This window comes from Phragmites australis, chromosome 15, assembly GCF_958298935.1.
Source record: "Phragmites australis chromosome 15, lpPhrAust1.1, whole genome shotgun sequence".
Lineage (NCBI taxonomy): Eukaryota > Viridiplantae > Streptophyta > Magnoliopsida > Poales > Poaceae > Phragmites > Phragmites australis.
This window is the reverse complement of record NC_084935.1, coordinates 8,814,726-8,885,914: the sequence shown is the minus strand read 5'-3', so window position 1 is coordinate 8,885,914 and position 71,189 is coordinate 8,814,726. Positions and strand designations below refer to the sequence as shown.

Genomic DNA, 71,189 nt, shown 5'->3' with positions numbered 1-71,189 from the left:
AATTGCTGATTTAACAAAGAAGAAATATTTTTGCAAACACGCTTCCTAAACGCCTGAAATTTAGGAGCGTGATCAGGCGATGGGTTTGCGGTGGGGGTTAGGGCTTCGGGTTGCTAGCGGTGGCTTCCCGGCGGGTGGCAGATTTAGAGGAAGGTTGGCGGCGACAGGCCAACCCAACAGAGGAGGTGGGCGTGGGGGCGGAGTGACGAGGTGGCGAGGACGCCGCAGGCCATGGGCGGCAGATAACGGCCGGTGGGCGGTGCATGGGCGGGGGCGAGCGGAGATGGCCCGACGGAGCCGGGTTAGTGCGGCGGCGGCGATCCAGCGGCGGGAGCACTGCCGGAGACAGGTGGAGGAGGGAGGGAGGCGGGGGCGAGGATCCGACGACGGGAGGTGTCGATGCGGTGAGGCGGGTGGAGATGGCTGGAGGTTGAAGATGCACGAGGGCCGTTGGATCATGATTTGATGGCTCAAATTCGGCGCCTGAATTTTTTTAAAAAACAGGCGTCTGAGATATAGCATTTGCCTTTTGCAAATATTACCACCATCAAACTTCATACTTGTCTCACTTTTTATGCTAAATGAATCGTAAATTGTACATTTGTTCTATGCCATACATCAATTCTATTATTCTATTATTCATTGAGAAATGAAGGGAAAAATACAAAGATTCAGGCCACAGCAGTCATGAATTGTCGGATAGCACTGAAAAATAGAAAAGGGAAAAAGAAATAAATGCTAGCTAATACAATTGAGAAACCAAACGCCCAGTCTACGGCCTTAGAATAAAAATAGAGAGAAGCTTGCTACTGGAAGAACTCGACGACTCCAGCATCCCTCCAAACTGTTGCGGTTCCCAGGTGGTAGATGCAAAGACTCGGGCATTCCTTTCCTTCCAGATGGTCCAAGCCGACAGAAGGACAATAGTGGCCAGACCGCGCCTGTCACTTTCTAGTACTGCTTAATGTTGATGAATCCTTCAATCTTCAAAGTTGGATTCCCAGAAAGGGGCGAGGTTCTGATTAGTCGGAAATTAGCACAATTTATGAAATTGTTTTCATCAGGTAAAATCAAAGACAAAGGAATTAGTTCAAGCTTAATTGCTCCTATATCATATCTGCTTGAAATCTTCATAGTACTTCCATTTGGAGAATTGTTGATGTTATTTTTAAAAATTACTCCCTCCGATCATAAATACTTGTCGTTTTGACTTTTCATGGTCTTTAACGTTCAACTTTAATCACAATTTTTTATTAGAATATAGTTATAATATCTAATAAAAATATAATATTATGAAAATATTTTTCAAGACAAATCTACACATGTGATTTTTATGTTTCCAAACTAAATATTTTAGAAGCTATTGACCGTCAAAATTTTAAAAGTTTGACCGGATCTTGGTCAAAGCGACAAGTATTTATGACCGGAGGGAGTACCTACGCAACACGATCCTTTCTTGTTCCAAGCAATTCTATCTTATCTATTTCCTCATTCCAGGCTGGCAAAACGTTAAGTGCTCGAAAATGGCAGGCTGCATTTAGTCCTGACGGCTGTCTTGATATTGCCTCAGTCCTAAGCCGGATACAAAGAGGAGTAAGATTCTTCATTTTTTGAGTTTGTTTCCCCCAGTTTCAGATATGCTCCTTGTTCAACAGATTTTTCTTCTACGCATTATGTTAGTTTAATAATAATAATCAATAATGATTTGTCTTCTTTTAGGGTGTCCATCCGACAGTCAGGGGGGAGGTTTGGGAATTCTTACTTGGCTGTTTCGATCCCAGGAGTACCTTCGATGAGAGGGAGGAGATCAGACAAATGAGGAGGTACTTGCTTTTCTAAAAAGAATATCTGGTACATTTGTTGTTTGATAGAGCATTTTTTTCTCTCTTCAAGAAATATTTAGGTATTACTACCTAAAGAGTGACAGCAATGCTTCGACCCATGCATCTTTTATCAAGTCATTAATTAAACAATTGTTTGTTCCCTCTAGTTATTATAAATTTGGAATTGGTATCTGATCTATTTTTCTTGCACATTTTCTCTGTCTTCGTCCAGGATCTTCGTTAAGATCTTTCGTATGCGATCTTTCATATCTGACCATCATTTTTCATTTTCTTTTTTGTTCTTGTACTAAATAACCTCATTCTCATTCCTTCCAAAAGAAAAGTTGATGCAAACCCTACAATATAAGCAAAAAAATCGACATCGGTATCATCAGGAGTATTTCAGCTTTTCTTACTGTTATGGACAGAAGGTTCGGGATGAAATATCGGAGGAGAAAGAATAGGAAGAAGGGCTTGAGTTTGCTTGAATCAGCAGCCAAGTCGGATTCAGCTGGTCATACGGCTGGCTGAGATAGGCATAGTACTAGTATTTAGTATGTCTAGATTAGTATATCTATTTTCTAGTTTATATCACTTACCCCATTTGGGATAATTAACTTCAGTTTGTGCTTAGCACCCATAGAAAATTCTTGTTCTTGTGCAGATCCCTTGTATTGTCTTAGCATTGCAGATCCTTTCCCCATGATCTCTATCATTATTTACTATTACGATTTTTAGGAATACAAAATCACCAATGAAACATGATCACTTAGCCTGAAATATTTAACCATCTGAACTACACAGACTACAGTATGCTAGATGGAAGGAAGAATGCCGAGATATGGATTCTCATGTTGGTAGCGGTAAAATTATCACAGCGCCACTTATCACTGAGGATGGCAGACCTATTAAGGATCCGCTGGTTTTACTTGAGGCTACTTCAGACCGGAACACTTCAGAAGGTGCTTCGACTAGCAGCAAAAATGGAAATGATGTAGATGATTGTGCAAACCGCATTACAGATAAGCAAATTATTGAATGGAAGCTGACATTACATCAAATTGGTATGCTTTGACCCTTATTTCCGGTTCTCTACTTCTTTTGACTCTTTTTTCCCCATTTATTATTGTAATTTGAAAATTGTTATAGGACTTGATGTGCTACGTACTGATCGCACCATGGTATTTTATGAGAACAAAGAAAACCTTTCCAAGTTGTGGGATATTCTAGCCGTGTATGCATGGATTGACAAAGATGTTGGTTACTGTCAAGGTTAGCTACATCTGACTTGCAGATGAAACTCATTTAGGGTCCAAATAAGCTTACAGGTGTACTAATGTTTATACTCGAACAGGCATGAGTGATTTATGCTCACCAATGATAGTGCTACTCAAGGATGAAGCAGATGCATTTTGGTGCTTTGAGAAATTGATGCGTAGATTGGTATGCCTTTCCTTTCATGATACTTTTCTTCTAACTTCAGAATTCAAAAGCATACATTGGTACTGTTTCAAATCACCTACATTTGCTTTCCTTTATCTTTGACGCCTTTTTTATCACCCTGATGTTTGAAATTTAAAGCGAGGGAATTTCAGATGCACAGATCAATCTGTGGGAGTTGCCAACCAACTTCAACATCTTGCATCTATTATTCAGGTTCTTGACCCAAAGCTACATGGCCACCTAGGTAAAAATTGGTATCAACGGAATTGTCAAACAGTCAATATTCTTTTGTCCAATTTTACCAGCAGTTTTTAATAGTATTGATTCCTGAACACAGAAACTCTCGGTGGAGGTGACTACCTTTTTGCATTCCGTATGTTCATGGTGCTATTTCGGCGTGAAGTATCATTTGGAGACTCCTTATATCTCTGGGAGGTATGGAGCTACCATACCAATTCAATAAGATGGATATTGCTAGAAGCAGATCATCAGTTCTTTCTTTTGGTTCTTCTGAGTGATATTTGATCTACATAATTATAAGTGTTCACCTTTACTTAAAATACTTCTTCAAATAAGTATTACATTCTTCTCTGCGTACAGATCCATGTTTCAAAATATTGTGTATAGTCAAGAAACCGGAACAACTTAGTGCCATGTTTCCATCAGTTTGCATAGCAGTGTATTTTTGCTTACATAGTTTTTATGATATATCATACAAGTTTTAAGCACAGTTTCTGTTTATTTTGCTAAATATTTTTTTTGGTAATGGCAAACATGCAATACCAACGTATATTCTTAGCATCCACATAACCTTATGTTAATTGTAACTCATTTTGTCTCTCAAACCTGCCAACAGATGATGTGGGCTCTAGAATACGACCCCGACATCTTTTTTGCAGCATGTGAAGAACAAGGTGCAGTACACAAAAATAAAGTTTCTAAATCAAAACTGAAAGGACTGCGCCATTTTGGAAAGTGGGATAAGGAAAATACAAAGAATGGGGCTGAGGATGGCGAAGAAGGTCCAGTTCCAATTTCAGTTTTCATGGTTGCAAGTGTTCTTAAGGAAAAGAGAGAAAAGCTATTACAAGAAGCTAGAGGACTGGATGATCTTATTAGGGTAAGGGGCACGATCTATCTATTCATTTTACTTTCACAATTTTCAATCGTCTTTTCCATCTGGAGTCGGCACATGTCCACTTCAATCTATACAAAAGTAGTGTGTTTTCAATTTTTCGTATTCGTCACACTGAGATTATGTTCTGGGATGAAAGCCTCACAAGCAAATGGTCTGCTAAGTTGGCTGAAGTTAAGAGTGCTGATTTTGATCGAACTCTTAAATTGAATTTAGTTTTAGGTCAATCTTGTGCTAGAGCTATAGGTTCGTGTATATATGCGTGTGTTGTACATGCACAATGCAACTTTTGGTTTTATTTCTTTGCAGATACTGAATGATGTAAATGGGAACTTAGATGCAAAGAAAGCTTGTGCTGGAGCTTTGAAACTTCACAAGAAATACCTGAAAAAGGTAAGTTGCTATTCTGTTACTCTTCTTAGCACAAGTGAATTAGTTTAGAAGAATATAATGGCTAAACTACTTCTGTAAATCATGTCTATTTCAGAATCAGAAGACTGTAACAAAGACATAATATATGTTTTGCACTGATTTTCTGGGGCTTAACAAAGAGACTTTTTTGTTCTTTTGACAGGTACAAACAAAGAAACCTTAAGAACCCTCTGGAATATACCCCTTCAATGGGCTATTCTTTTACATTTGAACATACACAACGACCATATTCTACACAAAATATCGAGCGAAGGTTCTGACAGGTGGTCATCATCTAAAGATGTCCCCGGATACACCGACTCTAAAGTTACCAGGTAATTTGGTTGAGTACAGGATGAGTGCAACCTATTGTATGTATATCACGTTCTTTGTACTCCACAATTTTGTTGATTGTACAGACAGAAAGGCGGTGTGGGTAGAATGCATGCCTTGGCTACATAATTTTTTCAATACAAGTTGAAATGAGCAACACCTTTGCACCAGAACTCTGTTTCCAGAAACTTTTGCCCTGAAAGTTGTCAAAGAGGACAATTTTAAATGTTTATGTCTGTGTACAATACAAGAGAGAGCCAAGTTGACGATGGAGGCTTTAGCTATGTGTGGTGAAGTTTGTCACTAAAAATTCAAACAACTTAACGCTACTTGCATGAAAGAAAATATTACAAGAAGCGATATGTAAGCTGTTAGCAACATCCCAAACGCTGGATGCTATACAAATTGGTGTACTTATATTAAATAACAATCGACATCACGTTGGTACTTTGTTCGAACAAATTATTTGCCTTCATCTATGGACCTAGTCCCTTTGAAACATCAACGCTGTCGATAACAAAAAAAAGTTAAGGACCATAGGGCCATGACATAATAAATTATTTTTAGATCAAGCTTACGTGCGTTGTCATTCATTTCAAGAAGAGGAATACACATCTCCTAGGGGAAACACTCTAACACCGCCCATTAAAAGGAGAGCAACAAGGAAAGAACCCTGAACGGGAACTTCTGCCTAAGGGACACCCACACCAACCAAACATAATAGTAGTAACTTAATTAATTTATGTTTATTCACCTTTACTAATAGTGTATAGAGCGGTGCAAATGAAACGAATATGTTCTGTGCGATTGACCGAAGTCATTTGGAGCGAATGTGGAAGAGGGAAATGAATATCCGATAATACTGGTGTACGACTTCAATTCCAAGAAAAGAATATAAATAGAGCGCGAGACGAACCATATCCAACTACTTCTGCCTCGATTGCAAGGAAAACACTATAAACAGGGGTTCTGCCAGACAATCACGCATGGGGTAAGTCGGTAAGAGAACACCACGTTTGGTTCACATTTTTAGCACCTAATCAACTACACAGGCAACACAGCAGTTTGGAACAAAAGCCTGTCACATACATCTGAAGTAGGGATGGCAGTGGGGCTTGTTCCACGTAAGTCGCGAGGAATTCTTTTATTAGAAGATAAGTATAAAAAAATTGATATATGTGAACTTATATAGAAACGGAGACGGGAAAGCGCTCCGCATCCCCGCTTTCCGCTATATCTATGATATAACACACATATATAATTTTCTTAATATATAAATGTACAAACATTATATTAGATAAGAGAAATAATAAATTACTCTTATAATTTTTGTCTAACCTATGATATTTAACATATCTTATATTAATTACCCTTGTATGTATTAATATTACTTATTCATAATACGGACATGTTAATAATCAGCTATAATTCAATTTTATATCTCTATTGGGGATCCGATCACTGTAAAAATTCCCGCAGGAAGAGGGATAAGAGAAAACTTAAATGTACAAACATTATATTAGGTAAGAGAAATAATAAATTACTCTTATATTTTTTTGTCTAACCTACGATATTTAACATATCTTATATTAATTACTCTTGTATGTATTAATAAATTACTTATTCATAATACGAACATGTTATTAATATATATAAATAATCAGCTATAATTTAATTTTATATCTCTATTGGGGATTCGATCCCTGTAAAATTCTCGCAAGAAGAGGGATAAAGAAAATTTTCTCATAGCTAAATAGGGACAGAGATAGAGAAACATTCCCGATGAGAATTGGCCTTTGCCATCCTTAATAAGGCACCCATACCACCATCCTTAATTTGAATTGACCTTATTGCCATCCTTAATTTATAAGTATTTTTTCCAGCTTGAAGCAGTGCTAAGTTTTTGTTTAGGCAGCTAGTAGCAACTATGAACATGGGAGGGTTGGGATGAGGTGTCAATTACCAAAGGGCACTGGGCATGCACACGCGCCATACAGGAGCAGGGGCAGACGTGCAATGTTTTTTGTTTGGTACTTTCAATGGAAACAGGGACACAATCACCGGGGATAAGTCTTAAATTAAGTCTAGGCCACGTACAAACTTGTACGAATGGAGCACCTTGTGTGAGGTGAGCTTCGAATCGGTGGTGCGTACCTATCTAACCATATCCTACTCATCAGGCCATCCTGTCCGAAGACTTTCAGAGAGGTTCCATCCAAGTTCCATGTTTTAGATATCCCGCTTCGAGGGTTCTTTGTGTATATTAAATATAGTAGATATATTATCATTATTTCATCATAAATACCGTGCAGCCTATTTTGCAATATATTTTGTTTTATGTTTGATTGGGTCCACAGGGCCCATGTTCTTTCGTAAGTCAGTTTGGTATGATTTAGAGTTTTTGGAACCCTTCGTATGGCATTGGCAGCGTGTCGGCCTCTTCTCCATGAAAGATCCTCTCCGAACTCCTATATAAAGAAGACCTCATCGAATGGCGAGATGTTCCAGTTTTCACAGGAAAAAGGCCATATTAGGATTAGAAATCTCAAAGACATTATTCTCAGTGAAACTCGAGGAGGGACTGCTCAACACAAGTGTGCCGCACGGCACCCCTGTGCCATACGACACCGGCGCCCTGGATGCTGGTTGCTTGCTCTATTCGACAAGTAGCCTTGAGATATGCTCTATTTCATCTTACACCATATATTCTCGATCAAATATGGGGTAATTTATTTGCCCTTCTCCATGATATTGAGGATCTTGCATGTAACTCTATGATGATAATCATGTTTGTTTAAATTGTTTAATCTATACTATGCGCACTTCATTGCTTGTATCTTAAATTCATTCTTATATGAGAATACTCTAGTAGATAAATGTAAACGTGGTGTTTAGGCTTATGTACCGACAACATTGTTATAGTGCATTTGTATATGATCTTGGCATACCATTCCTACGTGACAACCTAGGCGAGGCAAACCTCTTCATCTACAGCGTAGCCGTTGAGTAGTGGTAGTAGATAATTTAATCTAATCTTTACATGCTTGTGAACCTAAATTGTAGGGAAGACTACTTTATTCATTTGTTTACAACCCTGTAACCATCCACCGTATTTTTTGGGATCCAATCACTTTACAATCAATATTTGTTTAGTTAGTATATATTTACTTTAGCTAAAAATTTTATCCACTTGTTCCGTGAGTTCAATAAACCTTAGAATACTCTAAAGTAATTGCTACATTTACCCGTACGCTTGCGTTTAATCTAATTGTGTGCGTAGGTAGCGTCAACAGTGAGCACACACATATCAGTGAAAACATCAATTAGACATCCTTGTACACCATAGATGCATTCACAACCACCAATTGAATGTGAAAACTCATATTGCATTCATACCATTTTCATTTTAACCTTTAAGAAGACTAATTTCATTTTTTCAACAGATGTATTGTATAAGAATACTTAGTAATATTGCACAAAAATACTTACATATGTAATGGTTTGAAAATGTCATCTGTGAAATATGAATATCTCTCTTTCATACACATACACACACTCTCACAGACACACTACAAAGCTACTAGCTTGGCATTGCCCCCAGTGACCTTTTTTCTGTTCCTCTCCACTTAAAACTTCTCCTCAGGTTGTCAATTCTTTTTGTTACATAATATGTTGCATCTAGAAGTAGCATATGATTGATATGCTTATCAGAAACAACTGGCTTGAGAACTACGAGGCCTAGTTAATTTTGAAAGCAGCCGGTTACCCAAATTGGTAGTGTTTTGGCTTGCTCGTCTGCTAGAGGTTGCAGACCACTTTGGTAATTTGCATACTGATAAAGTAATGTCTAAGCAGTTGTAAGGAAAATACGAGACTCTAGTATTTGGGAAGGAAGCAAATTATATGCAATCATGATCTCTTGTTGTTCAGCTCATATATGCAAATTCTAATTTTGAAAGAGCTCTAAGAATACTTTCATGGATACTGAATTACACGAAACCGTGTTGCATCTTCCACAGCAGTGATAGTATAAATATCACTATTGATTCATGTCATGAATTAACAATAATAATATCATTATCCAATATTATGGACTGTTGGTTTGATAATCGATAATGATACTAGATATGAATCTACATTATGTAGTGCTACACTAAACTTAAGTGATTGAACCCTAATGTTTCATCGTTTTCTTCTTCTATTAATAAACATAAATCTCTCTAGAGTTTTGATCAATTGTATAGTTTCTAGAGGCTCCTTGTTTTTTTTTTTCCTATCCATCTGGCTACGCATCAATGAGAACATTAATTAGACAACTGGACATCGCGTACGTAGACCTCCCAAAATAAACACGTTTGCACCCACTAAATGAACATGGGCAATTCCCATATGCACCCGCTAATACTAGGGGATATCAAATATTTCCTGCGATCATTATTATGCTGCCGATGGAGTGACCCTCTTGTAATTTTTACTTTTTCATGTGTACCCATCGTATCGTCGGTATCACATTGTCAACAATTTATTGCGTTGATTTATTCTTACAGTTGGAAAATATCCAACTTTCGATAGAAATATGTCGACGTATTTTAGGAGCGTCTAATCTTCAATGGATTACATTTTAGTACTCTCTTGTCACTTTTTTCCAACTACTAGATTAAGGCCCAACACCTCGACTGCGTTGTTTCTACGTGCGCGGCGCCATTTGCAATAAATTTTGAATAAAATTGCATATCATGTATGGTGTAATTTTACTTGATTGAAATATACGATATTTTCAAGATGTTGAAAATGAGCAAAACTGAAACGTACTAAAGGACAACAATATCAGAATGTAATTAGTATCTTGTTCCACCAGAGTATCATTAGTCTACCATGTCACAGGATATATAAATCCCATTATTTTCCGATGAGCATATCATTTTTTAAGAATTATGTACAGCGTAATATTAAGATAAGTAAAGGATTTGAATGGAATAAAATTTGCTATATATAAAAACGTATTTACTACTCAACACTCGACTGAAATCTCGCTCACTCTCACTCGACGACTTGTCTGTATGATGGTGCGTCTATCCAAATCGAGGCCCACTCATTCTAATTGTTATTTGGCCCCTCTAAAAAAAATTGTTATTGGGCCCGCTAGTTGCTATTGGATGTGGATCCAACCCATTACTCGGACAATATCTTCTCTCTTTTTGTGTCGCTCCTTAGACCGTGTGCCCAACTCCCAACCAAGATTGAGATAGAAACACCTCGGCGATTTGGTCGACGAAGGCCTTGAGATGGCGATTTTGCGGCGGTGGAGCCCCGCAGTGGACATCTTTTTTGGTGAGCTACTTCATCTGTTCCTTCTCTGTCTCCCGTGTGATAGGATGCTCGTTGGTTTTTGGTTACACTCTATTTGGTTGCGATTTCCCCTTTTTGATTTGTGGAGTCCACAATTTCCAAGCGACGGAGCCCCTCAGCAGTGTTCTTCGCGTGTGACGTGCTTGAGCTTGTCTCTCACTGGGTCTACTGCTCCCTCAGTGAAGTGAGACATAGGTTGTGGAACTGTTCTATGGTTCTTTTGCCTATTTAATTAGCCGAGGTGATGTTAGTATTTTCCACTTCTGTAGGTGCATAGTTGTAGTTAGTTTCTCCTTCCTCTGTACTTCAGAACTCTGCTTGTTCTCTGTGTTCACCATGGTTGTAGTTAGGATTTGTTGGAGCCAATGCTGGTGGAGGTGTTGTTGGAGGTTCTACTAGGGTTGATAGGGAGGCCCACATCTCGTTTTCTATTGGCAATTACCTTTTCACTTCTCCTAGCTGTTGCTCTTTCCTTGTTTGAGTTAATGTTCTTGGTGATGGATTTGACAAGGTTTTTGTTGCGACCATCTGCATACATTCTGTGATTTATAGTTTCGTGTTGTTATGAACTTTGATGGTGCGATCTACACTTCTTTTTAGTCACCTACTCATTCACAGATGTTAGATGGTCAAGTGCTGATGTTTGGGTAGCAAATTGTGTCCTTTTCTCATATCAATTTACTGGTTCCAGCATTAATGATCCTTCCTACATTAGTAGTATCATTTGTCTTTTTTAGGTGTAGGTTGTTATGTTTAGGGTGGCAGCATCATCAAATATTTTAGGTATTTTTAATTCATCAATGACCAAGGTGTTGTAATTTAGGTGTTGAACTTTAGTTAATCTTAGTCATTTGAGCTATGTATTAGTAGAGTCAACTGAGTCATGTATTAGTTAAATATTTAATGATATATAATGAATATTTGTGTTGTGTTATGTGCTAATATATTTTCTTATTCAAACTGTATATCTTACGTGTGAGGTTACAATGAATGGTTTCTGAATATATGTGCTATTTTATGATATTCCATGATGTTTCTGATTTATTTCTGCTTATTCAAACTATCAATAGTGAAGTGCAGTTCTGGCTTAATGATTCTCTTCTTAATTTGTGATGAAGCTGTTCCATGAATAGGTAGTCAGATTATGTTCAAATTCATATAATTACATATATCAAAGATTAGTTCCCGACAATATATTCGTAATTGAATTGGGTACCTTCGACAATATGTTTGATCAAAGTTTGTGTTCATATTGTCTAGGTAATCAGCTTACAACTGCAGTTGCTCATCAATTCTGCTAGTTGTCATCTACAAGTTATTTTCCAGCAAAAAAGGTAAAATTCAAAAAATATGTCAACCTATACTGTTCTCGTCTCTTACTATTTGAATGTATACATCAGATTATCTAACCTCATAGGCAATTGGTTCTTGTAGCAATTGCATGTAGCTGCCAGACTGTCACATCCAATTTTCGTAATCACGTCATTAAGCATAATCATGCATCATGAGTATCAACATCATATTTATTTGTTAAGCATTGTTGAGCGTTTGTTATTTCTAATAGTGGTTTGATTTTTGCTATGTTTTTGAAAATAACCAATGTTAGAGTTTTCGCTAATTTAAGTCTCGCGTAGGCGTGACGGGTGAATCCATTTAAATTGGATTAGTTCTTTTAAGCACTAGAGCACCTCATTTTGGGTTAGTGGAATGAGGAGAGAAAGAAAATATTTTGCAGGTGAAAATCATCTTGTCTCTAGCATGTGGGCCCACATGAGCTAGCTGGTCCCACCAACTCAGTACCTCTCTTTGGGCTGCAACAGCCCCACTCCCTTCTCCCTCTCCCCACGCCTCTCACTCTCACTCTCTCTTGCTCTCTCAACCAGCCAAGGAGAAAGACAACAGCAACCATATCCCTCTCTCTCAAGCTTTCTCTCATTTCTTCCCCAAAATCCCACCCAAGGAGCCAGAAGCAAGCTGTGCATGTATTACCATTGTATTCCCCACCTCTCTAGCTCTCCATGCATCCAAGAAATTCTTGTATGCATGAAGTTTTGAAGGTTTTGCAAATCATTTTTCGTCACCACTTTATTCTAAAATTTTAGCAGCACCTTGTCTCCTCTTCTCCAAACTTTTCCTTCGATTCTTCCCCAAATCGACGGCAACAAACCTTGGAAAAACACATTGGGTAAGTCTCCTAGATTTTTCATGTGAGGATGCACGAATTAGTTGATATTTGGATAGGATTTGTGGGTTGCAATCGAGGAATGGTGAAGTAACGTTGTGTTCTTGAGGTGATAGAGCTAGAATGAAGGTTTGAATGAGTTAGAGCTAGTGATTCGTATTTGTGTAGTGGATAAAATAGATCTAGAACCCTTTGTTTAGTACCTATGCATGTTTAACTGGTTGGAAATTCGACATGCAAGTTGAATTGGTTAAAAAATCATTGCAAAACATATTTTCTGAGGGAACCCCGAGGTTTTGGGTCACCACCCGGAGGTTCCGGGTGATATTAACTAAAAATACTCGAGGACCCTCACCCAGAGGTTCACTCGGAGACTCCGGAACCCGGAGGGTCCGAGTTCAACCCGGAGGTTCTGGGTGATCCTAACCAAAAATACCTAAGGACCCCCACCCGAAGGTTCACTTGGAGACTCCAGAACCTAGAGGGTTCGAGTTCAACTCGTAGCATCCAGATTGTACTGTCCATCAAGCGTTTTTTCGTTTACTTTGTTGATAACTTGTAAATTTCATATTAATTCATACGAACTCCAAAAATCATGAAACTAGTTGCGTTAGCTTTGTACGAGTATAATTACATGTTAAAAATGTTAGAACTCAAGAAAAATACTTTTTGATAATTAATTAATTAAATGTGTTTCAGCTTAATTAAATCACGGTTAATTTGTACCATGAGCCTATGTGATTCAATTCGAGTGTTTCTTGCTGCATTATATTCATTACCTAGTACCATATCCCTATTAAAATTTTGTAATATTTTTATAGCATCTCTTTCATGCTCATCATTGCATGCGTTCTTCTTAGTGAACGAAGGATCGGAGGGTAACGCGGACGTGATCAAGGGCGATCCGGAAGTTGATTCCCTTACTTATGAAGCTGATCAATAAGGCAAGTATTTAAGTATTTTCATCCCATTACTTTAGGTCATATATTGTCTCAATTGATAAGTTATGTTTTATCAATGTTTGCATGTCAATGAGTCTTATGTCGGGTTTTGGGTTAGATCCTATTTGATGCATTGCCCTTACTTGATATTGTTTATTGCTTGATCCTTTGTAACATGATTGTTCATGTCACATAATAGTTTAACTTAAAAAGAATGTGTTATGCTTAGCATGGTATAGGTCCTCGGTAGAAGTCGAGCGGTGGTTCGACCATCGTTCGTGAGCTTAGGACTAACTTAATATCAAAAAGATAATGATGATGTAAGTTAGTGAGGATGAGCCGAAATTTGGACGGGTAATAGGGATAGCTCGAGAAGGGAGTCTCGGATGCTATAGGACTGTTTAAATCAATTAAACACAGTCCGTTATTATTGTTGGCTTTAGCATTTGTTCATACATACCACGTATCCGTATATGGAACAGATGGGCCGAATATCTTATATAGCTGTGATCTTTTGGTATGCTAGTCTCGGGTGTTCTCGGCATAATAGGTTTGGAAAGGGTATCTAGTTTGCTTTGGGAGTAGTTCTAGATGACCCCTGCATGCCGAGGTGCATGTTCAAACGGTTGGAGCTTATTTGGGAAAGGTTGACATGAGTATCCCTAGCGTGGACCTGTGTGGATGAATGCTTGTTTACTAGCATGCTTACGATTGATTTGCTCAAATGAAAGAACTAGGATAATTACATATGTTAATCATGCCTTTTCAAAAAGTATGAAGTGTTGTGTGCTTGGTATGTGTAAGATGTGTTCATGGAAATTCTAGTGTGTTTCTGACGAGGGTGAGTAAGGTACCCCACAAAGATGAGAATTGCCTTAGAATAAGGTTTGCCTTTGTGGTGTTCTTGCTGGGAGACACTTGCCTCGGTCGTATAAGGACTGGTTCGCTGTGATATCCTATCTAGTATTCAATTGTACAACCACATGACCTGAATGGGTAGGACTTGACCCAACCCCTTCAACTTAGTTTGGTACCCACTTGGAGGCCGGTAGTGGCAACAGGGACCGAGAGAAGACTTGGGTAGCACGTAACCTATGGTCTGGCTGGTGATATTGTTAAGGCTATATCAGAGCCTTGGGATTGCTAAATGGTCCTTCCCGTGGATATTCTAAGGCCTCTGGTATCTTAGTGCCCTGTGGGTGGATATTGTGGCTATGTTATGAGGACGTTGCATTTTGTTATGACAGTTCCACTAGTTGCTAAGGTTGAAGTCTGTGCATATCTTGTGGGTAAAATGTACAACCTCTGCAAAGTGTTAAACCTATCCAAGATAGCCGTGTCCTCGGTCAAGGACATGCTATGGTTCAGTCACAATGATTAGCTTCGGCGTGAGTACCTCCTTGGCGTGTGAGTGGGCAGTGTGCCCGTGTTTTCAAAAAGTGTTGGCTATGTGCCTGGAGTATCCTAAACTGTGTGTCCATTGGCAAAAGAAATGTGGGAACTGGCGGGATGGAAGTATCTCCCCCAGGGCCAACAACCCCATAAGCTCAACTTATGTGTTCCCACAACAATGTTTTAAGATAGTCTTTGCAAACTGACCTTTGCATCGAAAACTAGCTTTCTGCAATACCTAAAGACTCTACAGTCTTATCTTTGATCTACTTTTATGCATCTAATGTCTCCCCTTGAAGTAGGGCTTGCTGAGTACCATATGTACTCACTCTTGCTATATGTGGATTCAGATGATCTAGAGGCCGACTTCATCGAAGGTGAAAATGAAGAATAGAAAAGTTTGGTTTCGTTTGCACTCAAGCTGCCTGTAAGGCTTCGGTCGCTTTTGTATTATTTTCATTGTGTTGTGAGGCTTTATTTAATTATGTCTATGGACTTTTATTGTAATGAACTCTGTATTGTACCTTAATATTGTACTTTAATCGATGTATACCTGCGATATCTACTTCTATTGGAAGTATACACATACCAGCTACTGATCCAGAGACTGGTATGAGTTGCACAAGGTGACCCGAAGGAGGGGTCCGATAGGGTTTGATTCGATTTGTGTACTAAAAGTAATGTGATGTGTGTCCCAGATTTTCAATGTCTTTATTCATTGTTATCAAGAGCTAGGAGGAGGATGTTGTTCCTATGGCTGTTTCTACGGTTTGGATGCTTGGCGTCGATTTTGGTTATGTGGAATATGTGGTTTACACTACTGTGAAAGGCATTATAGTGGACTAGTTTTTGCTGTCAATCATGTTCTATTATCTTTTATTCATGATGAAAATTTCTCTATGGTTGTTCATCATAATAGAGATATTTTTGTGAAATATAAGATTGGTTTGAACCATCATCTCTTACTTAACAAGAGCCGGTGATTTGGAAGCAATATAGTTTGACTCTGACATATAACTGAGTTAGTTAGGATGGAGCCTGCTCCGGATGATAGCGAGATGATGATTGGAGTTAATGCTTGGGTTAACATTGTAGTGAAAGACACATGGCTAAGTTGATGTTAATCATCTTATCCTTCTAGAAGACAGCATTAATGATATTAATCATCTCATCCTTCTGAATGATGGCGTCAATGATATCAATCATCTCATCCACCTGGAAGACTGAACAATATAATTAGAGATTATGTATAGGTATATTCTGAACAATGTGCGCTTATGAGATTGTGTACATAGAATAATGTGTTCTTATGTACATATATATGTTCTTATGAGTTATATATATGTGTTATGTTCTTATGTATATGCTTGTGATGTTTTTATTTGCGATATGCATATGCTTGTGATGTTTTTATTTGCGATATGTATATGCCTATGACGTTCTTATGTATATCGTGAAATGTGATGTATGATATATTATGAAGACAGCTCAGAAGCAAAATGGTTTCTGTGGGGAAGGGTCACACAGACAGGTTCCACATACGGGTTTTTTTTAGCAAATCGTCTATGATTTATACAGACGGGTTTCAACAAAAATCGTCGGTAACTCTTAATACTTACATACGGTTTTTTAGCAAATTCATCTGTGTGTAGCTATATAACAGACACATGTCTTATTTGAACCTATCTGTATGTAGTTCTGTTACAAACGAAGTTGTAACTGTCTATAATAAATTTCATATCATAGATAATTTTTAATACAAAATTTATAATTATTTATAATAGAGTTTAAAATTCGTATGCGATAACTGGTTCGGAGGTAGCGGGCACACTGTAATTGCCAATTGAAAGCTACCTGCAGCATGTGGAAATTTAGGTGGCGTCCAATTCGAATCCCCTAACCACGTGAAAGTGAAGATCATGTCCCCAAATGCCTATCCCCAAATCAATTGTCTTTTGAGTTTGGCTTGTCAATCAGTTGTCTTTTGAGTTTGACGTGTGCTCTGTTTTCACTTTACATCGCTACGAACTAGTTATATTTGCACAACGTAACAGATGAAAACTAATTCTACTGCATCCCCACGATCTAGTTATATTTGCAAAAAGTAATGATGAGAAGGCTAGGATCCTCTGCTTCTTCCTCGTTTTTAACATTTACATACATACCCATCGTTGATGCACCTGAAATACCCAAGAACTAGTTATATTTGCACAAATCTATTATATTATTATTTAAGAGAAAAATAGTCACCATGTTAGCTCTCAAAGTCACGAAATTACCATATTAATAAGATAAAAGAAAAAGATTTAAACCACTTATTATTATGAACATCTAATGGTCTATATTAAATCAAAAAATTTGAACATCTAACAGCTTATATTAAACCAAAAAGTTCATATCAAATACGATTAATAAATAGTTAAATTCGAAATAAAAAATTATGAAAATTTAGCATTTCGATTTCCATGCGGTTTGAGAAGCAAAATATCTAAATAAAAAGTCCAAATAAAAGAAAATAAATAATAATTAAAATTATGGTTAGTATAGAAAAGGAAGGAACCATATCGCATATAATCTTAGAAAATTAAATTATTATAAAAATCAAATAACTAAATAAAAAGACCATGTAAAATATAATTATTCAAAGGTTATCATGACAAAATATTTTAGCGAGGCTAATCATGCTATTAACGTGAGCCACCTTGCTAGTGTAATAGATGAAAACTAATTTTGCACAATACATAGACAAAACTCTTATTAAGCATTTGTAAAACCAAAGAAACTGAAATGAAATGGAAACCCAGTGAGCATAAGCATTCAACGAATATCAACACTGAAATGTTACATGCCCTCCTCCCCTTACACCTCCCATCATATCCATATGAGCTCAGTCAAAACCATCTGTCGCATCCAAATCTACACATCCGTCTTCTCCAGTCTCTCACTCTTCTCACTTGTGTACACTCTTTGTTCACATGTATGCGTTGTGTACACCTGTTTAAGTGCTGCTGCTTCGTTTGGGGATCTCTGTTATCTTTTAACTTGAGTGAAAACAGTATCCCCTTGATAAAAATGTTAAGCAAATGTCGCACCCTAAGACAATTCCTATATGATCACCGGAAGTTTTCACTCGTCATAAGCATAAGGAGTCCACAAGCGCCACAATTATGACTAGCGCCGCCGCCATGGCAACATTCCCGAGACCCGCCATCCCGGCCCGCCGGTGCGCGCTCGACGCTTTTGGTATCCTCTCAGGGAGCGCGCACTCCTCGCCGTCGAAGTACAGCCTCTTGGGGAACCCTTCCCCTTTGGGAATGTTGATGTTGGGCGCGTCCTTCTTCTTGAAGGAGATGACGGACTGCTGCTTCCCGGGCAGCCGGGGGTCCGCCGGCGTCTTCCCGTCGGTGATCGGCTCGAGGTAGGTGAGCCCCGGCAGGCCCTGCATGAAGATGGTGTTGTTGAAGGGCGCGCCCATCCTGGTGCCGTTGAAGGAGTAGACGTTCTCGTAGCCACTGTAGTGGTTGCCCATGGTGACCGCGGCGAACCAGTCCTTGAAGGTGTAGTCCTGCCAGTTGAAGATGGTGATGCGCACCGACCAGCCAGACTTGTAGTTGTTCATGACGTGCCAGTTGATGCTGACGCCGCAGTTGTCGCCGCAGGGCATGGGGTTGGGGACGCGCCAGTGCTTGATCTTGGCCCACGCCCTGGCCTTGGCCGTCCGGTTGTCGAACGGGAGGAGCAGCGCCTCCGACGGTAGCAAGATGGCGCGCGCGTCCGGGTCGCACGTCGCGGTGTCGTTGCCGCAGCCGCAGGCGCATGTGTTGCACGGCACCACGGAGTCGTTGTAGTAGGCCGAGAAGGAGACACAGCACTTGGCCGCGCCCTTCTTGGGCCGCGTGATGTTGCACGCCACCTGCCACGACGCCACGGCAGGGGTGGTCGACATGAGCCCCGACGGGTCGGGGAATTCCTGGGGGCTCACCCGGATGGGCTGCCCGCAGACGTATTGCGGGTTGAGCTTGCCGGAGATCTTCCAGTTCTGCGGCGGGTACAGCGCCGTGCGGTTGAGGTCCGGCGGCATCTTGTACACCTGCATCTGGAACACGGCCCGCGACTTGGACTCGTCCATGGTCGGCGGCAGCAGGGTGCCGTTCTTGCAGCAGAAGGGGATGTTGCCGACGTCCTTGTCCTTCTCCCGCTCCGGTGGCAGGTCCACGATGACGGGCCGCTTCTCGCAGCTGTAGACGGGGGTGAAGTCGAAGTCTTTGTAGTAGCCCGCGGCGGGGCTGTAGACGCAGGCCGGGCCTTCCTTCTTGAGCGTATAGGCGCCGCGCATGTTGTAGATGAACTCGCCGCGCTTCCACTCCCAAGTGAGGTTCCAGTTGTCGAGCCGGCTGATGGGGCTCCAGTTGTCCATGGTCACCTGCACCAGGTAGTTGTTGCCATTCGCCTGCAGCACGTCGTAGGCGAAGGTCAGGTCGGCCTTCTGCCGCGGCAGGTACCGCGTGCTGTTCGCCTTCTTCGCCTTGAATTTGGGGTCCTTCACGCAGCACACGTACATCACGCTATCTGCGCGCACACGGTTACGTGAGTCGCACGTACACACGCACTGCATTGATCAAGTCTGTTTCTCTGACACGCACGGCACAGACATTGTACCTTTGTGGGTGGGGGCGGGGCAACGGAAGCCTGGGTTGCCGAGCTTGATGGTCTTGGGCATGGGCACGCCGGGGGGCTTGACGCCGAACTGGGTGCCAGTGATCTCGATCTTGTTCTCGATCAGTGTAAGGTCGCCGGCGGTCTCGATGGAATTGAGGAGGTCGGCCATCGGGTAGCCCGCGAAGGTGGCGCCACCGGAGACGTTGGCGGGGAACTCGGTGCCGTCCAGGAGCACGGCGCCGCCGACGGACACGAGGATCTCCTTGTGCTGGAAGCCCACGAACATCTGCCACGCCTTGAGATCCTCGGACATGGTGTTGAGCACCGTCGCCTCCGCCTTGAACGCGTACGCCTGCGCCGTCGCGTTCTTCAGCCGCGGGAACTCCTTGGTGCGCTCCATGAACGTGTACGTCAGGAACGCGCCGTTGCACGCCTCCTGCGCCTTGAACTGCGGCTTATCCTCCTCAGCCTCGCCGTCACCACCGCCACCTCCTCCTCCTCCTCCATTGTTGTAATCCTGCGCCACCGCGGCGGTGGCAACAGCAAACATAACCACCAAGAACGTCCACCGCCGTCGAGGCGCCATCGGCGCTGCCTTAATCATCTGACCCGATCGGTTCGGCAGCAACAATGGTGCCGATCGATCTAGCAAGTGTTTGAGCGAGCGATCGTCGAGGCAAGAACAGGGCCCGCTCGATCGATCGAGGGGGGAGCCAAGCGTGGTGGGAAAGCAAATGCGTTCCAACGGAGGAGGTGGTGCTAGAAGGTATAATTAGGCATGCAGATTTTGTGCGAGCTTGCTAAAATTGAGGAGGTTCTCTAGCGCGTGTGCTGCTTCGATGGTTGCCAACGCTTGTGGCTCGGTTGCGTTGTCTGCTTGAGGAAGACGGGAGACCGTGTCAAATGACCGCATTTGGACACCGCGAATGGCGCGGGAACGCCACCAATTATAACGGGTAGGTCATGCACGCGCCAAGCTTCTATTACAAATTTTTGGCGGAAAGCTGGAAGAGCACACCTCTTGCTCCATATAACTTCCTGAAACAAAATGTGTTCTTCGTTTTAACTTTCGTGCCCTCGATTTTGCAACTGGATGATACAGTTCAACATCAAAGCATGTCGTTTACCAGTTGGTAAAACCAACCAGTGTGGCACCTAGTTCGATGTCAGGCTGTAGGTCAAAGTTTGGAGATGGATACTATTGGATCGTCGGTTAATCAATCAGCGTCTAAGTTGCTAAACCAGAATTTATTGGATTCCCACAATGAACTATTTGATTTGTTTTGGTATTGAAGTTTTACTTTTAGTCATTCAACTCAAACTCGGTTTAATCTACACCATCAACACCGGTACAGGTGCAAATTCCGTCCTCGGGCTGGTTTCATGCTCGGTTTTTGTGTGACAAGGTGCTGAACAATTGGGATCTCGCAGGCACATTCTCACCTGCTGGCACTGGGATGCTAAGAGCAAGTTTAATAAGGTTGGCTTATAGCTAAGCTACATCAGTAACATACAAGTTGTAGAGATAACTTATACACTAACTTTATCTCTATACGGGCTCCTAAAAATATATTTCTTTTATTTTACCACCGGCCCCACCTCATTCTCTCTACCTCACCGAACACATCGCCGTTCGCCCCCTCACCCCTGCGTGACCCCACCTCCTCCACCAGCTCTTCGCCGGGGGTAGCCGACGTGGCATGGATCGCCGGCTTTGCCGCCACGATGTGATTCGGCTGTGGAGGAGCAATGCGGGACATACGGACCTCGAGCTCGATCTTCCTAGTGCCAGAGATTGGTGTCGTTCCTCACCAGTTGCATCGATTTCTTCTCGTTTTCAGTTGCATTGATTTCTTTCTGCTTTTTCCCCATAGCTTGGATTGATTCACCATCGACACACCATCGATATCTGCTCCTCCTATCCCCGACTGCTGTCACGCCGCCCCTGTGCTTGTTGCCGTCCGCTCCTCTGTCTTGCACCACCTTCGAGCAAGCGGGTCCCATAAACTGCGCACGGAGTAGACAAGCTCGGCTGCAAGTGGGCGCAAAGCAGTAGAAAGCGGTCGACTGGCCTCGGTTCCTGCTCTTCAGCCCGGCAACGGCAGGAGCGCCCGCTTTCTTCGCTTTCTTCTCTTTCCTTTTTTTTCTCTCTCTGCCATATTGGATTGTGCTAATGTGTGCCAGCTATAAGCTACCTCCGTCTTAAAATAGATAACTTCTAGTTTATTCTCTAATGTTTAAAATACATAATGTTATATAATTTCGAGATAACTTTAGTTTAATTTTATTCTCTCCATTAAGTAACTTTTTTTCTAATGCAAGTCTCATTTTCACGTAATACATAATATTAAAAGATAGTAATATGGTTATTTTATCATTCACCTTAATACTTATGCACTGCTCTAAAATGTCATTTTTTTAAAAACGAAAGAAGTAGTTTTTTTTAAACACTAATATAACTCTTAAACACACACATTTACACTACGATACACACGTGCTACTAAGGATCGAAGATGAGGAACATAAAAATTAAAAGTCACAACAAGCTATAAGAAAGTTGAGGTGGCCTTATTATACTTGGTCTAAGGTAAGTTCATTCGTTGGCTGGCGCGCAGATGGCAGTGGAGTAGGTGATACTCGGGATGCTAGGGCGGTAGCAGAGTAGGGCTACCCAATCCACTACAAAGTTCTACTAAGAGTAATTTCTACGGGACTATACAAACAGCAGAAGATTAATTAAATTACAAACTTGGTATCACCAATAGCAACCACCACAACACATGAGCTAACAAAAGAAGTAGTTAAATCGGCTGATTTTTTTTAAAAGAAGATCGTTTGTCCCCTTCAGTTCTCAGCTCATATCTCACAAATCACATACTCAAAGTTGCATGAAACTTGGCAAGAGACGATGGGTACTCAACATGCTGTCAAAATTTTAGCTCAATCTGACAACATTTGAACCCCGCAAACCGTTTATCTAATAAGACTACACACCTCTAAATCAATGGCCACTACTGCAGAATACCTCATCAATATCGGTAAAAAATCGTCATCAGTGGTGGGTTTTGAACCGACATTGATTACTTGCAGTGACTATCAGTGTTGGTTCTGTTGTGTTAAAGTACATTTTAGCAACTTTTCGATTGAAATGATTCCGAATGTACAAGAGTATATAAAAACACAACTGCCAACATATATCATATAGGTAAACATGAGCATTTCAAAAGCATATATGAAAGCACATAAGCTACTCATGAATACAAATGAATCAAGACTGACAGTTGACAAAGTGAGGCAATATAACACATGAACAATTATTAAAACAAAGTCATGGCTCTCAGAGCGAGTTGCCGAATTAACGGCCATCAACACATACTAAGATGTTACCGATCAGTGTATCAAATCTCCTCTAAAGCTAGGCCGAGCTACACTAGTTTATGATCAAAAGAACACCTCTGAAAAGCACAGTATCAGTCGGCCTCTAAAGATAATAGAGAGAGAATGCCGAACACAGAGCACATCAGGGCGCCCAAGCCACCAGGATCAGGCAGCCTCAAAGACAGCCGAATGCAACTGATCAGAGCAAGGTGCCACAAGGTGACACCAGATCAAGAGCAATATACAAGGGCGCCCAAGCCAACAGAATCAGATAACACCAAGTGCTTTCCAGAGTTGCCATGCCAACACAGAGCCACTGAACAGAGGGTGTCAAAATGCACACCACAGTGGACACACAGATGAATAACAGAAATTCAGCTAGATCAATAACCGGCAACTACGGCCCAGCTTAAGAGCTCAATTGATACACTAAACGCACTTAGCTCGCATTCATCACAGAGCAGAATATTGCCAATTCTAGCATGCATATACAAAGTACTTAGATGAGAATCAAAATTGCACGCTAGAATGTAAAGGAGGGATTGGAACGAGCTTACTGTCCAAGAGGATGAAGATGGTAAGGCACGCGAATGCGCTGACCCAGAAAACTGAGATTCCCCCTCTATGCCAAGGACAACTGGGAACAGCTTTCGGAGATACAATGCCACAGAGCCGGCTGCGAGGCACACCACAGCCAACACGCGAGAAGCAGAGAAACCACAACAGCAAGAGTCCAACACCGGGCCAAGGTGAAGAAGTCGAACACTGCAAGCAATGGCGTGCACGAAGGCACAGCCCAGAAAACACCAAGCCACCACACCACAGATCTCCTCGCGCACACGCGCAGCCAGCCACCGAATCAGCCGAACACCGAACAGGCAAAAGGCGCAGTGCCAAATCCCGCACGAGGCCGGCGAGAGAGAGCCGACGGGAACTCAACCAGAGGTGAGCTCAACCGTGTCAGTGGACGCCCCACTAGAGGAAGCCGGCACAGCCTCGTGCGAGAAAGAAACAGAGAGAGAGAACCGTGGATCAGAGCAAGTGGAGAATAGCTCGCAGAAGGAAAAATCCGGTGGAAGATCAGGTGAGTCCACTGCCTTTGTAGGGAGAGGAAGAGGCCCGGCATCCACCCCACGACGCCTCAACGGCGCGCCGAAATCGCCGGGCGACGAACGAAGAACCGAGAAGGGTGGAGCCCCCCAACACGCCCATGTGGCGGCCGCCGCCAACCCCAGAGCACGGGCACCCCTTTAGGTTAGGCAGCCGGCCGGGTGGGCTGCTCGGCTTTTGGGCCTTGAAGCGGCCCATTCGGTCAGGCCTAATTCCTCTTTCCTTTTTTTTCTTTTTTTTCTTTTAAGGAATTTTGCTCAATTCAAATTTGACTCCAACTCAAATTTGAATTTTAAAGGAAAAACCCCTTCAAATTCTAACAGGTTCTATCCACGAACCGGTACTGATAATGAATTATCAGTGTCAGTTTCCTGTTACAAACTGACACTGATACTGATACTGATACTGATTATCAATGTTGGTTCTAAAATAGAATCGGCAATGATAGATCTCGGTAGTTAAAAAAATTGCATAATCCAAAATGCATCATATGCACATGCATCAATTCTTCTAATGTTTAAGTCACGATAAACACTTAATACATTAATTCAAACTACAGGCATTTCTAAAATTACATCAAATGCCATTACATGCATAGTTGATATCTAAAATTTCAACTCCAAATAAAATATCAAAATGATTCAGTGCATAAATAAGCGCACTAGCTGTTGCTTCAAACGGAAGTTCCATTGGACTTCCGTAAATAACAAAACTGTTACTATCACATTGAAACTTAAGGTTTGTCTGGTATTTTCCTTCTCGGACCTTCTTGCATTGAGGACCAAGTAATGTGTACTCCCACTGTTGGGCAAGAAGACGTAAGATTGAAGTCAAACAACTATCCATCCGCATTAGAGTGTTTCAGTAAAAATCCTATAGACAAAGAGCAACAGTATAGAGAAAATTTTTAATATTATTGAAATAATTCTAGCTACAAACTACAGGTTCATGTCACCAACCGTTTCAGCTGCATGTAACCACGAAAGCCTAGGAGTTATTGCTAACACATCCTCATTCTGTTCAAACGCTTTTAATTTGAAATAGCTATAGTCCGGAAACATGTATCCAAGTTGCAGGTTAACTGATTGTAGAAGCGCATGAACAGCAGATCTTTCAGCCAAAAGTCTTTGGTCTGTTTTGAAGCTTGATGCTGTTAAAGTGATATATCCTTCTTTAGGAAAAGCAATACTAAAAGAGATATTGATCTTCATTTTATTGTTATCAGCCAATATGGTCGCCGCCACAGGTGGTGTGCCACCAAGGTTCACAATAATGTTATGTAGCCATTGTAGATAAGGAAGCATCTACATCAATCGGCATGTTAGTTTCTAAATTTGTTAACTGCAAACTGCAATATTAACTGACCTTCTTATAATTATAGCAAAGGGATTTTCATCTTCGAGCATGCAGATATACCTAAGACAAGTCACAGGTATGTCTACATACTCAGAGAAAAAAACGTCAATGCCATATCAATCGTCACATGTGGATAATCTCGCAATTAGTCAAGTCATCAATTGCAGAACAAGAAAGTAACAAACTAGTTACTCACTGAGAAGTGATGGTAACATCTAAAACACCGATATAGCGATACACATCTAATATCATGGCATACACATCTAATAATAAGCCAACATATTTTGAACTAAAATACATATCTAATTTCAGGACCTAAATTGGCTAACAAAAATTGCTAACTACAATTTGCTAACTTAAATTTTAGAACTAACCTAGGCATTTCGTGACCCTTCCGGGTAGAAAGGGGATACACTGTTCAGGATCTGGAGGCCAAGAGTATGAGGACAAAGGTATTTTCATCTCTGAGCATGCAGATATACCTAAGACAAGTCACATATACGTCTACATGCTTAGAGAAAAAAAATACCAATGCCATATCAATCGGCACATGTAGATAATCTCGTAATTATGTCAAGTCATCAATTGCAGAACAAGGAAGTAACAAACTAGTTACTCACTGAGAAGTGATGGTAACATCTAAAACACCGATATAGTGATACACATCTAATATCATGATATACACATCTAATAATAAGCCAACATATTTTGAACTAAAATTTGTGACCTAAATTGGCTAACTAAAATTGCTAACTACAATTTGCTAACTTGAATTTAAGAACTAGCTCAGGTGTTTCGTGACCCTTTCGGTAGAAAGGGGATACGCCGTTGAGGATCTGGAGGCCAGGAGTATGAGGGCAAAGGAATTTTCATCTTTAAGCATGCTGATGTACCTAAGACAAATCACATGTACGTCTACATGCTCATTGTAAAAAAAACATCAATGCCATATCAATCGGCACATGTGGATAATCTCGTAATTATGTCAAGTCATCAATTGCAGAACAAGGAAGTAACAAACTAGTTACTCACTGGGAAGTGACGGTAACATCTAAAACACCGATATAGTGATACACATCTAATATCATGACATACACATCTAATAATAAGCCAACATATTTTGAACTAAAATATATATCTAATTTCAGGACCTAAATTGGCTAACTAAAATTGCTAACTACAATTTGCTAACTTGAATTTTAGAACTAACTTGGGTGTTTCGTGACCTTTCCGGGTAGGAAGGGGATACACTATTGAGGATCTGGAGGCCGGGAGTACGAGGGCAAAGGGATTTTCATCTCTGAGCATGCAGATATACCTAAGACAAGTCACATATACATCTGCATGCTCAGAGAAAAAAAATACCAATGCCATATCAATCGGCATATATGGATAATCTCGTAATTATGTTAAGTCATCAATTGCAGAAAAAGAAAGTAACAAACTAGTTACTCACTGAGAAGTGATGGTAACATCTAAAACACCGATATAGCGATACACATCTAATATCATGACATACACATCTAATAATAAGCCAACATATTTTGAACTAAAATACATATCTAATTTCAGGACCTAAATTGGCTAACTAAAATTGCTAACTACAATTTTCTAACTTGAATTTGAGAACTAACCCAGGTGTTTCGTGACCCTTTCGGTAGGAAGGGGATACGCCGTTGAGGATCTGGAGGCCGGAAGTACGAGGCCAGAAGTTGAGGGTTAGAGGAGATGGAGAGGATAGGAACTGGTGATTTGGGGATATTGTGAGCAGAGAGAATGTCGTGGGTACTCCATTGGCAGCGGAACGACATGCGGGTACTCCATTTTCCAGGGACGACAGCGCCACCGCACATGGGAGACACAAATGGGCGCGGGAGTCTGTGGCGCGGTAGCAAAGTAAGTAAGAAAAATTGGTTCTAATAGATAAAGTTGGTTATATTTAATAAAATAAATATCAAAAATGGTTCTCATAGATAAAATTGGTTATATTTAGTAAAATAAATATAAAAAATTGGTCCTACTCGAAACATTCGCAAAGCATGCACAAGCCAGTTATGAGAGCTGTTTGTGTCAACGATTAGGGTTCACCAATGACTGGTAAGGTTATAAGAATATGTTAGGGTTCAACTATGCATAAGTCATAGCATTGAACCTCCATTTGTAGGGCGAGATCGGTAACACCGATACATGAACTCATTGAGCTAAATCCTTTGACATGCATTCTTAGGGTTCACGGGTAGATACATGAAGTTAATGAGCGAAGTATTGGATGGTGTTCACCAATAGCCAATAAATGGAGCTATATGATATACGGGTAGATACATGAAGTTAATAGAATAATATATGCATAATATATGATACACACAATGTAGTCCTTAAACCACTCCCTAAATGTGCCCCCGCTGAGACATCTTCGTATACTCATAAGGTCATGGCACCATGCGACCTCATGCTCTCGCATGGTCCGTTGAGTACGTGAGCGGGTCGAGCGGGACAACTGTCTGCGAAGGCTGGCCACTAGGAGCTGATGTTGCGTACTCCTTCTGGTCTACTGCGTGCTTATGGGAGGAGCATTGTAAAGCTAGGAGGGCCCAATCTCATCCTGTATACGACCCAAGCTGAGGAAGGCGTCAAAGCGATCCGAGGTGCTAGGGGGAACTACCGGTACCAACTAAACTGACACATCACCCAATGCACCGCGTAGTCCTCAACAAAGATGTCAAATATGATGGTATTCCTTGTCAGCTAGTACTCCATGTCCCGCATGCACAATGAAGACAATCCATAGGGGGCATGTCTAGCTATGTCCTCGTAGGTGTACTGGTCCACCTCACGTCGTCGGCCATGAGGTCGTTGAACTGGGCTATGAAGTCTGGGTACGTCTTGTGAATCTGGGTGTATGTAATCCACCTATTAATTCAAAAATGAAAAATATGAAGCACGTAGAGGCTTAACATTAACCATGTGAAGAAACATGGTATAAGTAATTAATGTACCACGAATTGGAGTAGAAACTTCTTAATAGGTCCATACATCCTGGTCCTGGGTAACATCCTGTACGGGGGGTGTCGTCCCTCCAGACAACGGCACCGAACCGTGCCAAGTTGTCGTCACGCCAGGAGGGACCTACGTCCTTTGGACCCACCGCTTGGCCTGCATAGGGTAGGCCATGCGGATGCGAGATGTCTTTGAGTGTAGGTGCTATCTCCCCGCACGGGAGATGAAACGTGTGCATTTCTGGTCTCCACCTATCCATCAGCATAGCGAGCATGGTCCGATTGAAACTGAACCACCACACAGACTCTACTCCTCTAGCCCTATGTCCGCCTCGATAAGCCTGCAGAGCGAAAGAAGCCCGGTCTCGCACAACCTGCAAACAAAATATTAAGTAAGTTGGAGTACCTCACAAACACCATAAGCATGTGAAGGTAATGAATTGCAAACTTGATGATCCAACACTCATCCATGATTATGAGCTCATTCGGAACCCGCGGTTGGAGTACCGGGACCTCAGCCGCCTTAACAGCGATCCAGTACGAGCAGTGCCTTTCATCCAGGCGTGGGTCAAGCAGCTCCGGGTGATCTGCAACCATACCTGCCCATGATCATTACTATAAAAGCAATATCAAATAATAGTACAACTATCCTAAAAATCTAAGTCCAACAATATAACTATCCCTAAAAAAAATCTAAATCTAACATTTACAACTATCCTTTAAAAACATATGTCCAAGACTTGTAACTATCCTTAAAAATCTAGTTCTAAATAGTTACACCAATCCCTAAAGAAATTAGGTCTAACATAACCCTAAAAATCCTAAAATACCTACATCTAACAGCTACAAGTGTAGAAAAAAAATTAGGTCTAAGATCACTAAATCCTATATCTGATGGCTAATCTATATTCAAAATTAGATCTGATAGCTAACCTGACTAATTTGTAAAAAAATTACTAAGATAAAAATATTTATCTTTACCAAAGATAGATTACACCAGGGCTTCGTCGCTTTCTTCTTCCTCTTCGGCTCCTCTCCTTGCACGTGGTGAAGGCAACAAATGATCACAGTAATCCGTGGAAGGCCGAACATGCTAATTTCTAGCACATGTTACCTCGTTTGAAGGGTGGCATGTTACGTGCAACCCTTTCAACAGGCAACTGGTTAGTGGCATTCGATATGACTAGCCAACTGTTGGAAGGCTGCTAACAACTCATGTCACCCGTTAGAAGGGTAATAGGTTGCCTATCCCATTTCAACAGGAGACATGAGGTTAGATTTGTAATATTTCAAAATTGACATATATATTTGCATTTTTTATTTTAAAAAATCTCGAGCACACAAGCCACACATTCATCGCCATTCGCAGGTCATCAGGTAGTAATAATAAACAACACGGCCGTTTCCATGGGGACGATCGAACGAACGAGGACCGGTGCCTTCTTCCTTCCATTGGCAGCGTCGCCGTTCCCATTCAATACGCATTAAGTCTCTTTAGTTAGTTGCTAATCTCGGCTGTCTGCTAGTTAATTGTTTCTAGTGCCGGCCGGCGCTGCCCAGATCATCGTCCCTGCTAATCAAGGTTTTTATTATCCTCGCCAGAACAAACGGCTTCTCCAAAGCCGTCCCTCCTCCGCGCACTCAATTTCTTTCTTGATCCGCGAGGAACACAAGGGCGGGCTCCGCCTCTTTCTCCGGGGAGGACAGGATGAACAACCTTCTCACGGTATGTTACGTTCGTTCTTTCAATATTTCGTGGAAAAGCACTTCTTTCGTTGATCATCTGCCGTTGTTGTCAACGCTTGACGGCAGTAATTTCTGAACAGACTGTTGTTCGTCGTCGTCGTCGTCGTCTCTCTCTCTCTCTCTCTCTCTCTCTCTCTCTCTGTGTGTGTGTGTGTGTGTGTGTGTGTGTGTGTTCTAGTTTTCATGGGTGAGTAGTTAGTCTGTATGGAAACGGTGATTTCATTATCAGAATATATATGACTGCGAAGGCTAACTGGCTTTCTGGTTGAGCAAACCTGTAAAGAATTTTTTTAACCAAGAAACCTGTAAGGACTGAGATAACAAATTCATTCCCAAATTTATAGTAACCATCTTCATGGATAAATAAATAATATGCTTTATTGAATCACCGTCGGCTCTTTCAATTCAACGACAGGATTCCTTTGAAAGGGATGAGAATCCAAAAAAGGAGAGGGACGTTGAGATAGGGTATAGAAATCCAAAGGACAACTCGGATTATGGTCTCGAAGACTTCTTCGAAGAGGTTCAATCTTCCGTTTATAATGAAAGCAGAAGTAGAAGTGCATATCTGATTATTTTATGCATTCTTATATACAGTTTTGTACTAGTAGTACTTAACTACGCAGAATTATTATTTTTTGATGTTTTCTTACAAGGAGTTTTCCTTGCGCTAGGTCAATGAGATTGAGATGTTGTTGGATAAGATGTCCAACATGGTTTACAAGCTTCAGGTAATTATTGCTCTATTTTTAACGTATGCTCAGAAATGTTAATTCTGCATGAAAATATATTTTACCGAATTTTCCTCATCATATTAGTTTTGAACTTGTAAACAGATAATTTGTACTTTCCATAAACCTACAGGAAGCTAATGAGGAGTCAAAATCGGTCACTAAAGCTTCTGCAATGAAAGGTGCAAGTTCACTTGTTGACAAATACGTACTGTTATCTGGATTTCTAAAAGCGGACATCTAACTGAAACATTCATCTGAAAAACACACCTTCCAGCAATCAAAGGGCGCATGGAGAAAGACATTGAAGAAGTAGGGAAGATCGCACGCAATGTAAAAGTGAAGTTGGAACAAATGGATAGAAATGTACAGATATTAACCTGGCCATATCTTCAGTATGTGATTCACCTGATGCTCGTCAGGGCTCATTCCCCTTTTTCGGTTTGCAGAATCTTGAGAACAGAAAGAAGCCAGGGTGTGGAAAGGGCACGAGCGTGGATCGATCAAGAATGTCAATGACAATGTAAGATCTTCATGCTTTTAGTGTGATGGTGTAAGCATCTAGAGTGGCATGGTTCAACTGAATATTGCTAACTGCTAAGCACTAGCTTGTTACTGCTTACTAGAACACAAAGAACTACATATAAATAAAATAAAATTATACAGGTTGATTACGCGGAAAATATGTAATCAGATGGGGGTGAATGATTGCGGAAGCCAAATTCAAATTTTAATTCACCCTAATCAAATATTCAATTCAATCTTGTATTAAGCTTGGGACATGATGCTATGATGTCACTAAAATAATGTAAAGAAAGATCTGCCGGTCCGATTACCCTTCAATTTTAAGAATAGAAACTAGACAATATTAAGAAACTATTACAACAAAAATCAAGTAAATTGTTTCTCCAGGTCAAGAGTTATAACCTTTGCAAGTAGACTATGATAGATGATGATGCAAATAGATTAAACTCTAAAATTATGATTATGCAAGATTTACGAAAAATTAACCAACCAAAATTTTCAAAGCCTTACCATAATACTCTAGGATAAGTTTGGATGGATCAAACCAAAACAAATTACATTGACTGAAGAATCCATAAAAAATCAACATGGAACTAAAAAAACGAAAACACGAAGAAGGAATGAAAATACCAACTCATCAATTTACAAAATTTGATCTTCATTGTATGGATAAGTTCACAAGATGCATCTCCAAAGCATGCCTAAAATATTTCCATCAAGTCCTAAACCCCTAGATGTTTTTTTCTTTTTCCTAAAAAGAAAACTCTCTATTCCGGTACTATTCTCGGCCTGTACTGTACCCCTACAAAAAACCGACTGTTCACCTCCTTTTATTTTCATTGGCGTACTGTACGTGTCCGACACGAGCTCGTCGGATGCGCTCTCCGCCTGGGCCACGGCCGCTCGGCCTGCCTCACGCGCCCACCTGCGTCCGGACCGCGCACGCGCCCCACCTGGGCCTTGGCTCCGCTTGCCCACTTGGGCCGCGACTGCACTCCATGCCGCGTAGGCCACCAGGCCGTATCACCTGGGCTGCTCCTTCCCAAGCTGGGCTCTTGCCCGACGCACAGTGGCTCCTTTTATTCATTTTCTTTTTCCATAGCGTACATGCATGCATGCATCGTGAAAAAAGAAAAACTTCCGTGCCATACATCACATGACGCAATCATCCACATCATAGGCTATACAACTCATGTGTATATCTTATGGTGCAATCTATCTCCATCATACCATAGCCCGTACATCTCATGTGATCATCTTCACGTATATTGTTCCCTAGCCCAAATATCGCGTGTGACTTCCTGACCGCCTTAATCTTAGTTCCTCCCTAAATCTAGTAACAGTCCCTATCACCGATCAAGTTCGACCTCAGGACACACATGCACATAAACAAAACAAACAACCAAATTCGAGCCCAAATTTTCCAAACTTGAATCACATCAATTTGTACAACATCAGTCACATAAGTGTATTGTATATATCAAAACCATAAATATCATTATGCTACAAAGAGCATACCCAAACAACATATTAGCAGCACATGCACATAATGCTAAATCACTTTGCGTTTTTGCCATTTCACAATAAAACCAATTTTTCAGGACACGTGATCTCACAAATTGGTTCACTATCAATTCTCCAATCACCACATATATTTTTCTGACAATTAAGTTGAGCAAAACCTGTTTCAAGACAGATCTTCCCAGTTTACAGGTTAATCCATTATAATGTGAATTTAGAAAAAGAACAATAGTAGGGCATACTACTTGTCCAATATATATAAAAAGAATATACTTTTCCAACACAAAGTGAACTTTGATTGCAGTGCATTGAAGAAGAAGCTAAAAGAAAGAATGAACGATTTCCAGGTGCAGTTGCCTTACTCTCTTATCTTCAATGTCAATAGAAATAAAAGATATGCCATCATATTATTTAGCATCCATTACAGAATCTAAGGCAAGCAATACAAGAAGAGTACAGAGAAATTGTAGAAAGGAGGATCTTCACAGGTCAGTAACTTCTTCAAGTTGCTTCATGATCTCTCTAATCCATAATTTAGTTTGAATTGTCCTGCTACTGTTTCTTGACAAACTTCAATCTGAACTTGAACAGTCACAGGAACAAAGCCATCTGAAGAGGTGAGGATACCGTTCTAATACACTAGGTACAGGGAAAAGCTTACCACTTCTAATCACATTTTGGCACAACGATTAGGTGATTGACCGTCTCATTGAGACTGGAAGCAGCGAGCAGATCTTCGAGAGAGCAATTCAGGGAACGGGTCGAGGGCAGGTCAATTACTTCAGTATTATTTAATTTCACTTACTTTTATTGTTCATCTCAACGCACTAAGTCTAACCGTTTTTACTTCATGTTTCACAAATTGCACTTGAGGTATAGATTCTTGCCACGGTCGAAGAAATTCAGGAACGGCATGATGCAGTTATGGAGATAGAGAAAAGGCTTCTTGAGTTGCAACAGGTAGTTTTTGGCAAGATTGCATCTTTGATGTTTGTGCTATCAAAATTGTTCAAAACTTCAACAAACGGTTACAAACTAAGAATACTTACTATTATCGTATAATCTACAAACATACGCAAACTTGATCACGTCTTTCCGAAATTCCCAATGGTCACTAAACCATGGAATGTACTGTTTCTTTTCAGATTTTTGCAGACATGGCAGCACTCGTTGATGCTCAAGGAGAGATTCTAGACAACATAGAGAATCAGGTTTGTAACTCAAACTCCCTCCTTCCTCTAATCAATCCTAATCGTAGAAAAACTCCAGAAGCTCATCAGTGCTACTGGAAACTCTGGCAAGTTTGCTTCCTGATGCATTTCAATTGTCAGGTTCAAAATGCTGTAAACCATGTAGTAACCGGTACTGAAGCGCTGCGTACGGCAAAGAGCCTGCAGAAAAAGTCGAGGAAATGCATGTTGATTGCGATTATCATTCTGTTGGTTATTGCTGTCATCGTCGTGCTTTCGATTTTAAAGCCCTGGGCTAAGTAGTGCGGAAAAAAAAATACTATCTTCTGTTGCATATTTTGTAAACCTACTACAGTTCTTGTAAGTTGCAACCACTTCCCATGGCTATATCACTCAGACAGCCTTGTTCATGTAGTTATCTAAAGCTTCACAAAGGTGGAAAACAGTACCGTTGATGTACATTATTGGCGAACCAAATGAGACTTCAGTTTACAGTGCTGGCTTTTGTTTCTATTGAAGGGAAAACTAGGTGTAGTTGCTTGGATCTATGAATACTGATCGAGCAGCATGTCATGTAATATTCTGCAGGTTTTCTTAGGCACCACCACATGAATCGGACTGGGGTAAACACGTACGGGTGTGAGTCTGAATTCTTCTCGGTAACGATGCACGAATCCGACTCTGTTTTGGCAAGGTGAACTTGCCGCCTTCCCTGTAGTATATAATGGGTTCTTGCCGATCGGGGAGCCCTGGACCGAAGCATATATCTGTGGTCGTGACTCGTGACTCGTGGTCATGGTAAGTAAGGGGTAGGAAACTAGACACACGGAAGGACATCGATCGGAATTGAACCCATAAGATGGCAAGGCGACAGCGGCGATCTGATGACGACGGACAGCTTCACCGCCGCACAGAGAAAAGGAGACGGCGGCGGCGGCGGCTCCATATACTAGCCAACCACTGCGCGGCGATCGAGGATTCAGCATATACAAGTTAAACGTCGACGACTTCGACTCCGAGGATGGCATGTATTTTTCCAAGGGTAAACACGACTTCGACTCCGAGGACGGCATGGATTCCAGGGCTCAACACGATTTCGACTGCGCCTCCGAGGACTACGTGGATTCCAAGGCTCGACGTCTTCGCCACCGCAGACTCGTCGTCCGCCTGGGCAGCCGAGGGTGCCCGGAGTTCGTCGCCGCGGGCACCAAGATCTTTGGCTTGAACCCATCATCCGCCTACGTCACGGCCGTTGACTTTGTCTTCGACATCAGAACGCGGCTAGTGACCACCACCCCTCCTTTCCAAGCACCCAAGAAATCCGCCCAGTTCTGGGCAGTCTTTCAAGGAGCCCTGCTGCTTTGAGAGGCTCGCCGGCTGCGAGCCGCGGCCCTCCCACGGGAAATGGCAGTGGGAACTGGGAAGCTCTCCCTCCGCCGCCGTTCAAGGTGAGCATCGTCGTGTCCCACGCTGTGCACCCGGACGGCTCCACAGTCTTCCTGTCCATATACAAGACGGGGACGTTCTCCTTCGACGGCGATCGCCTGGCGTGGGCGCGCCACGGCGACTGGCCCCTGCCGTTCGACGGCGAGGCATACTACGTCCGCGAGCTGGACGCGTGGGTCGGCCTCTGCTCGCGACGCAGGGGGCGCATCGCCGCGTGCCAGGTGGTCGACGGCCGCCCCGACGGGGCGGAACCCACCTGCAAGTCCGGGAAGGACTTGCTGTTCATGCAGAAGTGGAAGAGACATCTCGGAGCGAACCTCACCTACATGGGCAATGCCGAGTTCTGTCTCCAAGAGACGTTGACGCGGGAGGGCGACGACCACCACACGACCTTCGGTCTGATCGTGCCGATGCTGCTTCGCGTAGCAACCTTCCGAGTGCAGTACTCCTGGGACAGTGAGCTTTGCGTGGTGAACAAGAGGGCTAGGATCTATAAGTTGCCTTGGTACTCGTCAGGAAATAATCCTGTTGCCTTCTGGATTTAATCAAGTGAAGAAGCACGCGATCCTTAAAAGAAAGGGAAGATGCACACAGTCCATAAACAAAGTAAAGAAGGAAACCAGCCCGTCTAATAGTCCATATGTAGAAGTTTGGAAAGATCTCATATGTAAGGGAGGTGATATTGTACAAGCATACAAAATTTTAATATCAAACTCGACTTTGTTGGTGAGATATGAAATCAACAGTAGCAAATGATTAAAATTGAGCATAGACAATGTGCATCTATTTCATATCTCACAAACGAAACCGAGTGATTTTAAATTTTGTTTAGGTAATTTCTTGAAACTTCTATAAATTTTTATATCACTTCCTTTGTTTCCAGGGAAAAGAGGTCGACATCGTTATTGTGCCCTCTAGGAAAACTAGTGAGCGAGTAAGCTGACGCCGCCACGCCCTTTGAACGGATATGCGGGCGGGTAGCCAGAGAGTGGGTCGTAGCGAGTGCGAGGCGCTTACCGCACCTTATCCTAGGAAAGTATGACATCTCGATTCTTTTATTTTTCGTTCTTTGGGCCAAGCTGTTTGCGTAATCACTCCTGCTTTTTAATATAACTAGACGAAGAACCTGCTTGTTCCTTAAAATTTATCTGATCCAACCAAACGGAACAAAGGCATATGGATTATCCGAAACAAGCTGAAATCCTCATTCTGCATGTGCTCGAGCTCATTAACTCACATGCTTCCCCTTTCAATCCTATCCCACTTCTATGTCCCGGTGACCTCCCAAGCTTCCCCTCCTATTCCATACGAGACACAAGGGAGCTGCATTGAATTTTTAGTCCAAACCTTAGGGTCTTGGTCCTTTTTTTAGAATTTTTTTTTGAACTTAATTTTTTCTTGAAATTTCTAGTTTGGAGAGTTTGACTTGAAATTATGACATGAAATTTTCTAACTTGAATTTTTTTATTCGGAATTGAATCTTTTTTACTAGGAATTTCTTACTTGACCCTTTTTGACTCGAATTTTGAACTTGAAATTTTATTTTTATTTTTATTTGAAACTTCTAATCACAGTTGAAGCTTTGATCGTGTTAGATTTTTTTTCTTTCGTTTTAGTGTTTTTCTTTCTTACTAAATGGAACAGGAATTAAGGGAGGAGAGGGGGGAGTAGGGGAACGGATGAGAGGGAACATAAGGAGCAATCAAACAGTTACCCTGACATGGGAAGTAGCACTTGCCTATGATTGTTGAACCATTGATCTTATGAATTTATAGAATGGATAGAGTATGATTCGAGTAGATGAATCAAAGGAACACACAGAGTTTTTTAGACAGGTTCGGACCTCCCTTAGGATAACAACCTAACGTTCTGTTTGTTTTGTATTGGTCTGAGCTTATTGCAAGGAGGTGCGTGGCTAGTCTAGATAGATATATTCTAGTCGGTGACTTTCTTGCTCAGCTTCATGTGTCTTCTGGATTCTAATAACTTGTTAGCTTATGTAATGGCTTGTCCTCCACAGGATCCTCAGGCTCCGTTATATATAGGAGGGTCGTACGTTCTCTGAAGTCTTTTTTTCCTATTCCTGAAAATAAACTTCTCTATTTACGAGATATTTTATATTCCTACGGGCGACTTTCTTTCATCTAGGGATTCCCTTCCTAGGGATAGAAATATGCTTCGAGAATACGAGAAACCCTATGGTGCCCGAATATACTAATTATCTAGTATTCATCATCAAATCCTACACTAGTACGTGAAACAAGGCTTTGATGGGTTAAGTATTTAGCCAGCAAAGATAAGCATTTTGTCCAACCACTTCATCGAGTAAGACTCGGTTTTCCAATTATGATAATATATCTAATCGGGTTCTCTAGGTCCTCAGATCATCTATTCGAGGTTCTAAATGCCTCCGAGTTCTTAAATGAGTCCTCGAGAAGGTGTTCCATCCGAGTAGAAATTCTGATTAGCCCAGAGATATCACCTCGTCCCCATGAGAGCACAGGGAGGAGAAGACTTGTTATTAGTCGGGTTCGAAAGTTGGACCGTAAAGCGAAGATTTCAGGTAGTAGGAGAATCTTTTACCTGACAATATATCATGATTACGGTTGGGAAACATGCGCGTGTGGAGGCATGATACACTAAGTTCCTTGGGTTACTGCTCCAACTGCCCTGCATGCGTCGGGCATTAAATACAATGTGATGGTAAAGCAGGAGATCGTGGCCTCGAGATGTACCACGATGTCAATCGAAGAGTCGTTTCCGAGAGCTATCGTCCTATATAAAAGCAGAGGGGGCACACTTCATCGTTCACCCCACCGTCATCATTTACCTTCCGCACCTCTTCGTGTCTCTAGCACCTTTGCCTCCAAACCCCCCCCCCCCCAAATAAAAACCCTCCTCCTCCAATCCCTTTGCCGCCATGGGCCAAAAGAAGATCGAGAAAGAGAGCTCCTCCGCCGACGAGATGACGAGCGCTATCCTGACCCGACAAAAGTCTGAGATCACGGAGGAGGCCCTGGAGAAGGTGAAGCTCAACGAGGTGATTCCTCCTCGAGCCCTAATCCCCTACACACTGGCGGTGGGGCAGACAATCCCAAGTTTGAACACCGACTAGACGATGATTTTTCTTGATTTTTTCTGCTGCAGCTTCCAATTCCCCCCTTCTAGTTTTCTTCTTGAGGTGCTTGATTTCTGTGTCCTGGAACTTATTCACCTCAACCCCAACTCCATCATCATGTTGAGTGTCTTCGCACATTTGTGTGAGGCTGAAACATCTAATGGCCCTAGAGAAGGGTGAATAGGACTCAAATCAAACTTTAAAACAACTATCAATTTCTAGAACAAGGAGCAGCCTTAGCCTAGAAGAAGGAAATGCAACTACTCGAGTAAGCAAGCTAGAACATAGAGAACAAATATGAAAGCATATAACTTAAGAGTAAATTGTGGAATTGAAACTTGCATGAAAGTATATGCTAGAAGTAAATTGCGGAATAGAAAAAGAGTAGGGAAAGAGAAAACCGATTTTTTCCTGAGGTATCGAATAGTTGGCATTCTCCCCTAATCCTCGTTGGTGCATCCACACAAGGATATCGCTCTCCCTTGAGTCACCAAGACTCAAGTACTCACTAGTGATTGCCACTTCTCCATCTCCGAATTACCAGGCATCAAACCAAGTACAAGTTCTTCTCGGGGTTTTCACAAGAACTCTAAGAGCTCACTGAGAACACCTCCAATCACCACAATCGGTCAGGTGTTGCCAACCACCAAGAGTAACAAGCTAACGGGTTCACTTGATCTCTATCAAACCTAAACAACAGCTAGATGCACACTCGCTACTTTTGAAGTACTAATGAAGTCCTTAACCTTCAATTAGGGACATGAAAATCAACTCAAGTGCTCTCTCTTGCTTCTTGATGACACACATAGTGTATGAACTCCTCTGGGTTGCAATATAGATGAAAGAAATCGAGTGAGGGGATATATATAGGCTAGAGGTACAAATCTAGCCATTGCCCAACCACCCACACTTTCTGTGAAAACCGGATGGTCTGGTGCACACACCATTGTACATACCAAACAATCCGGTGAGTAACCTTTTTTAGAAGCTAGCATGCCAGCTGTCAGTAGCCGTTGCCTGAAAAGCTTCAGTGTTCTTCATACCACATCACCGGACAATTCGGCGAGTTCATTTCCCATGCATTGAGACACCAAGTCTAAAAATGCTCTGATGTGTTGCACATCTCAACACCAGACCATTCGGTGCCTTGAATTCTAATTCCTCCAAAAATTCCAAATTTCTGTTAAATGCTCCGGTAGTTATCTTTTCTGAACACCAGACAATTCGGTGTACTTAACTTCAATTTTTCTCAGAAAACATCCCTTATGTTAAATACTCCAATTACATATTTATCATCACTAGACAATCTGGTGAGGTCATTTAGCTTTTGCTCAGAACAGAAATAAGGTCTAGTGAGTACAAGTCCTTCAGCACCGGACAATCTGGTGAAAACAAAAACTCTCAAACTCATCCAATTCGACTTTGAGCACTAACTTCTTGACTTCTCACCCATGAGCTTCTTTGAAATACCTAGTGCTAGATTTTTGCAGGTGTGCATCCAACTAAATCGAGACTCAACTAGGCCAAGCTACAACACTTAGCTCCCTTTATAGTATGGTCAAAAGACTAGAAAGGAACCTATATCTACTCTAAGTGTCCTTCATCACCTTGTGACACTTAGAACTAGAAGATCCTTAATGTTGACGCAAATGTCATTTGATCATCCAATAGAAACTCATGAGGGACAAAGAAAACCCATACAATCATTGTGAACTAAATTTTTTATTTCCTTCAAAACATACGCATTAGTCACAATGATACAGTTATCATTAATCACCGAAACACTTACCATTTACCTAGGGGTCTAGATGCTACAATCTCCCATTTTTGGTGATTGATGACAGCACAAATAGGAATATAAAGATATGAATTGAAGAACACCCTATCATACTAGGCAATTAACGACATATAATAATTAGGCAAGAGAAAACCTAGCACTAGAACAACCTATCATACTAGTAGAATAAGAATTAAAATTGAGTACGAAAGGAAACACAATGCGATGACAAACGAAACACATCAATTAAGAACCAAATAGCTTGTCATTACATCAAAAGCCATGAAGAACCAACATTCCGACCCTAGACTACCCAAGCTCCCACTAAGACTAAGAACTACAAAGCTCACTAACCACTCTACTATCTCTCTCCAACATAGAAGACTCCCCCTATCACCTAGACTCTCTCCCCATTTGGCATCTAAGCATAAAAAATAGTACACTCCTAGACATCTAAAGCTAGACGAGAGGGGGAAATCGGCGCTACTGCTAACGGCCACAAGAAGACAACGGCTTCTTCAAGACCGAGACAAGTTAACGAAGCTCTAGACTTAGACAAACATCCTTGTAACACAAGAGATCCTCAGAGAGACATTCCCTAAGCATTTATAGCATACACACAGGAGTAGGGTACTACGCTCCGTGTAGCCTGAACCTGTCTAAAATCCCCTGAGCATTTATTTCCTCCTGCATCCGATCATCCAACCCACCTGCATCTCATTTACTCCCATTTATTTCACGTACGAGGTAGATTCAGAATTATCCCCCCGGCCGAATCTCAAAGGGGGTCCATTCGGATCCCTGCTTGTGGAGTTCATCCTCCGACACTGCCCGAGAGAGGACTGGGTGTTGGGGCTAGTGCCCGAGGATCTACTGGCAGCTGAAGGCCTGATGCCTAAAAGAGAACCGAGACATCTAGATATGAATGTGAATATGCAGTCGTTGTTATCTCTGTCAACCTAAAGTGCTGCTAACATGGCCTGCTGCTGCTGCTGAAGCGACTACATCAACACAAGTTGCTGCTCCTACTGGCATAGCACGTCTACCTGTAACTTGGTTTGTTGCTCGCCCTGGCATAGCATGTCTACTTGTAACTTGGCCTGCTGCTCGACTTGAGCTACTTGCTGCTGCTGCATCTACTGAAGGATTAGAACAAACTCTAATGGAGGTGTAGCAGGGGGTACAGAGGGCGCTGTCTCAGGTGCTAAAGTAATTGTAGTCGTAGGAACAGCCTAAGAGGGTCCTTAGCCTCAGTGTCGTGTGACCTAGCGACTGGTGGAAAATAATCAAGATCCGAAGAATCTGAGTCACTGTCACTCAGGTGAGAAGCGTGCGGGAGCTCTGCCTCGACCTCTGCATGGGCCTAGTTGTCATTATGGTACAGTTGTCATTAATCACCAAAACACTTACCACTTGCCTAGGGGCCTAGATGCTACAGAGGTTTTCTAAAGTTTTCGCCCGTCCTTCGACCTCTACAGGTATTTTTAACTATTGAAGGGGTTCCAGAACAAGGTCACTAGCGGCGCTGGATTTCACCGCCAAGAGCTCCTGGTCAAAGTGGCACAATAAATGATAATACTGCCAGCCTGGCCTACTGGGGCCTCCCGCCTCTATGGAAGCCTACCTGGATGGAAGAGCCGATGATGTCCACACTCCACTAGTATCTTATTCGAGAGATCTAGCATCCGAAGGAGAGGAAGTTGATGGTGTATGACATCGCCAGGTACTTCATCAGGTGCTACCTAAATCCTCCAAAGTCAAGGATCACCAGCACCTGACAATTTCCGGCCGATATGGACCCAGCTTGAGAATGTGAGACAGGTACCTATTAATCTTGAGTAGCCACTTTAAAGGAACTACGAGCTTAGTCCTCATAATTTTTTATTGCTTATCGCTTCTCGTAGTGCTTTCACTGGAGGCGGGCGACAAGAACACCAAGCTCTATTTAACGTAATCCTATCTTCTAGTCGCTCGGATGTCCTGGTCCCCATCATAGAGATGGATGCCAACGCTTAAAGGAGGATCATATCGTTAAGTCTCATGAACCTTCTCGTATTTATTCGATTATATCTTCTTTCCGTGTAATCATAACCATAACGATGGTCGCCGTTGGATGTGCCCACTGCGCCCTACCTCACCGGTGATGCACCTGCGTGTCCCCCAGGAGCCACCACCGTCTAAGGGAAGTAGCTGAGCAGGGGAGGCCGGGAGGGGGTTGTGCTGTTGCGCCGGCACGCCACATAGGAGCCGCCGCCGCCTAGCCCTAAGGTTCGTGAGTGCCTGGCATCATGTAATCGACTGGGTCACTGGGGTTAGTGAGTGGAGATGGCATGTGTGGTAATGGTGAGCGGAGCGGAGGCTCACAGGGCCCAACGGTGGATTACTGCATAGTAATGGGTCGTCGAGTGATGGGCCTCAAATATCGGGGCCTGTGGGGGCAGTCACAGGTGCAAACTACAACCCGGACCTAAATTGGGTCGGGCCCCGACCCGATGGCCATGCAGGGCCATTTCTCCACCCGAACCTGCCCCCGTCGGATCTGAAAGCTGAGGGGATCCGATCTGACCCACTACCATCCTTATATGGACCTTATAACTGTCACTCATTGTAAATTTTTGGTCATGTATTCCCTTGGCGATGGTTTTCATCAACGGAACGTAATTTAATGAATTGATGACTTCAACAATTGAGTGTATATGCATAACAATACTTAAACTCATATTTTATTTGAGACTGTAGTACTAAAAATCAAGTGGTGTATCCCATTTTTCAATTGATAAATAATCTCCACGATTCACATTGATACTTTTATCCCAGTTTATTGTTCTAGTACGAATCATAAGCCATATAACTCAATTCATATATAGCTAGGCGATTGGTTGATTCTTGCATGCCGATTATAGTTCAGTTTGTAAAGCATCTTCCCATAGCTGGTGATCTGAGTCCCATTTATTATTAGTTTCATTTCCTCTGAATCATTATTCCTTCTTCAATTCTCAACTTCTCATCAAATCCTTGATTTGGCGACAACTTGTTGGCTACTGCTCCCAGTTCCAGGCCTTGAGTCCTTGAACTGCTCTTCAGTAACTCCTACAAGCACAAATCCAAACAATAATGTGAGCAAAATAACTTGGCAAATCAGGTCAATAGATCACAAAACACCAAAAACAATTGCATGAACAAACTGCTTCTAAACTATATTGGATTTGGAAAATGAAGAGCACTGGCATGACCGCATGAGCAACTTGCCTTTGCCCATGGCTGCGGTTGAGGAGATGCCACCCTGCACGGTCTTCAGCACCCTGTCATAGAAGTTGGCGCCCGACCACTTCTGATGCTCCAGCGTCTCCACCCCATTGATCCTCTCCTCCCTCTGGATCCTCTCCACGTAGGCCAGCATGCCACGCCGCGCGAAGTCCCGCGCGAACGTGTCGGTGACGAGCGCGTCGGCGTGGAACCCGGCTAGCGTGATGAACTGCCAGACGTACCCGAGCCGTGCGACGCGTGGGATGAACGACACCATGTCGGCGTCCGTCATGCCGGACGCGTCCCAGTTGAACGACGGCGAGAGGTTGTAGGCCAGCATAGCCTCGGGGTAGGTCGCCTTCACGCCCTCGGCGAAGGCGGTGCACTCGGCGACGTTGGGGCTCGACGTCTCCATCCAAAGCACGTCGGCGTGCGGCGCGAAGGCGCGCCCGCGGACCACGGCCGCGGCCACGGAGCCCCGGAAGCGGTAGAACCCTTCCCTGGTCCGCGGCAGGTCCCAGTTCCAGAACACGGACGTGACACCGAGGCGCGCGGCGATGTCGCGCGCTTGCTCGTTTGACACGCACTTGTCGTAGCTGGTGGCGTTGGTCCACTCCTGGAGCTTGCGTTGCTTGTCCTGGTCGGTTGTGTTGACGCCCTCGATGGCGTCCCTGATGCAATCGGAGAAGGTCTTAAGCTGTGCCGCGGCGAGCCACTCGTCCTCGATGGCCTGGAGCTCCCTTCCGTTCTTGCCGGCCGACATGGCGTCGGAGAGCACGGTCGCGAGGCTCCGGCCATTGAGGCGCGGGTTCGTCGCGCCGAGTATGAACTGGTGATCGCGCGCGTCGACGTTGGTCTGGATCAGCGTTGCGGCGACGGCGTCGGTGCGCGCGACGAGGACAGTCTCGACACCCATGACGTCGAACTGGAGGCGCGCGGCGACGAGGCGGTTGACGTGCTCCGAGACCGCGACGAGCACCTTCCCGGCCATGTGCCCGCACTTCTTGGTAACCGACGACTGGTCCTCCAGGTGGACCCCCGCTGCCCCGCGCTCGACGAAGAGCTTGCACAGCTTGACGGTGGCCGTGGCGCCGCCGAACCCGGTGTCGCCGTCGGCGATGATGGGCTTGAGGAAGTCCACGTACTGCGCACGCGCGCGCTCCGCACGGGGCAGCGACATGCGCGCCTCCCGCTGCTTGCGGTCGTGGTAGAGCTGCGCGAAGAAGAGGTGCTCCACCTTGTTCGGCACCGTGTCGTAGGGGTAGTCGGCGAGGTCTGGCCCAGGCTCGTTCGTGGTGGTGTGCGTGGACGAGCACTGCCACCCGGAGACGTAGATGGTGTCCAGGTGCTTGGCCATCATCGTGACCTGCACGGGGTCGAGCGCGCCGAAGGTGCGGGAGGCGGTGCCACCGGCCTGGTGGGCCTTGAGCGTGCGCCAGAGCTTCTTGGCCAACTCGCCGGAGGCGTAGCTCTGGCGGAGCGTGCCGCGGAGGAGGACGACGTCGCGGGCGGTGTAGGGGCGCTTGGTGAGCCGGAACCGCTCCGTATTCCACCACGCCTCCACCTCCGCCACCTCCGCCTCGAACCGCCCTTCCTCCTCCATTATCTGCAACGTTCAGACAAGAAAAGAAGGAAGAGACGAGATCACGTACACATCCTGCATTAACAGTGGGAAATGTAGCATCACAAGTCAATCGTTCGACTGACCAACGAAGGCACGGATAACGGCGACGCCATGGCTGCTAACGAAGAAGAGGCGTACACGAATCAGGACACGCACTCAGAGATGCGAAGAACTGCAAGTGCATGCGTGCCTTGGCTGCCTTGCCTGGGATCTTGCTGTATATATAGGGAGGGGTCATGGCTGACGACCCAGAAGCTGGAGCAAAATCATGCATGCAACTTGGTACGTATAGCGTGTTGCCTCGACCTTTCGATGCTTATCGTGGGAGCAGTTGGCGTGGTCTGGTGCAGGTGAGATAGCTGCAACGGTGAGTGATGGTCGCCACGTCGAACGTGGCGTCGACCAGCTTCTTCTGATCGGTTTTGCACGAGGACAAAACCTGTTTCGCGCGCACACATGAACGTTTTGGACAGTAGCAGTGGTTAGCTCTAGTTGCACACTTGCACACAGCAGCAGAGATCGGTTGCGTACGTGCTCCTCCCATCGTTTTGCGTAAAATGAACCGCGACCGATGACTGAATGCAGAGACGCATCTGTTCCGAGCTAGCACGAATGTCGAAGCGTAACCAACGTAACGGACGTAGAAGGGACACTCCTAAGGGTAAAAAGGCATTTAGATTTCAGTATCTATGCATTCACATACCTTTGAAATAGATGCTGCGCATAATTACGGAGTTATCTAGGGGTGAAAATGGTCAGAAACATCAAAAATTGTCGCTATCGTTTCCTAAATCATTTTTTCTTCGCGAAAACGATAAGGCTAGAAACAAATACAAAATCATAATTATCGGAACCTTGGGCATAGAAATTGTGGAACAAAAACACGGGAACTAATAATTCGGTTCAGAAAGGTTGAACGTAGAACCATATATGTTCATTCTAAATATTCAAATTCCAAGTTTTTAACTAAGCATGACTATTAACCACATGACATGAGTACGCTTTCAGAGGGGCGACTCGCTAGTCCCCTCTATTTCTAGTCCTAAATCCCTTTTCTGTTCCACCCAAATCTTAGATCTAACTCAAATCCTGCTGCCTCTTGCATCCCCACTTCAGATCCACCAAGTTACACAGGACGTTCTGGCAGTGGATGGAGTTTCAGAGTCCACACTCTAGCAACAAGGTGTGGATTAGTGTTGTTCAGTCTCCGACGTGCTGGATCTCCTCGTCGCTAGCCAAGGAAGCCTTGTGGCATGCCCTTCTGCTCCCAACCACCGGTTTGATGGCTCTCTGTCAGCTCATGGTTCCGCGCACCACACTGGGGGCATGCGTCCACCGCGCAGCTATGGCTCGCCCCCTTCTGACCGAATGGACTCAGGTAATCCTGATGTTACACAACAATCTTCCCCTTTGTGGAGGTCCATCAGCTGTATCCGCCATGACGCGCCGCCTAGTCAGAGCATTCACTACACTGAGGGAGACTGGACGCAACCATGGTCATCTCTAAATGGCACTCTGGTGGGGAGCAGGTTCTTGATGTGACGGGACAGAGTTACTACGGCAAGGGAGCTGGATGTCCCTCAAGATCTCCTTTGCGTTCAATTTGATCTCAATGGTGGGTTGCCGATGGCTTGCCCTCAGAAGTCCAATGTCAGCAAACTAGAGCATCAGTGCAGCGCAAAATGCTCCCAGCATTCACACGGCACGAGCCTTCATCAGCCAGGTCAGGCTGGGTGTTAGTCTCACAACATGGATATCCCCAGTGCAGAATCCTCTGTAGCTGACGCTCAAAGGGCTCGAGGCAAAGCCCCTGAAGACTTTGGTGAGGGTTGGAGTTTGGTCCGACCGCTGCATTAGTGGAGAAAGCCTGGGTTTCATTCATTGCATTGTCCTTCGGCGGGTACCTCTCTTATTACAAGGAGAAGCAGCTCAAGAAGAAGGCCTTTTTAAGGAGAGTTCAGGGGAGGTGCCTCAATTGCCTTTCCCTGGAACACAGAGTAGCTACTTGCCATGAGCCACCACGGTGTTGGAAATGCAAGAGGTTCGATCACCGGTCCTTTGAGTGCTTTCGCAAAGCCCTAGATGAAGCACCAGCTACCCCCAATGCTGTTGTTCCCTGCCCCCCCCCCCTTGCACCTTTGTCTAGCAATAATCCAGTCAAAGAACAGCCACACTTATCCTACAAAGAAGCTCTGCTAGGAAGTTCCACCACACAATCCACTCTTCAGCCAGATTTTCAGCACGTTGTAAGTGAACGAGTGATAATGGCCACTTCCCCTGGAGATCGGTGTCTAGACCCCTCGAGGAGGAAGTGGTCGTTTTGAGATCCGACGGCTAGACCCCTCGAGGAGGAAGTGGTCATTTCTACGATGGGCACTATGACACATCGGATAGAGAAGCTTTTGGACCATGCCCCGGTGTGTTGGCTGGCTGGGACCAGGCCAGACTCGGAGGTGTTCCATCTCTCCGACGCGCTCTCGGAAGAGTTCGGTGTCAGTGTGCACGAGTGTCAGGTGGTCAAGCACCACCCGGAAGACTTCCTCATCGTTTTCAACAACCGTCAGAAGTGAGATGAGGTTTTCTTTTCACATGGCGTGTTGTACCACGAGAGAGACTTCCGCTTCGCCAATTGGAGCGAGCGCAGGTATGCCTAGGGTACTCACTTCGACTTCCATGTCACCTGAGGATAAAGGGCCTCCCGACCCATTCCTTCTTCGATGAGATCACCGCTCAAATCATCGGCAAGCATTGCACCATCCACTATGTTTTGCACCATCCACTATGTCGAGGAGCACTCACGCAGAAGGGAGAGAACTAGGACATACGACCTCTTGGAGTGGTGCAAGAACTTGAGTCAGATTCCAAGAATCGTTTGGCTCACTATCCTGGAGGGCGACCGGGAGTTGTCATCGATTGACATACTGCTACCTCAGGTGGAAATCCACTACAATGAGCCAATCAGGCTGAAAAGGGGCCAGACCTATCGGTGCTTCGTCCATCTAGAGGTGGTACACGACCTGGCTTTCCTCACTGATAATCCACCAAGGGGGCCAGACAACTCGAGGCACTGGGAGCGTATTCTGAACTGGAGCTACGACTCACTAGATGGCAGCGTGGTCACACAATTCACCCCACCTTCAAGGTCATGCCACAACAACAATGGGCCTCAACGAGGTTGTGAGGATGATGCAGATGAAGATCACTCCAGGCGGGGTGCACGGAGGCACCGTAGTCGTTCCCTCTGGTCCCGGTTGTCTAGGCCGTGTCGTGATTCGAGGGACTTCGTCAAGGTCCACGTCAACCGGGGCTACCAAGGGCGTCACCAGGACTGCTATGGTCATCGTCGACATGGGACCCTGTCCCCCCGGTGTAGTCCAATCCGCAATCGGCGCAAGCAGGAGGGCTGCGCCATGAGGACTGCTTCCTGAGAAGTCCGATTCACTTCACCCATCATTACATACTTGGACTATGGAATAGGTGAACAGAAAGGGAACAAATCAATTCTGGTGCCAGATGACATGGTTTTGATTGTCCAGATGGATCACATCTTAGTCAAGAGTTTTGACCCCATGCTAGATGAGTGTCATATATTGTCTATGGTTGCAGGGCTAATGGATCTGCATCCGAGCATCGACAGCATCATTGTGGCTTCTCCAACTTACAATCCGGTCTGATGCCTTTGGAAATAGTAGGATTTTCTGGTGGCATTATCAAGTAGGATTTTCTAGCGGCGTTGCGTGCTTTCTATGATTTGAGATGCACTAACCTACATCTCCTCAATGGTGCCAACATTGACCTGCTAACCAAAAAGATAGAAGCATCTAAGGTCTCGAACTACAGACCCATAAGTCTCATCAATAGCTTCTCCAAAATTGTCTCTAAGTTGCTTGCCAATAGGCTCACGCCATGCTTGAACGAGATTGTGTCGAGGAGTCAAAATGCTTTTATCAAAACAAGGTGCATCCACAACAACTTCATCTATGTGCAAGGTGTGATACATGAACTGCACAAGAAAAAGGCAGCTTACTTGTTCATGAAATTAGATATAGCAAAAGCTTTCAACTCTGTAAGCTAGCCATACATGTTTGATGTCCTCGATGTGCTGGGTTTCGGGTTCCGATGGAGGGATTAGATTGCTTAGCTTCTGGCCATTGCTTCCTCGCGTGTTCTTCCCAACGGGAAGCCTAGAACTAACATCAACCATGCAAGAGGTCTTTGGCAGGGTGACCCCCTTTCCCCGATACTTTTTATCACTGCAATCAACCCACTGCGACACTTATTCCAGCTGGTCGAGTAGAACTCTTAGCGGTTCTTCCCACGAAAGCAAACCTCCATTGCTCCCTATATGCTGACGATACAGCTTTATTCTACACTCTGGATAGAGAACAGTTAAAGACCATAAACAAAATTTTACAAGTGTTCAAAAATAGCTCGGATCTGCTTACCAATTTCACAAAAACTGAAATCTTCCTAATTAGATGTGACGATGCCTAACTTGCCAACATCCAAGAGGAGTTTCCTGGAGCAGTCAAGAGCTTCCCTTGCAGGTATCTTCGCCTGGCCCTCCATACAAGGAAATTAAGAAGGGTTAACATGCAACCTCTACTGGATAAGCTAGGGGTAGATTACTAGGGTGGAAAGGAAAGTTATTCTCTTTGACAGGTAGAGATGCTTTGGTCAAGTCAGTCCTGTCTTCCCTACCCACTTACCATTTGACACTTCCCTTTGCAAAAATGGCTCATGAGACAAATCGACCGCATTTAGCGAGCATTCCTATGGGAAGGTGAGGAACCAGAGAAGGTAAATGGTTCTAACTCCCTAGTAAACTGGAGGGTGACGGTTAGGCCCAAAGTGCTCGAGGGGCTGGGTATCCTCGATTTACAGCATTTTGCTAGAGCTCTGAGAGTCCGGTGGCTTTGAATTCGATGGGTGAATGAGGAAAGACTATGGAACAAATTACGATTCCGTGTGACATGATGGATCAAGACCTCTTCATGGTCTCCACTGAAGTATCAATAGGCAATGAGAGAAAGACCACCTTCTGGCATGACAGTTGGCTGAATGGGGTGCCACCTAAGGTTATCGCCCTCGATCTCTATAAAATGGCTAAACGTAAGCTACAGGTGGTGCACAAGGAGCTACAAAATGGAAACTGGATCCCCAACCTGTGTCCACTTACGACGCGGGATGAGCTAGCTCAGTTTATAGAGTTGTGGACTGCGCTGCAACATGTGTGTCTTGACCCAGAAGAGGATCAAATCCATTGGAGGTGGACCGCGGGAGGAAGATACGATTCGCGGAGCGCTTACAACATTCAATTCATCGGAGCTTCCAAGTGCTACAACATGAAGCTGGTCTAGGCGGCTTATGCTGAGCTAACATGCAAAATGTTTGATTGACTTCTCGTGCAAGGGAAAATACTGACGGCAGAGAACTTGGCAAGGAAGGGATGGTCACACACACAACTCTGCTCCCTCTGTCACATGGCTAATGAGGATGTGACGCACCTAGCAAAGAATTGCCCCTATACGAATCAGGTGTGGTACATCTTATCTCTATGGTTTGGATGGAGCCACCTCCTTGCTCTCTCCGACCACAACAGTGTCCGGTCATGATGACGACATGCACGTATCAAGATAGTAAAAGAAGGCAGGCGGGAGTTCAATGGAGCTATCATTTATTTTTAGTGAAACGTTTGGAAGGAAAGAAACCGTCGTATTTAGCAGGGACAATCACTTGACTCGGAAACTGTGATCATGGTGACAAGAACAGATATAGACCAAAGGAACCTTTGTAAGCTGTACCTTTTGTAGTGGTCCTCATTGCTCATCGGCTGTTTTCTTTTCTCTCGTTGTTTTCATAGTTCCCCTGTTAGTTGGCGGGGAATTATTGTTCTAGATTTCTTTCTTCTATTAATAATACACTGAAATCCTCTTACGATCATTATTTAAAAAAAGGTACGCTTTCACACTATGCAACGTAGAATCCATTTAATATAACGATATTTTTTTCATACAGCCGCACAAACATACGGTTATACAAGGGCTTAGTGGGCCAGCTAACTGAGCACATGGCCATGGCAAAATTTTATATTTTGACGGGAAATTGAAATGGAAAATTTCCAAGGAAATGTGGTATACCGACGATACAGTCGATAACATGCTCTCCAGTTTCCACTATCATTTTTTAGATGATCTCCGTTATCATTATTGTTTCCGATGATTTCCACTTCGGTTCACCGTTTCTCGTTCTCTGCGGAAATATCATCGGTCAGTCAGGAAATTTTCGTCACCGTTTTGACCCCTATGCGACGGAATGGGATTGCCGAAATGAAATGCCTCTCTAACGGTCTAGCCTGCTCCACTTAACACATCTAGAAGAAGAGTACATGATTGTAGCTTGCAGGCAGCTGAGGGATGTAATGTAAGGCCCATGATGCGGGCGTCAATCATGATTGGGCCGGGCATGCACCAACCGATCGGATAAAGGAAATCTAATTTCACATGCACTTATGATTGGTCTATCTCATTTGTCTATTTTATCTACTTCATATTTAAATATCTATTGATTTATTCATTTGTTCTATGATTTTTTTCACAAATCCTTTAAAATCTCAATATAAATAAACTGTGTTGGCTAGTGAAAATTTTCCTTCGGATCGGATAAGGATTGATTGGGCGGGGCGAACGGAGGGTTGACCAAGTAAGCATGGCACTTCCCAAAAAAAAGCATGGCACCAAATGTTGTTCATATTTATCGTCCACATCAGACTCCGGGCTTTTCTCTTCTTTTTTTCTGAATCAATCAGACTTCCGGCTTCGTACAGCGCAGAGCTGATCTACTACTGTACACGCATCCGGCCATCCCCTGCTCTCACTGGCCAGCACGCCACTGCTCGAGTGCTTCTAGAAGCGCGACGACAAGTGGTTTCACCGGGCCTAGAGCAGCAAGTTGTGCTCGCCGTGCCAACTTACCGGCTATGCATGGCTCACGGCGTCAGAGATGGAAACAACCGTAACCGTTGACGAATCGCAGTTCAGATATTAGCGTTGAGGACATGGTTTGTTGTTGAAATTAACTTTCGGCTAACGCTTTTGTGAGGGAGGTTAATCAACCGGAGATCAGCGTGTCCGTGCTAAGTTATCATTAACCATAAGTACTTTGGTGAACAAGAGGCAGCGCTGGCTGTATACAGCTGATGGATGTTGTAAATTGTACCAGTACAGATTCGAGTCCCAGATTTGACACGGTCTTTAATCTCGCAGGATAGTTAGCCCATGAGCCTAGCGAGGTTACTCGAGATCGTTTCGAGAAATATGGCCCGGCGATGACTCCTGAATGCAAAGGCCCGAGACTATCAGAGTTCCTTCAGTGGGTCAGTGCTCCTTCACTAAGGCCCCTAGGCTTGCTCCCTGTTCACGGTCCGGTATAGTATACCTTAATAAGGAGTTTTTTTTATTTTTATATTTTCTAACATTAATATTTAAATAAATAGATTTTTACGGAAAGATTTGTATAAATAAGCGCATACCGTCCTTAAAAGAGATTAAATAGATTCTTGATAGAAAAATTTGTATAAATAGACGTATACGTACTCTGAAAGGGATGTATCCCTAAGTTATGTATGTATCCCTTTCAGATGGCGGTTACCATACACGATGGTATAGGTACTTCTTACTGCTCTTTCAGAGGACGGTTAAGCCTCACACTCTCCTTAACCACCCTCGCCCATGCTAGCCCCCCTAGCGCCCTCCTCTCCCCTTATCGCCCTCTGAGAGGGCAGTTAGGGTCATTGTCATTCTCTCAGGGGGGCGATTAGCCCCGTTTTATTATAAAATAACAAAAATCCTAGAAGTTATCAAGATAAAAATAATAAAAATTTTAAAAAATATTAAAGTGAAGATAGAATAAATACATGTAAGTGAAATGAAACAACTACACTAAATGTTAGATAGAATATGTACATGAGATAATTACATAGAACTTGAACATTACAAATAGCATGTAGACTACATCTAAGATACTTAGGTAATAGATTAAAAATGATATAACCACCTTAAATTTAACAAGTACAACATTTAGTAGCATAAATGTTACGGACGAAATGGCCCTTGAAGCTGTTTGTGCCTTATCTCGCGTTCCATCCAATGGTAATCGTATTCTAGGGATTTTAGTCTATGTGGTGTCGGTATATATGGGAAATAATCAAAGTTAGGATTTCAGTCATCTGCCCCATCATCAAAGAATTCGCAATGACATGGAGTTTTATGAGGAGTAATCACGAAGTCATCATCGTTGAAACCAACCCATTCGGTTGTGACAGAAGTGGTAGAAGCGCGTCCTCTTGTGGTTGTTGTCAAACGGCAACCTCTTTCACGGTGGCTCGAACCACCGCCTCTTTCACAATGGTGTTAAGGTCTCGAATGACCACCTCTGTGTCTCTAGCTATGTCCAGGTAGGCAGCTGTCACCGAATAGTAGATGCAGCCCAAAAAAGTTCTCGATGGGTTTGTTCAGCAACTCTTCATCACGAGGGAATGCCTAGTATACAAAAAGAGCATACGAAAATATAAATGTGTCTTAGAAGTTCAACATAACAATTAACTGGGACATGTAGTAACGATGAACGTACTTTAATGTGCTCCTCGTACTACTGAGGGTGCATAAATATCGTGTGTGATCGCTTGCTAAAACACTTTGCTATGTCAGCTAGTTCGCACACCCTGATATATCTCTGACGGCACTCTAACAAGTGCATCTTTAGATCCATGGAGGTCACAGAGCTTACCGTTCGTCGCCAATCCTCCGTGGTGAAACAGGGACAATGGGTCATGGTCTTCCATTTTGACACCACTTTATTCAGGTTCTCCTCCTTGAACACATCATCACCTTTTGTCTGGGTCTCGCTCATAGTCTGTAGGGCTATCATTGAGAATCTGGATATCCACGAGAAATGTCTACTTAAGGAGACAACCATGGTTTTATATTAGGTATCAGATGGTAGTGGTGTTTCGGAAAACTACGATTTCATGACCTTCTCGTTGCCTCAGCCTCGCCTTTTATAAGACGGGATCGATGGTGTATGCACCAAGTGTAGGTATGTAATTTAGAGATAGTACATGCATTGGATACCTTCCTGCAGTGAGCGGTCACTGGACTATGAGTAGTCGACAACATGCGGTCACATCGGTCTAAAAAGGTGGCTGCGAGCGGTTTCGTTAGTCTAAAAAGTTGACAGCGAGGTGTCGTATCTACCTGAAAAGGTGGCAGCAAGAGGTGACTTCACTCTGAGAAACTGGTAGAGTGATGTCACATAGGATTAAGAAATGCATCAATGACATGATAAGTAGTAATGTCTGACTTGTAATACATAGAAAGCAGATGTGCGATCACATCGCTCATAAAAAGCGGCAGCGTACGATCACATCAATCATAAAAGGTGGTTTTGTTAATCTGAAAAGGCACTAGCATGCGGTCACATGTAGTACATAGAAAGTAGGCACGTCCGAATATATAAGACTAGTTTGCGAATCGAACATGCATTATGAAACAAACATCTAAGTTACAAAAGCAAAGATACAATCCTATTACTGCCTCCCCCATTGTCATCAGCTGTTCCCACCATCATGGTCCCATCATTGCTGCCGCTGGTTCGCTCTCACGTGGCCCCTAGAGTAGATCAGGTTGTCCAGTGGAACAACTTGCCTTGTAGGCCTTGTAGCGATCAAGGGAGTCGAGCCTCCTCGTGGTTCTACTGTGTCATCGCCACTACCGCTGGTTCGCCCTCACATGGCCCTTAGAATAGATCAGGTTGTCCAATGGAACAACCTGTCTGGTAGGCCTTGTAGCGATTAAGGGAGTCGGGGCCTCCTCCTAGGTCTACTGCGTCGGTAGTGGAGCAGTGGGAAACTGTGACTGTGTAACGACATTGTAGTCTGGTGTGCCCCCAAAGAAGTCTCTCACGAGGTTGAACGGGGGGTCCGACCCAGGCTCATCCTCCTGACTCAGGAACATACGAAGCTAACTTGTGATATACTGGTGCTGCAACGATTGTCGATCGTAAGTAACTCCCCGGGCCCACATGGTCGAAAAATTCATAACTCCGTCTAGTGAATGACAGACAAGAAGTTGTGGTGTTTCTTGTCCACTGTAGGGTCAAGAAGCTCAGGGGTCGGTGGGTGCGTCATATCTACGTTGAAACTAAATTTAAACAGTATGTATCATACATATACACATAGTTACATGAACAACATATAACATATAGGTACACACAATTACATAAGTAGATTACAATATATAGGTACAAAATCAAATAGAAATGTAAGGTCCAAATACAACGTACATAGTTAAGGCGATTAGCTTACAAATAAAAATTTGAGATACGTTGAACACATTCACACTTGACCGTCATCATGACCCTATCTACACAGCAGATGCATTTTTCGGACAGTTTTTGTATGTGTGACCATTTTCATCGCACTTGCTGCATCGCTTCACCCTTGGACCTGCCTTGGATTCATCCATATTATTTCGAATCCACTGAGTTTGTCGACGGCTCATTGTGCACTTTATCTTCTCTTTGTCTACCACGTACATTTGTGCGGGACCTGGACCACTTGTAAACACGTCAACAATGCTGTAGCCATAAAGCTCATGATTCCTTATCTTCAATATCTGATTATTCATAATGTAGCGTAAAACATATTGTCGGGGCAGCATATTGGACTCCCCACATGCAGCTATGACGTGTGTACAAGACCTGTGTACCAATTGTGGCTTCTGACATATACAAATGCATGTTCCATTCCTAAGCACACGCTCTTCCACATGGCGCTCACGTCTGCCACCCCTACGACCCTTATCCCGGTACAAGACACTGAACATGTGCTCCGCAGTTCTCTCTTGATTTGTACTGTACATATATGCCTTCTTTGTTACCTTCTCCATGTAGTCACATAGTATTGATCCATACAATATACGGTTATCTATCATTGCCTTTGAAGCAGCAGCGTAGCGATCAATGAAATATCTGCAAGTTCCATGCAGAATGCTGTCGGTGTATCAGGAACCAGGGATCCCTAAATCCCGAGGCCAGGCCAGCCATCCGCCACATGGCGCCACCCCGCGAGGTCTCTCCTATACGATGAGAAAAGCTCAAGTCCCGGGAGAAGGTGCTCGGGGCCACAGTTAGTGATCCCCGAGCACCCCAGTTCCCCGATGATCCACGGAATCCGAGTACCGGGAAGAAAGTGCTCGGGGAGGTGCCCGGTCACCCCCGAGCACCCTAGTCCCCCGACGATCAGAAGAGCTAAGTTCCGGGAGAGAGTGCTCGGGGCTGCGTGCGGCAGCTCCCGAGCTCTCGGTTCCCCGAAGATCCGTACAAGAGTGCTCGGGAGAGAGTGCTCGGGGCTGCACTTGGCAGCCCCCGAGCACTCGGTTCCCCGAGGGTCCGTGCAAGAGTGCTCGGGAGAAAGTGCTCGGGGCTACACGTGGCAGCCCCCGAGCACTCGGTTCCCCGAAGGTTCGTGCAAGAGTGCTCGGGAGAGAGTGCTCGGGGATATGAACAATACCCCTGAGCACTCGGTACCCTGACAACCCAGAAAGGCCCCCGAGGGGCCTGCCAATGAGGTGTCAACCAGCCAGAGGTCCGAGGTCGCATTTAATGAGCGTGCGTGGCCTGACACCTCCAACTGCTCCCGCCGCGCTCAGCGTCAGTTCCTGCCATGTTTTGGCAGAGAGGCGTGGGGTCATTAATTGCACAGGTCCCGTCCCGTGCCATTCGGCTTGTCTCGGGATAACGTCATGAGGATCAAGGCGTTCTGTCTGCCGCACTGCTGTGGCAGGGGAACAAGACAGGGCGAGCACGTCGGGTTGCTCTGCGGCTGCCCAGTGGGCCCTCTCCACGGCTCCCGTTGCCAGGGCATTTATGGTGACGGGAGACCGGGCGTGCGATGCATTTTCCACCCCTGGTCACTTCACCCAGAAGAAATGATGACGCCCTTTCCATTTATGGCGTCTCGGAACTCAAGCCCCCTCCTTTCCGTTCGGGGCATGTCGTGGACGGCGAGTACTTAAAATAGCCGACAACGCATAAGAGAGGAAGAACAGACCAACCACAGCGAGGAGCCATCCTGAAGAATAGCGAACCAACAAGAGACAGACCAACAACGATGAGAGACCAAGAGTAGACACGAAAAACACAGCGCGAGAGAGACACTGTGAGCAAGGTTGAGCACAGTTCCAGCCGAAGAACAAGGAGCCTCAAGCTCTTAGTTAGGCCAACATCCTTGAGGGACTTCCTCAAGACAGTTATAGCATCCATACAGGAGTAGGGTATTACGCCCCCGTGCGGCCCGAACCTGTCTAAATTCTGGTGCATTTACTTCTTCTTGCACTAGGTCGTCACCCCCACCACCGGCCGTTGCATTCATTCCCATTTATTTCCCCGGTGAACTTATTCAGGATCATCCCCCCGGCCAAATCTCTAAAAAGGGGTCTCTTGGGATCCCTGCGACAGGAGTTAACCCTCCGACAGCTGGCGCGCCAGGTAGGGGGGAAGCATTCCCGAATCTGTTTGTTTGTTTTCTTCCACAGAAAAAATAGCCGGTGGTCACCGCCTCCAGCGTTCTGGCTCCAGTTCCAGCGGGGAAATGCAGCCCCTCGCACAGGAGGCCCCAGCCGCTGCTGCGTCCCAGCAGCAGCCGCGATCTCCACGCGCGGCGTTCCCCTCCCAAGGGGATCAGGGCGCTGGGCCCAGCAGGGCCGCTGCCGCCGCCGCCGGTGCACCATCCGACCCCCACCTGGTGGTCGAAACTCCGGCCGCCAGGTCCGCATCTGGACAGCGCCGGGCGCCTCTCCGGCGTAGGCTCTCCTTCGGCGAGGCCAGCCCCGAGAGCGCGCTGCTTGCGGCGCACGCTCTCCTTAGGCATCCGCCTGTCCAGGCGACACCGGAAACCCCGAAAGGCCGCTGGCTCCAAGAAGTCGCTACCCTGGTTGGCACAGCTCGCCGCCACGTGCTGGCCGAGAGTTCTCGCGCCACCACCCAGCGTGGCGCCGCTAGAACCGGCCCATCGTCGGGTAACATTTGCACAGGCCGGGGGGGCCTCCAGGCGGAGCGCCGCCCCCCTGGTCGCGTCCGAAGCCCAGGACCTCCGCTTGCATCTCAACGAGCGGAGGGGCCACGAAGATGCGCGTGTCACTCTCAAGCGCCAGGCTTCCTCTTTGCCGGCCCACGATTGCCAGGATTCCTCGGCTCGCCGGCGTTCACCACCAAGGAACGCCACCCGTGCCACAGGGTACGGCACCGGCTGCCGTGCCTTCACTAGTGAGCTCCGATGGGTCAAATGGCCCTCCAAGTTCCGCCCTGAGCTGCCGGAGAAGTACGACGGGTCCATCGACCCCGTTGAGTTCCTCCAGATATACACTACGGCCGTCCAGGCGGCCGATGGCAGTGAAAAGGTGATGGCAAATTATTTCCATGTTGCCTTGAGGGGCTCTGCCCGTTCTTGGCTCATGAACTTACCCCAGGATCTATTAGCTCCTGGGATGACCTTTGCCACCAGTTCGTGGCTAATTTTCAGGGCACATTCACGCGCCCCGGTTTGGAGTGTGACCTCCACGCCGTCAAGCAGCAGGAGGGGGAGACTCTACGGTGCTTCATTCAGCGTTTCAGCCAGGTCCGCAACACTATCCCGTGGATAGCCCCCCACGCTGTAATCGTCGCCTTCCGGCAGGGCGTCCGCGATGAGCGGATGCTTGAGAAGCTAGGTACGCACGAAATTGAAACCACTGCGCTGGCTGACAAGTGCGCCAAGGCGGCGGAGGGGTGGGCTTGGCATGCTCCGCGCCCCAAGCGCCCCGTCGCCGACCAACCAAGTTCTTCCCGCTCCGACAGGCGGGAAAAGAAAAAGAGAAGAAGGCGCGAGGCTGCTCCCGTCGAACCGGCCCAGGGCCTCGCCCCTAGGCCGGCCCAAGAGCCCGATCGCCGACAAGAACGCTGGGCTGCCGCCGACAGACGGCCTGCGCCAGTGAGAGCCCCGGCCAGGGCCCCTCCTAGGGCTCAGGCTCCCGCAAGGTCTCCGGCTCCCGCAAGGGCTTCGGTCCCCGCCCGGGCTCCCGCTCCAGCAAGGGCCCCCGCTCCTGCGGGGCCCGAGCCAGGCAAATGGTGCCCAATCCACCATACCAGATGGCACGATCTTACAGAGTGTCGTACGGTCAAAGGTCTCGTCGAGCAGCGCCAGAGGGAGCGCGACGAGTCCCGCGGGGGAGGCGATGCTGAGGCCGCCCCCGGCAACACAGAGCTCGGCTTTCGGGAGCCCGAGCATACCGTCGCCTTCATCGACGGAGGCGCCTATACGCCTTCCTCGCGGCGTGGCATCAAGGCCATGCGCCGCGAGGTGTGTTCGGCAACCCCGAGCGAAGAGGCCACAAAGCCCCTGAGATGGTCGGACGCTCCGATCACGTTCAGTATGGCCGATCACCCCGCCAGTACTGCAGACGTGGGGCGACTACCCTTGGTAGTGTCCCCCACCATCTGCAATGTAAAGGTCGGCAGAGTGCTGATCGACGGGGGCGCAGGCCTCAACCTGCTCTCCAAGGAGGCCTTCGAGAAGCTTCAGGTGCCCTCCAGGCGCCTAAAGCCGTTGCTTCCATTCTGCGGAGTGACACCCGGGCACTCCCTGCCCCTCGGGCAGGTCAAGCTACCCGTGACCTTCGGAAGTCGGGACAACTTTCGCACGGAGAACGTCCTCTTCGACGTCGTGGAGCTCCCCCTCCCCTACAACGCCATCCTCGGGCGTCCGGCGCTCACCAAATTCATGATGGCTGCACATTATGCGTATCTCACGGTTAAGATGCCGGGCCCAGCAGGCCCCATCTCCGTGACTGCCGACTCCTGTGGCGCCGTTTCCTGCTGCGAGCAGTCATACCTGGCCTTGGTCTCAGCTCAGGCCGAGGTCGAAGGCTGTCCAGGGGGCCCGGGACCCTCTTCATCCGAACCCCGACTCGCTGCCGACGCCTCCGTTCCTACAAAGGAGGTCGTGGTGGGCGAAGACGCCTCCCAGGTCATCCGAATCGGCGGTGACCTGTACGGCAAATAGGAAAGCGTGCTTGTCACCTTCCTACGGGCTAAGTCCGACGTGTTTGCATGGCAACCGTCCGACATGCCCGGGATCCCTAGGGAGGTGATTGAGCAGCACTTGGCTGTGCGTCCGGACGCATGCCCGGTGAAGCAGAAGGTCCGGCGGTAGGCGCCTGAGCGCCAGGAGTTCATCCGGGAGCAAGTCGGTAAGCTCCTTGACGCCGGATTTATCCGAGAAGTCCTCCACCCCGAGTGGCTGGCGAATCCAGTTATCGTCCCGAAGGCCAACGGCAAGCTCCGCATGTGCGTGGACTACACCGATCTAAACAAGGCTTGCCCTAAAGATCCTTTCCCTTTGCCCCGCATAGATCAGATTGTAGATGCAACCGCGGGATGTGATCTTTTGTGTTTTTTAGATGCAAACTCTGGGTATCACCAGATTCGCATGGCCGTAGAGGATGAAGAAAAAACTGCTTTTACCACCCTGGTGGAGACTTATTGTTATATGTCAATACCTTTTGGTTTGCGCAACACTGGGTCTTCTTTCCAGCGCGCTATTCGTATCACCCTTGTTTCACAGGTTGGCTGCAACGTCAAGGCCTACATCGATGATCTCGTGGTCAAATCCCGAGATCGCGCCACCCTGCTCGAGGACCTTGCCGAGACTTTTAACAGTCTCCGCACTACCCGCTTGAAGCTCAACCCCGAGAAATGTGTTTTTGGGGTACCTGCGGGCAAGCTCCTCGGTTCCTTGGTTTCCAGCCAAAGGATCGAGGCCAATCCAGAGAAGATCCGGGCCATCGAGCAGATACGACCCCCGGCTCGACTCAATGAGGTTCAGCGTCTCGCTGGCTGCATGGCAGCCCTCGGGCGCTTCATCTCCAAACTTGGGGAGCGGGGGCTCCCCCTCTTCAAGCTTCTGAAGAAGACCGGTCATTTCGACTGGACGCCGGAGGCTGAAGCAGGCCTTCCACGATCTGAAGAAGTAACTCACCTCACCACCCATGCTGGTGGCTCCGTCCGAAGGCGAGCCACTGCTACTCTATGTATCGGCCACTTCTCAGGTCATAAGCATGGTGCTGGTGGTGGAGCGCGATGAGTGCGCGGGGCCAGGTGCTGGGTCCCAGCTCCCGGCCGCCCCCGGGCACTCCCCCGTCCTCGCGGCTCCCCCTGAGCAGGGGGTCGAGCCCGAGCACTTGACTCCCCCGGAGCAGGGGGTCAAGCCCGAGCACTCGGTTATTCCCGGCCAGGGAGTAGAGCCCGAGCACCCGGTCAGCCCCGACCGCGCCGCCGGGCCTGAGGGCTGCGACAGCCCCTCGGGTGAGGCCGCGGTCTGGGCCCGCCGGGTACAATGACTGGTGTACTTCGTCAGTGAAGTCCTCCGGGAGGCCAAAACAAGGTACCCCCAGGCTCAGAAGCTGCTCTACGCTGTGCTCATCGCTTCCCGGAAGCTGCGCCACTACTTCCAAGCGCACAAGGTCTCGGTGGTTGCCACGTATCCACTGGGACGTATCCTCTGGAACCGAGAAGGCACCGGGCGTGTTGTCAAGTGGGCGGTGGAGCTGGCGGAATTCGATCTGCACTTTGTCAGTCGCCAGGCGATCAAAAGCCAGGCACTGTCTGACTTCGTGGCAGAGTGGACACCCGTCCCCTAGGACGTGCCAGAATAGATTTCTGCATATCCCGGGCATCATGCGCCCGGATACTGGATCATGCATTTCAGCGGTTCCCTCTCGCTGAAAGGCGCGGGGGACGGAGTGGTTCTCACCTCCCCAACGCGTGAAGAACTCCGGTACGTCGTGCAGCTGCAGTTCCGCGCATCCAACAACATGGCGGAATATGAAGGTCTCATCACTGACCTCCGGGCCGCGGTGGGCCTCAGGATTCGTCGCCTCCTGGTCAAGGGAGACTCCCAGCTGGTGGTCAACCAGGTGTCCAAAGAGTACCAGTGCACGGATCCTCAAATGGCGGCATACGTGGCAGCAGTCAGGAAGCTGGAGAAGCGCTTCGATGGCCTGGAGCTGCGGCACATCCCTCGCCGCGACAACGCTCTAGCCGACGACCTCTCCCGCCTGGCCTCCTCCCGTGCGCGCGTCCCTGCCAAAGTCTTTGAAGAAAGACTCACACGGCCTTCCGTCCTGCCTGCCGAATAGGGCGAAGGGGAAACCTCGAACTCAATTCAGGGGACCCTGGCGACGCTCTCAGTGGGAAGCCCCGTCAGGGTGCCACCATCCGGCGCGTGCGCTGCACTTGCTGAATATTCTCAAGATGCCTCGTGGATGGACGACATCCGAGGGTACTTGAAGGAAAAGTTCCTCCCTGGGGATGAGGCGTCTGCCGAAAGAGTTGCTCGGCAGTCCAAACGCTATGCCATAGTAGATGGGGATCTCTACCGGTGTAGCGCAGCCGGTGTTCTCCTGAAATGCATCTCCCGGGCAGAAGGCGGCGAGCTTCTCGCTGAGATCCACGAGGGCGAGTGCGGTAGCCATGCATCGTTCTGCACGCTGGTCGGGAAGGCCTTCCGGCAAGGTTTCTATTGGCCTACAGCCCTCCAGGATGCTTCCGAGCTGGTTCGGCGCTGCAGAGCGTGCCTGTTCCATGCAAAGCAGATTCACCAGCCAGCTCAGGCTCTTCACACCATCCCCCTGTCATGGCCTTTCGCGGTCTGGGGGCTGCACATTCTGGGTCCATTCCCTCCGAGCAATCAGGGGTTATGAGTACCTCTACGTCGCCATCGATAAATTCACCAAGTGGCCGGAGGCGGTCCCAGTCATCAAGGTGACCAAGAACACGGCGCTCCAGTTCATCCGCGGCATCACCAGTCGCTTTGGTGTCCCGAACCGGATCATCACCGACAACGGCACCCAGTTCACAAGTATCCTGTTCGGGGACTACTGCGAGGACCTCAGCATTAAGCTCTGCTTCGCCTCCGTCGCTCATCCTCGGAGTAACAGGCAGGTTGAGCGCGCCAACGCGGAGATACTAAAGGGGCTCAAAACCCGGACCTATGACGTGCTCGCAAAGCATGGGAAGGGGTGGGTCGACGAGCTGCCTACTGTGCTATGGGCCAATCGGACCACGCCAAGCCGCGCTGAATCCACTATTATCGATGTAGGTAGAAAGGGCATAAAGCTACCGGGGAGACTCCTTTCTTCCTCGTGTACGGCGCTGAGGCGGTCCTCCCCTCCGAGCTCACTCTAGGCTCCCCTCGGGTGCATGCCTATTCTGAAGGTGAACAGGAGCAACAGAGGCGCGATGACGTCGATTACTTGGAGGAGCACCGGCAGCGTGCCGCCGTCCGGACAGCTCGTTACCAGCAAAGTCTACGGCGCTACCATCAGCGTCACATCCGGGCCCGGTCTCTCGAGGTGAGGGATCTAGTTCTCCGACGCGTCCAATCACGCGAAGGAAAGAATAAACTGTCCCCTATGTGGGAAGGCCCCTTCGCCGTGATCGGGGTCCCACGAGAAGGCTCCTTCCGGCTGGTTGCAGAAGACGGGCAACCGCTCCCCAACCCATGGAACATCGAGCACCTGCGCAAGTTTTACCCGTAGATGGCCATGCTCGCGGCTTAGGTCAACTAGGCCAGGGGCTTCCCCCCCGCCCAAGTTGACCGGGGGCTACCACTAACTGGGTAAGTCACCCAACGTTGTAAAAAATTGTCAATTCAGTATGATTGTTAAAATGCAATCATGTGTTAATTTTGTTTCTCTGGATTCCATATCTTTAATCTGTCTGGTGAGATGCTCGATTGTGCGAGAAAAGTTCACTCTCTCTTTTTCCCCGCTGATAAAAGAATCCCGATCGGTATGCGCATGGGCAGTTGCCGCTGACTTACGTCTGATGTGGTAGGCTGTGATGTTTGGTGTCATAGCAGGCTCCCGGGCACTACCGAGTCCCTGGGCGCCCTGGGTAATCCTATTGCTCGAGCTGCTCGAGTAGTCCGGAGCCTAGGCCCCAGGGGAGGGCTGTCGGTGCTCGGTCTGGTCTGTCATACCCAGGTGCCACCGAACCATGGGACCTCTGGGTTATGCCTCTGCCTGCTCTTGTCCGCCGGTCTGGGCATTCGAGATGTCTCGGGTCGAAAACGAGAGCAGTCTATAACGAGTACCGCACTAACAGAGCGCACCAAACAAGGAATTTCTCCATTTCCTCTTAAGTCACAGATCGACAATCAAAGCAAAAGCAGCTCGACCGCGAGGGCCTCGATGACTAGGTCGCTGCTCGGCCCCAAGGGTCCTCGGGTGGTCCTACCGCTCAAGTATGAGTGGTCGAGATCACCTGACCCCGGGCTCCTCACGCGCCCCTCGGTGCTCGGGTGCCCCGGCCGTGGGAACCAAGTCCCCGGGCACCCCGAGCACGGAGCGCATACCCCTCCTGGATCGGTTGGCCGAAAGGCCGACAGCTATCCGGTGAGTGGTTAAATTCAGATGAATTTACGTTCAATAATATTTTGTTCCCGAGTCGTCCTCGGGGGCCCTCGTATTCTAATCTGCCCGGTGAGATGGTCTCCTCGCGCATAAAACCATACCATGTGTCCACTTTTTCCTAGAACGACAGAATGGTCCGTAGAAAGGTGTACCGTGGTCGTGGTGTTCGGTCCACCTTTAGGGCCCCGAGCACTACCGAGTCCCTGGGCGCCCTGGGTAATCCTATCGCTCGAGCTGCTCGAGTAGTCCGGAGCCTAGGCCTCAAGGGCGGGTTGTCGGTGCTCGGTCTGGTCCGTCCTAAGCCCGGACACCACCGAACCATGGGGACTCTTGGTCGCATTCCCGTCCGCACGTGTCTCCGGTCTGCTGATTGAGTGGTCGCAAAGTGGAAAAGTGTTCACCGGTCATGGTGTGCTCCGTGCTGGATCGATCTATCTCCCGAGCAAGGAAGCTCGTGCCTTTGTCTTTTGACTTAGCCGATGCGGATTCGCGAGGGCTCGGGAGATGACTTCATTCTCGGGGAAGGAAAGGTCGGGGTCGGTCTGACTGAGTACTCCTCGGGGCACCAAGAGAAAACATCAGAAACAACATCAAGCACTCAAATATACTGGAGTTGCGAACCCAAAGAAAGGCTTCCATTATATTCACAAAGAAGGATAGCTGTTCTGAGGGATCACTCCCATATTTACATCAAGTCAAAAAGAAAAAGAAGGAGGGAAAACTACTACAAAAAGCCTAGTCGGAGTCGGAGTCAGAGCCTTCGTGGCCGCTCCTCGGGGCTGGAGGCGGCGGCACCTCCCGCTTGAAGCCGGCCGCCACCACGGCGGCGGTGCTCCGAACTGCCTCCCGGGTGGCCTCCTCCTCGGCTTCGACCACCCCTTCCTGAGCCGGCTCCAGCGGGAAGTTTGGGTCTCGGCTCCGGTAGCAAGCCAGGACGTATTCGGCCACTGCTTGGGCCAAACCACGCCCCTCCCGGGCGGCGAGTTCCTGGACGGCCCAGGGAAGCGCCTCGAGGTGCTCGCAGACCTACTGGAAGCCTAGGGCGTGTCGGCCAGGGCCTCCCACCTTCGTCTCCACGACGAGTTGCCCGAGTCTGGCCGCCGCCACGGACCGCTGCATCCGCCGGAGGATGTCATCTAGCATTAGCTGCAGGCTGGCCCGCGCGACAAAGGCGGCCTCGAGCTCCTCCTTCGTGATCCGCAGCTGTTCCTCGAGCCCCTGGCCCCCGACCGCGCCAGAAGAGCCGACGCCGGGTGCATGGCCGGCGGCCAGCTTCACCTGCCCTGCCAGCTCAGATAGGGCTCGCTCGCGGGCAGACAGCTCTACCTCGGACTTGGCGATCTGCTCCTCCCTAGCAGCAGCGGCCGCCGCCGCCTCGGCAGCCTCCGACTCCCGGCGGGTCAGCAGTTCCTCTCGGGCGCCCAGGTCTGCCGCCGTTATCTCGGCATCGACCTCCCGGATTGCGACGTCCTCCTCCCAGCGTCGGAGATCCCCTTCGATGTGCTGGAGCTCCTCTGCCCAACATTGAAGATCGGTGCGGGTCCGGTCGACCTCGCCCTCCTGACGAGCTAGGTCAGCCTGGAGGGCCTCTGCTGCCCTCTCGCGGTTCGCGACCGCCTCCTCCCGCTCCTGCACCCGCCTCTCCCTGGCAAGGGCCTCGGCAGCCTGCTGTTGCGACGCCTCAGCCAGGCGGGCGGCGTCTTCCCGCTCCCGCGCAACTTCCGCGCAGGTGTCCTCCAAAACTTTCCGCTCCTGCGCGCCCTCTGCGCGGGCCTCCTCCATAGCGCGTTGTTTGTCCTCGTTGGCGGCGCGCACCACAACGAGGCGGGATTCGAAGGAGCGCCAAGCAGTGGTAAGCTGCGCTCTCTCCGTGGCCAGAGCAGCACGCTCTACCTCCAGCTGCGTCACCTCCTCTGCTACGGCCGCCTCCAGCCGCCCCATCGCCTCCCGGACGCTCCCCTGCGCGACCGGGAGGGGTTCGGCGGGCTGGCTGGGCGGCGGTTGGGCGCTGGGTCCCCTGCGAGCCTCCCTCGGGGGGCTCGGGGTCCAGAAAAGTTGCCACGCGGTCACTAGCCCCGCGCTCGGCGCGCCAGGGGCGGGCTCAGACGGCGCCGGGCGCTCGGGCGGCGGCGGCATCTCTGTCTCGGCCGCCGCGTCCACCAGCACCCTCTCGGCCGCCACACCCGCCGCGTCCGCCAGTTCCGGCACCGCCGCCTCGTCCGTCGGCCCTGGCACCACCGCCGTGTCCGTCTGCCCCGTCTCCGCCGCCGTGTCCGCTGGCCTCGGCCCCGCCGCCGCACTTGCCAGCCCGGAGTCCTCCCTCCTCCTCTTCCGCCGGGGGTTCTACGGGGCCGCCGCGTGGTCTCCGGGCGCCGGGTCGGGCCCCATCCGAACAAGGCGCGGCTCCAGAACTGGGAATGCCGCCCCCACCGATGGCAACGGCGGGGACTCCGGTGCGGGAATGAAGAGCTGGGGGCACTTCCCCCTGTCCTCCAGCGCCGCCGCCGCTCCGCTGCCGTCGGTGCCTCCTCCTCTGGTGCGGTGGTTGCTGCCCGTAACGGCCCCACTGCTGGCCTGCGGCTCGCCGCTCGCGGCGCCCGGGCCACCAGTCCGCGTCGGACCGCTCGTGACCCCCTCGCCGGCCGCCTCATCCAACCTGGGGATCTCCGCGACCTCGGGACTTCGGCTCCTCGGCCGGTCGACTAACTTCGGCTCCTCTTTGCCTGGATCGTCACACGCTCGGGATTGGCGCAGAGCGCCATTTCTCTACACGGGAGCTCCGCTCGGCTCATCTCCTCCTCGCCAGTCACCACCCGGATCATGCCCCTCACCTCCGCCGGGCCCAGGTCCCAGCTCACGCCGATCTGGGTCCGGGTGATGTCCTCAGGCCCGGTGTAGAGCCAGCAGGGCCGAGCCCGCTCCCGCAGGGGCGCCAGGCAGCGGCGCAGGAAGTCCGCCACCATCATCACCGAGGTGAGCCTGGCGTCGCACAGGAACCTGATGCACTCGAAGACCATCTCCAACCGCGCGTCCGACGGTGGCGGTACCTCCCAGGTCGCTTTCTAAGGCTCCGCCGCCACCTCCGGCAGGGTGAGACGGTCGTGGGGGTCGACGTCGACGTAAAACCAGTCTTGCCGCCACTCCTCCCACTTACTTCGCAGCTGGGGGATGTATCGCTCCCCCATGCCGTCCCGCAGCCGGAGATTGCAGCAGCTCGCGACGTCCGCGGTGGAGTAGCCCCTCTTCTTCACGGCAGATAGCAGCGCGAAGAAATGCCAGAGAAGCGTCACCGACGGTGCCACTCCTACGAACATCTCGCAGAAGTGGGCGAACACCGCCAGGACGACGACCGAGTTGGGGCTCAGATGCACCAGCTGAACGCCGTAGGTGTCGAGGACTTGAAGAAAAAACGTCGAGAACGGCGGCACCAGCCCCGCCGCAACGAAAGATGTGAACAGGACGATGCGCCCGGGGCGGGTCGTCGCCGGCGGGAAGCTCGTCGGTGTCACCACCAGGGCCCCCTGCTGGCCCTCGGGGACCAGCAGCTTCTTGATCTTCCCCGCCGCCTCTTCGTTCGTCAGGCGGGACTCCGGCAATACGCTGTCTGGAGTCCTATTGCGGTGGCTTCCTCCAGCTCTCGGCATTTCGTCGAAGGGGGAGGTGGTCTGGGTGGTGGAGAGAGAGATGTGCTCTAATCGCCTAGGAGATTCTAAGGGCTCAAGAGCGTGAAAGAAGCAAGGGCTGGATCGTGAGATGGCGTAAAGAGGAGGGCGGTTCGCTCCCCTCCCCCTTTCATACCTCAGAGAATTCAAACGTCTCCTGCCACGGCACACTCGGCGGGACGGTTTCCTCGATCGACGCAACTGCCAGGTGAATCTCCCACAGGTCGTGCGGTGTCAGCGGTTCCCAAGCGTATTTTCCTCGATCTGCGTGGCTACCGCACGTGCCGCCCGTCCCGTTGTCATGCCCTTCGGGAGTTGTGTGGACACGTGTCCATTCATCTCCCCGTTGGGCCGTACCAAAGGCCCGGACCGAAGGGGCCACCTTCTGAAAGCTTGCCACGTGGTGTCCACACCGGCTTCGACCTCGTTCGCGACGAAGGGCCCATCCGCAGTCTCTGGGCCATCGCCTGCCAATGGGCCCGGGGGCTACTGTCGATGTATCAGGAACCAGGGGTCCCTAAATCCCGAGGCCAGGCCAGCCATCCGCCACATGGCGCCACCCCGCGAGATCTCTCCTATAGGATGAGAAAAGCTCAAGTCCTGGGAGAAGGTGCTCGGGGCCGCAGTCAGTGATCCCCGAGCACCCCAGTTCCCCGATGATCCACGGAATCCGAGTACCGGGAAGAAAATGCTTGGGGAGGTGCCCGGTCACCCCCGAGCACCCTAGTCCCCCGACGATCAGAAGAGCTAAGTTCTGGGAGAGAGTGCTCGGGGCTACGTGCGGCAGCTCCCGAGCGCTCAGTTCCTCGAAGATCCGTACAAGAGTGCTCGGGGCTGCACATGGCAGCCCCCGAGCACTCGGTTCCCCGAGGGTCCATGCAAGAGTGCTCGGGAGAAAGTGCTCGGGGCTGCACGTGGCAGCCCCCAAGCACTCAGTTCCCCGAAGGTTCGTGCAAGAGTGCTCGGAAGAGAGTGCTCGGGGATGTGAACAGTACCCCCTGAGCACTCGGTACCCCGACAACCCAGAAAGGCCCCCAAGGGGCCTGCCGATGAGGTGTCAACCAGCCAGAGGTCCGAGGCCGCATTTAATGAGCGTGCGTGGCCTGACACCTCCAACTGCTCCTGCCGCGCTCAGCGTCAGTTCCTGCCACGTTTTGGCAGAGAGGCGTGGGGTCATTAATTGCACAGGTCCCATCCCGTGCCATTCGGCTTGTCTCGGGATAACGTCGTGAGGATCAAAGCATTCCGTTTACCGCACTGCTGTGGCAGGGGAACAAGGCAGGGCGAGCATGCCTGGTTGCTCTGCAGCTGCCCGGTGGGCCCTCTCCACGGCGCTCGTTGCCAGGGTATTTATGGTGACGGGCGACCAGGCGTGCGATGTATTTTTCACCCCCGGTCACTTCACCCAGAAGAAATGATGACACCCTTTCCATTTATGGTGTCTCGGAACTCGAGCCCCCTCCTTTCCGTTCGGGGCATGTCGTCGCCGGTGAATACTTAAAATAGCCGACAACGCAGAAGAGAGGAAGAACAGACCAACCACAGTGAGGAGCCATCCTGAAGAATAGCGAACCAACAAGAGACAGACCAACAACGACGAGAGACCAAGAGTAGACACGAAAAACACAGCGCAAGAGAGACACTGTGAGCAAGGTTGAGCACAGTTCCAACCGAAGAACAAGGAGCCTCAAGCTCTTAGTTAGGCCAACATCCTTGTAACCAGCAACATCCTTGAGGGACTTCCTCAGGATAGTTATAGCATCCATACAGGAGTAGGGTATTACGCCCCCGTGCGGCCCGAACCTGTCTAAATTCCGGTGCATTTACTTCTTCTTGTACTAGGTCATCACCCCCATCACCGGCCATTGCATTCATTCCTATTTATTTCCCCGACGAACTTATTCAGGATCATCCCCCCGGCCGAATCTCTAAAAAAGGGTCTCTCGGGATCCCTGCGACAGGAGTTAACCCTCCGACAAATGCCTTCAACAATTCCAACAAGTGGGAGAGACCTTATACCTCTCAAAACCCAGTTGTAGATATCAACAAGATTTGTTGTCATTATCCCATACCTTGCCCCTCCAATGTCGTACATCAATTCCATTTCTCTCTTGGATCATTTTGTATCCACTATGAAAAGTTCCTAACAGCTGAACCAGACCCCCTTACTATCTGGGGAGTATTTGTTGGGATGGGTCTAAGAGCAATCGGCTCATCTCCGATGTCTACTACCACAGCTGTCTACTTCGTGGTTAGTTTATCTAGTCTTGTCCATAGTGCATTGAACTTTCTCTACTGGTTTTGGTTGCACAATTTCTTGAAAAGATTCATCAAGTCCTTATTTTTGAATTGTCTGTAAAAGTTTGCACTCATATATCTCATGCACCACCTGCTCTTCAAGTCGGGCCACTTTGCTCTTACACATCGTCGAACTCCCCGAAGTACCCCTCAGTAGTACGGCTTAGCACCGCTCTCATCTTAAGCTCATGTTGTCAGGGATCTAGTTGAAAATAATGCATCAACCACTTGCACACAGCCACTATGGTCCTCTCATTGGTTCTACTAAGTCCCTTAACGACATGCTGAA

General features: G+C 47.1%; 4 protein-coding genes across 4 annotated transcripts in view; 2 read left to right on the top strand and 2 right to left on the bottom strand.

Annotated features, from left to right (window-relative positions):
• The window catches only part of LOC133893251 (rab GTPase-activating protein 22-like), a 6,190-nt gene extending 872 nt beyond the window's left edge, over nt 1-5,318 (top strand). The window contains exons 2-11 of the mRNA XM_062334229.1: nt 1,498-1,593; nt 1,720-1,823; nt 2,628-2,887; nt 2,973-3,095; nt 3,178-3,266; nt 3,405-3,510; nt 3,604-3,701; nt 4,123-4,386; nt 4,711-4,794; nt 4,976-5,318. Coding sequence (XP_062190213.1) covers nt 1,498-1,593; nt 1,720-1,823; nt 2,628-2,887; nt 2,973-3,095; nt 3,178-3,266; nt 3,405-3,510; nt 3,604-3,701; nt 4,123-4,386; nt 4,711-4,794; nt 4,976-4,996 — 1,245 coding nt within the window. The 3' untranslated portion in view covers nt 4,997-5,318. The remainder of the gene's footprint in view (nt 1-1,497; nt 1,594-1,719; nt 1,824-2,627; nt 2,888-2,972; nt 3,096-3,177; nt 3,267-3,404; nt 3,511-3,603; nt 3,702-4,122; nt 4,387-4,710; nt 4,795-4,975) is intronic.
• A 12,824-nt stretch (nt 5,319-18,142) lies between these two features.
• LOC133893511 (COBRA-like protein 10) lies at nt 18,143-20,401 on the bottom strand. Its single transcript, XM_062334538.1, has 2 exons — nt 19,669-20,401; nt 18,143-19,578 (listed from the first exon to the last, which is right to left on the bottom strand). The coding sequence occupies exons 1-2, from the start codon at nt 20,270-20,272 to the stop codon at nt 18,143-18,145; spliced, it is 2,040 nt and encodes a 679-aa protein (XP_062190522.1). The 5' UTR covers nt 20,273-20,401.
• Nucleotides 20,402-29,940: 9,539 nt separating this feature from the next.
• On the top strand, nt 29,941-34,688 carry LOC133893059 (syntaxin-132-like). Its single transcript, XM_062334029.1, has 13 exons — nt 29,941-30,234; nt 30,670-30,777; nt 30,929-30,985; nt 31,119-31,167; nt 31,263-31,351; nt 31,435-31,508; nt 33,336-33,378; nt 33,459-33,519; nt 33,623-33,648; nt 33,725-33,802; nt 33,911-33,991; nt 34,177-34,242; nt 34,363-34,688. The coding sequence occupies exons 1-13, from the start codon at nt 30,217-30,219 to the stop codon at nt 34,522-34,524; spliced, it is 912 nt and encodes a 303-aa protein (XP_062190013.1). The 5' UTR covers nt 29,941-30,216; the 3' UTR covers nt 34,525-34,688.
• An 8,567-nt stretch (nt 34,689-43,255) lies between these two features.
• Nucleotides 43,256-45,637, bottom strand: LOC133892081 (isocitrate lyase). The gene is made up of 3 exons (XM_062332828.1): nt 45,516-45,637; nt 43,812-45,414; nt 43,256-43,652 (listed from the first exon to the last, which is right to left on the bottom strand). Exons 1-3 carry the CDS (start codon nt 45,543-45,545, stop codon nt 43,570-43,572), a joined length of 1,716 nt encoding a protein of 571 aa, XP_062188812.1. The 5' UTR covers nt 45,546-45,637; the 3' UTR covers nt 43,256-43,569.
• Between the last annotated feature and the right edge of the window lie 25,552 nt (nt 45,638-71,189).

Coding starts and splice junctions, on each gene's coding strand:
- LOC133893511 (XM_062334538.1), bottom strand. CDS start 20,272: ATGATTAAGGCAGCGCCGATGGCGCCTCGACGGCGGTGGACGTTCTTG. Junction 19,579..19,668: donor CCCCGCCCCCACCCACAAAG/GTACAATGTCTG, acceptor GTGTGCGCGCAG/ATAGCGTGATGTACGTGTGC.
- LOC133893059 (XM_062334029.1), top strand. Junction 30,986..31,118: donor ACATGGTTTACAAGCTTCAG/GTAATTATTGCT, acceptor ATAAACCTACAG/GAAGCTAATGAGGAGTCAAA. Junction 31,168..31,262: donor TAAAGCTTCTGCAATGAAAG/GTGCAAGTTCAC, acceptor CACACCTTCCAG/CAATCAAAGGGCGCATGGAG.
- LOC133892081 (XM_062332828.1), bottom strand. CDS start 45,545: ATGGCGTCGCCGTTATCCGTGCCTTCGTTG. Junction 45,415..45,515: donor CGTTATCCGTGCCTTCGTTG/GTCAGTCGAACG, acceptor TGAACGTTGCAG/ATAATGGAGGAGGAAGGGCG. Junction 43,653..43,811: donor AACCGCAGCCATGGGCAAAG/GCAAGTTGCTCA, acceptor TTGTGCTTGTAG/GAGTTACTGAAGAGCAGTTC.